The following is a 62335-nucleotide window of genomic DNA, read 5'->3' on the forward strand; positions in this document are numbered from 1 at the left end:
AGAGGGATCAAGGAGGAAAAACTGTCTGGATTACACCATGATCCTCTTGTAAAAATGGGATTGCTTCTTCACACTGACGGAGCAACACCATTCATTTATAGTGTTTAAATTGTAGGCTTGAATGAAAGAAAATGTGAGATGTTAAAACTAATAAATTGTCTTCCGTTCTCTTTTTTTGTGTGTGAATGTCCTCATTCTGTATTGAATGTCAGAAGCAAAACAATTCACCTCCCTTTAAATTTGTCTCACTCTGGAAAAAAGTCCTTGAACAACATCGTAAAATTTGAGCACATTTATTTAATATGCATAAATAAATAAATGTTTCATTGAATTCACCAGTGCAGAAGCTGCTCAGCCCTCAAATAATTCCAGTAAAATAAATACAATTTAAACTTTTTTGCATTCGTATTTAGTATTTAAAACCTTTCCTTTAAAATTTTCCAAATAAAACAAATTTGTCTAAAATATGACCAATGTCACTGAAGAAGGTTAATCTTGTTTTTGCGTTGATTTTGCGCCGGTTATAATGGCAGCGGCTTGAAATACCTGCGTTAATTCAGTTATGATTTATTCTTTTTGTTGATATTTGTTCACATTTTCTCAGGAAAATATTCTGGTTTTCAGTGCTGTGCAACTTGAAGGATTTTTGCTCTTGCTTTTTAATTTTTGGATGGTTGTTATGATGTGTAACCACAAAAACAAGGTATTGTTTATACAGCATATCAAAAAAAATATCTGAACTGCAGCCCCAAATCCCAGAGCAGTTGAACATTTAATTTTCCTTTTGCATAAATAAAGTATTTTTTTATTTAAACTGAATAATTGAAGATTTTTTTTATCCTTACAAAAGGCCCAAATAATGATACATCTGGAAAGACTTCTGCAATTTTTCAATCAATACTATTATTAGCAGGATTAAAAACTGTGACCCAAAAATATGGAAGTGAAACTATTTTAGTTCTAAGATGTTTCTTACAGCAACATAATCCGAGTTAAAAGCAAACTGGTAGTTCTAGTTTTAGTTCTGAAAACACAAATATATGTGAAGTCACAAACTGGCCATTGTCTTCTTTTTTTATGATTTCTGTGCTGGTATTAAATACTTTTTTGTTTTTTTATAACTTGAAAATAAATGAAACGTGGAAATTTATTGTGAAGAAATGCCTCTGAGCAAACATGAAATGTCAGTGAATTCTGATGAAACCTAAGGACAGCAGGAACCTAGAATAAAAAAGGAACCGTTAAAAGATGTTAACTCTGTTTAAACTGTGTCTAAGCGGCATGTTTCTCTATTACGCCCTCCTGAAACTATTTTAAAATTTTATTCAGGGGTTAAAACATGTTGCTCGTTATTTGTTCTTATTTTAAACAGTGACATTTGTAGAACATAAAAGGTTAGTTTTTCAACATAGCCTAAATACTGGACATTATGAAACTGGAGCTCTGAAATGTTCAAGTGGCTTCAAACCACATCGGAATTTGCGGCTCTTTTACATGTGTCGTGTGTTGGAATAGCTATGCCAAGCATATAATTGTTATTTTATGACCGCGAATGTTTCAAACGTGACCAAAGTGTGTTATTGTTACACCAAACGTCATTTAAGCAGTGGGGTTAGAGAAATTTGAGAGAAACCTGTGAATCTTTCAATTTAACATGCGCACTTGAAGGCCACCTCAGACGTTACCTTCCGGGTAACGGCGTCGGAAACATTTCTGGTATGCAGAAAGGCGGATCCCTCTTTGCCACTTTTGTCTTTCAGAACTTCTGTAGTTAGCATTTGCGTTAGCACACTTAAGTAAACGCCATAACGCTGTGCATTTAAGCAACTCTGTTTTCACACCGTCTCCTCGGGGTTCGTCATAGCGGCGATCAGAAGATTGTCAGTCCACCGTTAGCGAGCTAACTTTTTACTGCATAACAAGGAAGGTGCTGTTCGCAAGAAGATGGAGGAAACTCGAGTGATATGGGCATTGAAAAATGGTGAAGTGAACGAGGTTGAAGGCGTTTTGAAAACGGTAAGAAGACTGTTCAGTCAGTGTCATTTTTGAGCTGAGCTTTAGCCGAAAAATAAAAAAAGGCTCTGTAGCCTTGCTAGCCGGCTAGCTAGCTAGCAAGCAAACAGCGTCTGTACTTTGACTTTGTTTTATTTATTTCTTAAAAGCTGAATATTTTTCTTATGGGTTGAACAATAGATAGAGACGAGGCTTCGGCGTGGTCCATGTTTTGTTTGGTCAGCAAACACAATCGCTACTTTGAAGCAACCTGTTGGTTTTGCAAGCCAACAATAGCACTGACTTATAGTGCTGCACCACCAATGACTTCATTGTTTGCACGTAACAGATCTGGTTTAGGAAGTATGTTACGTTTTTTAGGAGATTGCTAAGCTGTTAAATGTGTAGCCAAAAGCTAGCTGGCTAACCAGACAAACGGGCCCAACACTGAACGGTGTGTGTTGAGCTTGGTGGGTGGGGATCCCAGCTGTCGCCTGCAGGACGGTGGGCTGGTCACTGTCTGCTAAAAGTGGTGCTTTGAGGTGAAACACCACTTTTCTAATCGGGCACTGGTTCCTGGAGTTTTGTTTAGACCTCCTAGAACAGAACAGGCTTTTATGCAAAACATGACCTAAAGCGTTCCCACAAATTGTAGCCAGTCCACAACTGTTGCACCTGCTGGAATGTCATCGGCTGCTGGAAAGCTGGGTTTTCAAATCTGCATATCTGCCCACACCTATGAAAACATGATGCAAAGAACCACTTCCTTTCTCCAATAAAAACAGATAGAAATCACATTTATGGCATTAAAAAGATCCAACTTGTATTAAGGTTTTAGAAAGCTAGGATTTAATTCTCCATTGAGAAATTAAATCCTAGCAGTGAATCATACTTACTTTAACTTAACATAATCTGATAAGTTGAGTTATTAATGTCTTGAGTTATTAATGTTTTGTTTTCCTCTTCATAACGAATTGTTTATGACAAATGCTAATTCAAACTTTATTGAAACCAATGGGTTACAATAAAGCTTTTATTGGCATCTGAATAAATGTATATTTACCTTTTTAGTGTCTCAGTTGAATCAGATATTTGAAATAATATCTGATAATTTGAACCTCTTGTAGTAACTGATTTTAATCAACATTTCTCTGCCTGTCTGTTAATTAATTTACAGATATTGCATCTCTGTTAAGTGTAGCCCTGTTTGCCTTTATTTTCAACAGAATAATCAAACAAAAAAGGTCACAGTTCAGTGGTTTTGTCGTAGAGGACCAAGTGATTCATGGCTGTGTGGTTAGTTGGGTAAATGAAAGAGGAAGCATCTCATGTTTGGGTTTAGTTTGTCTGTAGTAAGCAAAGTTAGGTTGAGTTACAGAAACAGCAAAGCAGGAAATGCCTGCTTTTTATTTATATAAACCTTGAGCATCAACAGGTAAAGTTCCCATTAAGCACAGTGGGGCCTTGCTTCATTGCTGAATGTAAATGGTTTGCTTCTGTTTTACTATTGAAACCAAATAACATCTGTTCCTCGTTTTCAGGAGGAAGATGTAAATAAGTCCATGGAAGGGAGGAGCCCTCTTCATTACGCTGCAGACTTCGGCCAAGTAGATATGATAAAATTCCTTCTTCATAAAGGAGCAAACATCAACGTAAGTGACGCTATCACTGCATCTCATGCAGTTTTGGATGAATTTTCCAACTGTCTAACCACTGAAAAATTACTGCTCTCTTCTTTCTTTTCCAAGCAACTTCACAGCACGTTTGCGCAGTTTTAAGATGTTTATAAATAAATGTTGACATTGACTGTCTGACCTCTGATCTGTGGGTTCTTCCATATCCACAAGGGATCAAGTTTGTAGCTGGATTCCTTTTTTTCTAAATCAATACTTGTTGCAAAAAAAGATTTAAACTTTCATAAATTAAAGCGTGTGGGTTAGTCGTGCTTTATTGACACAAATTCTCATATATTTGGCTGTGGAGTTCGACTGGGCTATTATTAAATCAAAAATACCATTCTGCCTTCATGTCTGGAGTTGCTATGCTGTCCTAAATGTATTTTTTTCTACAGGTTCCAATACACAGAACTCTTAATAACTCTAACACAGTTTACAACCACCTATGTGTATGATGGTGGTGACTTCAAGAAAAACAAGTTTTTTGCTTTGTTTTGTCTCCACAGGCCACAGACAAGCACGGGCTCACTCCACTGATGTATGCCTGTTTTGAGAATCACCTGGAATGTGCCGAGATCCTTTTGGAAAAGGTTGGTGCCACAATTTATCTTTTCATAAATGAATATGCATCCCCAGTGTCTTTCACTCTATGCTTGTTGATGTGTCAGACAGTCCACAGTGAGAGCTGATGAGGTAACTTGTTAGACAAAAGGCCCTTTAATGCAGTTCGGTGCAGGCTATGCTAGAATGATCAAAGAGGGCCACAAATGGCGGTTCGGTTCTGGTCCACACCGGCCAAATTAATTTTCCATTAGCAAATCCGTGCGCCTCTGCCTGGCTGTTCTCAGATTTGTATACCCTCTGCGGGGGTAGCACGAGCAGGACCGAGTCGGGTACGGCACTGAAACACTTTGACAGCTGATCACATTCGTTGATTGGCTCGTGATTTAAGTCACTGAAAACTTGGAGCCATTGTGGTCAGCCGTCTGCACGCTCAGGTACCACCACAATAGCAAGGAACAGACCGTATAATGGAAAACCGAACCACCCATTAACCGGTTTTCCTGTGGAAAAGTACCTATAACATACTGTTGTTATTGTCTAGTAGCCCTATTAACGTAATGCATCTTCACACCCCATCATCAAAGCTTCTTTTGTTTCCGCCTTTCGCCGATCTTTGCTGTAAATCTTAAAACCTTCAGTATTCTGTCATGTTCATACTGGAGTTGTAGATTTAAGAGATTGCAGCTGTGATTGGCGCAGGTTGCAGCTGGCATCCACTGAATCCCAGGCGCCTCATAATAAACGCCCAATAAAACACCGTCATGACAGGATAGAAATTCATAGAATCAAATACGAAGCTGCTGTTTCTCAGTGAATGGTTTTAAAGTATGTCTTTGTTTTTGTCTTACCTGAATGTTTGACTGAGTTTGTAAAAGTCAAGAAATTACACATTTCCTCTTGGTTGTATCAGAATGAAAGAAGACACTTTCATAGTCATTCCTCTTCTTGAAAAGAAGACAGCTTAGTAAAGTAAACAGTCACCTGTTACATAAAGCCAGAAGATTATTGCTGTTCTGATTATGGAGACTCAAAACTTGGTAATACATAAATTTGGTGACCCTTTTATTTTGAATGGGTGTACGTAAGACTGACATGACGCTGTGATAAAGATGATGTCTGTCATGAACGTTCAGTCTTTATGAACACTATTCATGGATTTAAACTTATTAAATGTTAGATAATAAAGGGGGACACTTTCTCTTAAGTTTGTCTGACCAGTGTTGTGGATATTTTAAGCACCTTTGGTCAAAAGAACAAAACTGAAAGTACTTAGGCGGACATTAAAAACTTGAATATTCTTTTTACCTGCTCAGATATTAAACATAAAATATTTTAATTAAACCAAGAAGAAAAGAACAAATAACTATTAATCTGAAAATGAGTTTTCTTAATCAGAAGGAGCATAGTTTTCTAATGTTCAGGCTTTAATTATTAAATTTTTTTTTTGTCTAAAATATGTTGAAATTTCTTTGAAAACCATTGCTGTATTTGTCTAAGTTTAATTAATGCGTGTGGCCATGGCTGATTTCCACTAAAATGTTGCCCATGCTCAATACATTAAAATGAAAGAACGATAAAACATAACTAATTACTTTTTTATTCAGCATTTTCTCTTTTAAAAGATATCAGAAAAATAAATTCTCAGTTATTGCAATAATCAATGTTGCATTTTGTTGGCCGGTACTTGAACTTTCTTCCAACCACAGAAAAATTACCTTTAACTCGTTTTAAAAATGGCCGATTATTGCCTTCTATACATTCTGCTTCAAAGGGCGGATTGACTGTTAGCATCAAGCGGTAGCGGTTACACCCCCAGCCACTCATTGACCTTTAAAGGTTCTGCAGAAGTACGGTTGTGATCAGGTAGCACTTACGATCGATCAGCATCACAATTGAGCAAAACCTTTTCCATCATCATGGCGAATTGTACTTCACATCTGTGCATAATCAAAGTATATTTCGTGTATGTTCTGTTCATTACACTGTATTTAGTATTAAGCTGAAAGCTTCAGGTGCTGGTCATTTGCTGACCTCCAAGTCAAAGCAATTGGTAGTACAAGAGATCAGCGCTGCTCATCTGAATAGGGATGATTAAGGTTTAAGTGATCCCAACAGGTTTTCCTCTAGTGATCATCTTTTTCCAAACAACAAGGATTATAATCCAGGCAGCTCAAAGGTAAACGGTCACTACAGGGGCCAGAACTTAAGACATTCACGCCTATGAACTGTGAAAACCTAGCTGCTGTCTCAACATGAGAATAGTAGATCGAATACACAGTAGCACAGTCAATAACATGCCTCTGAGGTTCTGTCTTGTTGTACCTGTGGTTGCCACTGCACTGCAGTGACTAAAACTGAGCCCATTGAGAATACTAGATTATGACTGTGGGGTAGGCAGACAGAAATTGCTTGGTTTCCCAGTGCATCATGGGAGTTGACACCTGCCCCATAACTGTATGGTGCACTGCTGTTGATAATAAATTATGAAATGTGCTTTTTATTCAAAAGGTCCAGCTGTAAGATTTCTGCCATAAATATGGAATACAGTTTCTAGAGACCAGCCAGCTAAATGCAAGTCTGCAATGAAAGGGAAAACAGAGATCCAAACATTTCTTTGAGCAACTGTGCATGACAGAAAGGTTTTAGTATATAAAGTTACATCCCTTGTAATCTTTCGTGATTTGCGAGTCTGTCGGATACTTTTTTAAAATTATTATTCAATATGTTGTAAAATGCATCTGTTATTTTTTCAATTATTTAATGTTTGGTACATCTTAAAATTTCAGACACAGGATGTGTGATAATGTGTCCCACATTATCTGTGGGCAATGTGGGACTCCCAAAAAGAACAGATATTAATTGTTGACCTTTTTCAAGATGTTTTGGAATGTTAATACTCTGAAACACATTGCATTTCAAGTCGCTTGACTGAATCTCTTGACCAATAATTAAAGACATACACGGGAGACCATTCAGTTTTACTCAACAGGAGCTTAATGAAAACTTAATGGACTCTTTGGCGGGTCAGGAGTGTTGGGTTACCGACCCAGTGAGACTCTGGGTGGCTCCATGATCCAGGATGATGATGCTCTCCAGTTTGGCTGCACTCGCCCCGGGAGTCTATTCTTATTCATTGGACTTGGTCTCACTTACCCACCGGCTTCTTGATGACCAGTTAGTGTTTGGGCAGTGAAGTGTTTGCGAGGGATCGTTATTCAACTTGAGAAAAGCTCATTACCGTGAGTGGTGTTATTATGGAGAGGGTGCACTAGTCCTTGAGAAGCTGTAAGAGGAGGTTAGGCTTCAATTTTTATGTCAACTGTAAAAATTGTAGCCTTGCAAGCATGCTCACCTAACACTTTTCAGTTCATTGCATTGGGGTTTTTATTTGATAAACCCGCACAAAGCAGCTTTTTGTCTAGGTATTTCTGCATTTTCTTCTTTATATTATAGAGCTTGTGAAAAAAAAAATCTGATTAGATGAACCAGGTTTCCTCTAGAAAAGCTGCTGAGCCCGGTGGTACAGATTACTGCTGTAACAATTCCTTAAATGTACATCCATTGTTAAAATTCCTTAAAGCTTCTATGAATTGTTTTATTATTTAGCGTCGGATGATTGATTATGTTGCGAAACGCTCTCACTTCCTGATCCGAGTAAATGCTAACAGCATAACATCCAATTTTTAAATTTATTCCAGGAGAATTTTATTGATTGCTGTTAATGTCTAAGATTTTTTTTGTTTTTCGGGGGACCAATAAGCATCCTTAAAATGACTGGTGCGATTCCTGAAGTATGGTAGCCTTTCTCTTCCTCCTTTATGTGAAAATATGAAAAATTGGGCAGATGTTACTAGTGTATAAAGAAATAAGAAAAACCTGGTGGCTTCCAGGCTTACAATACAGTCAGGGTTAACCTCTTGGTGAATTTTCTGCAAATGACTTACACAGAAATATACAAATTGGTGAGCTGACAATACTGAGCCTCAAATAGGCGGAGATCTACTGTTCTTATAAAAGGCCAGATGAGTGGAGTGCATTACAAGAAATTGTCTTATTAATATTTTCAGATAGTGGATTAAGATGTTCTAAGCTAAATGGTAACAACTTTACCTCTGACCTGTTTGTTGTTTGGACATCACACTTCTGTAGAAGACATCTTAGGCCTTCACACATCAGATGTACATACTGAACCTCATTAGAAACAAAATGGCAACGGGATTTTTTTTTTTTTTTTTTTTTAGTTGGGTTGTTTCTGAAAAACAAGTTTTTGCTGTGAGAATGTCACACGGAGCACATATGTTTTTAGTTGCTCAGATATTTTGAGATATGTTTAGTAGTTGGGTGAAAAAGATGCCTATTATGATGTTAGGCTTCTCTCAGCTTTGTCGTTCCCCAGCAGGAAGCGTATTGATAATTGATCCATACTGGTAAATGAGGTCCAAGTCTGTTAGTGGGTTTCATTTTGAACCAGCTGCTAATGACTTCCCTGGAGCTGGAGGAAAAAAAAACAATGGGGAAATGGAGCTGCTTCCTATCTTTTTGTCCTGCCTTTCAGTCACTAAGCTCAGCAGAGCGTACCAAGCTGGGTTACTGTGTACATGATATGAAACAGCAATTGGATGGATTTTCTGACACGACGACCACCTTATCACTGTGTTTACACTGGCTAACGAGTGTTTGCTAGGTGGATAAGGCTGCAGCTTATATCAGGAGAGCACACACACATTATCAGAGAAAATGTATTTCGGTTTCTGTCCAGGAGTCCTTCCTGTCTCAGGTAAGATGAATCGCACAGAGACAACCTTCTGAGTATTTTTAAAGCACAGGAATGATAATGCTGCTGCTCTTGAAATTTAAAGAGCTTCACTCCTAACAGTCTGTAGTGGAAGCTTCCATTTCCCACTGTTTGTGTTTTTCAATTTTTCATACACTATGGAATCTTTTACAGTTTTAAGAAAACTTATTTGAAACCTCAGTCTCTGTACTTGTTTCTTTTTTTCTTTGAAAAGTTACTTAAACATATAGTTTGTAGACCTTTGCTCTTGAGGGATCTGATATGAAACGCTCATATTGGGATGTTCTTCAGCCATATCAGTTCAATCCCCAGTTGAGTTTGAATCACTACCTTGTGGTGTTTAGTTAAAAACAACATTTCTATAAACTGAATCCAGTACATCTTTCACTGTAGAGCCTAGTTCAATTAGTTTTGAGCTCCTGTTGACACAGATGACCTTTATAAATGTTTGCAAAGTTGACATAATGCATTTAGGGATTTATTTTTCACTTTCTTGTTACAGAAATGCACCTTTTTGTAAATTTTCTTTAATTAGAAAGAAAATACAAGGAGTAGTCATGCTTCAAGTATTACAAGGATGTGCTTTAACCTAACTAGAGTGCTCACAGGTGTGTGGTTTTAGGAAGTGTGAATGAATTGACAAAAGTCCCTTTTGCTCCGTCTTTCATCTCCTCGCCAATTAGAGATGTAGATCTGACAGGGCATCCTGCCCTGCTAAATCTCTCCCAACTCTGGATGTGCTCTGTTGCTCCCATCCCGGGACGGGGAATTTGCACTTCGGCGACGACACGGCACCACGCCGTCCCATTGTTGTCGATGCCCTGCTCCGCCACGCAACGGTAAACTCTGTCTGCCTGGGATCTGGAAGCCCCGGTGTTAACTGGGTGAGGCGTCATGCTCCTCCCCACGTCGCCCATTACATCTCTTGTCACTGCAGCTGAATTCAGCTGTCTCGCTCTCTATCCATTATCGTATGAGGGTTTCTGGTTCTCCAAACAATCGTGTCCCCACTCTGCTCTTTCACATTGATTCCGTTATCGCTGTGGGCTTAAATGGATTTGGACCCTTGCTTCTCTCTGTTTTACGTGTCTTGTTTGGATTAAGACAGACCGACAAGCAAGTCTTTAGTGATTGAGTCGGAGAAGAATAAAAGTGAAGGCTTGTTTGTGTTGCCTTTGTTAAAAAGCCTGGGACCTCTTCTATAAATGCCGGGGGCCATTTGCCACTGAATTGAAGAAAGCAGCCAAGACAGGAGTGAACAGGCTATGTTTCACAAAATCCCTGCATGATTTCCATCCCAAACACACTGTCACCTGTCACTGAATGCCACTATGGCTGTTCTGTGTTTTATCAACATGATAATGGCTTGGAAAATCACAAAAGCAACACCTAGATTTGAATATTTAGATAATACGATTATATGTAAGAAGGACTCTGTGTGCCGATATGTAATATTCCTGTTCCTACCTCTGCAGGGAGCTGACAAACACATAAAAACACAAGATGGCTTATCTGCCTTTGACTGTGAAAGTGACACCATCCGGGAGCTGCTCAAACCTGCAGGACCCAAGTAAGGGAGGCGGCTGGACAGGTGGATGAACGGACCTGCAGATGGATGCAGTGGTCCCCTGACAGAAGACGGCCTCACCCCATTTACTCCAATCAACCTCTGTCTTACCACTGCTTTGGTCTGTTTGTTGGATGTTCATTTTGTCTGTCTGGTGACTTTCATTAACCTTTTTCTTCCCATGTTTTTGGGAATGTATTTTCTCTTCTTTGGGCCTCTGTCTGTCAGCAAAGTGACACATAATAGCCTCCCTTACGGACCAAACGCTGGGGGAGTTGTTAAGCTTGGATCATGTAACACTGTTCAGACCAGAAGTTAAGTTCTGTCCGTTTAGCACTAAAATATGCATCTGAAATTCTGCTGTCTCTTAAACTAAAACATAACAACCCGTAACAGATCAGTGATGTTCGTTTTTCCACAGTTTTTCTACATGTGGCCAGTGTTTTGAACAGTAACTGCACTGTGATAAATTAGACGGATTAAAATGGAAAGTTGTAAGGTTTCATTAAGATAAATAATTACAATATGTAGCCTGTTCATTGATTGACCAAACTATTTCTTCTTAAACATGTTTAGGCTTATTACTCGCATATCAAATAACATTTAATCAGTTTGAAATCTGTATTATTTTTTTCTGTTTTGACCAATCACCATGCTGGGTTACTAGAAAGACTTGAATGTTGCAGTTTTTAAATAATAACCTGTTTAAAATTTGCTTACAGAACATGAAAATGACATTTCTCCCCTTGAGTGAGTTTTTCTTCTTTTTTCTCAGAGCATAACTCTTTTTTTCACTGCATTAGCTTTCTTGGATCTTATGATGTGCTCTGGGTGCAGAGAATGATGGGTAAACGGGGGTTAGAATTGAAACCTGATAGTGGGGCTGCTTATATATCTCCTTGCCTTGGATTTGCTTTGAGACCCCGCCTGTTTTGCTGCATGTCAACACTGCTTCTGCTTTTCTGCTATGAAACGGTTGCTGTTCTCTTGGTTGCTTTTAAATGAATTGCTAAGTATGTACTGAACTAAAACATGGTTTCACTGACTTTGTTGTGACAAAAGTCTGTAAAAACCAATAAAAAAAATTACAGAAACTGTTTTGCCTGTTTCCTTAAATATAAGAGTGCTTTGAGTCTTGTTAACTTCCACAAATGGGTGTGAGCAACTTGCTGAAGAACCAAAGCATTGGAAAGTTCACTGGAAGAAAAATAGTTAATTAGAAAAAGTCAATTTTGAGAAGGATTTGAAGCAAAACCTGTTAACAGTTTGGAGGAAATTCACAAGCCATGGGCTGCTATTCTACAGACGCAAACAGACATAACTACTAATAAAATCCAGATACATTCAAAACTAATAATCTTGAATGTAACTGCAGCCTTGTTTAATATGACTATTGCAGAAGGGACTAAAATTATTTTATCCTATTTGGGGAAAACTAAGTTGCAAGTAACTTTTCAGCAAGATATTGGAGGTTGTTTTAACTGAGAAACTTTCATAGATTTTTTTTAAATGGTACTGACTCCACTGACAAGTTATTTCTCTCATGGGAAAATGTCTTGTAAGTGGAACAATCTTCCAGTGGAATCAGTACGTTTTAAAATCAATATTAGGGAAAAATGCTCCAAGATATTTACTCTAGAAACTAGACCAAAAGTACTGAAGATTTTGTGTTTTGCGGTTTGATTGCCAAAACCTCAATTTCCAGTCAGCAGAGATGAAACTCCACTGTAAAATGTTTTGGATGACACCCTCAGATGTTAAGAACTGCTAGTCTACCTCGTTAGCTTTTGCCACTCTTTAAGTTTCTGTCTGACCTCCTGTTAGAAAGCCGGGCAGAGAGACTGCCATTGCAATAGAAAGAGTTGGTTTCAATTTCCTCTCTGCATCCAGGAAGCATCCTTTTCAAGCCCTCTGAAGGTCAAAGTTCAGGCGTAGTTTGAGCTTTAGATATGTTAATCTGCTGCTTCAGTGTCTCAGTGTAAAATAGTTAAAGCAAAAATCCTTCAAACTGCACAATATCTAAAACCAGAGGGAAAAACTGTCCAAATATGAAATGCCTCAAACAAAAACAAAAATCTGAATGGACAGTTCTAGAAATGCTCTTACTGTTAGTCTGCTGTGTTTTATCAAGTTAAAGTCAGTGCAGCTGTTTGTCTGGACGTTTCATGCTATTCTTTTTGCTGACGAGTTTAATCTCCTTCTAGCATTGTCTAAAGTACCAGCATGTGGCTTTAATGGCCATATGTCACTAGGCGACCAGATCTAACCACACAGATGAGGTGAAGGGTGCTATTAAAGGAGCCCTGGCTTCCTGAACATGTCAGCAGAGCTTTGCTGTTGTTTCCTCTCTTATTTATTTTCATCCCATGTTTATTTATTATCAATTTGTTTGTTCTTTTTACGGTTTTAATTTAGCTGAATGTTCTTGCCAGGGCATGTTCTCCAACACTTGATTATGTTCCTATGACAGTTTTACCTTAACATGACCCATCTTCACCTTAACTAACGTCATCAGAGCACATTAAAGGAGACAGATGGATTAGATCTGGGTTATTTGTGATGTAATTGCCTAAATTAACCTAATCTTTCTCTTCTGTTTTGTCTGATAAGATAAAGTGTGTGAATTCACATGACTGCTGTAAGCTGATGCTTTTAGCCTCCTGCTGCAGGCTCTTTCCCAGAAAGAGGCTTTGAGTAAAAGGCCAAAGTTGATCCTAACACCTCAGTAAGTACCGTAGGTAAGCTAACGGGTAAATCCTTAAGGTAGTTTACACAGAAATGATCCTGTTACAGAGTATAATCCTAAGCTCATTTCTTGTCAAGTTAATTTAGTGGTTATATCATTCTGTCTTGTACTATTTTAAGGTTTCTTTGAACAATTATGGGATGAAATAATGGAATAAAATGCAGGGATTGCAAACTCAGATTACATTAAAATATCATATTGGCACAATACATAAAGGCAGCTAAAGAGAGATAATGAAGCTCTGCATTGACAATAATGTATTTCATTATGGTGGTGACTAAAACACAAAACAGGGAAATAAGAGACAAAACCAAGTAAAACAGAATGAATTGCCAGAAAAAAGATTTTTCTTTTTGATGCAGGTATCACAGTCTCTCTTGTTCAAATAAAAGTTTCAGTTATGCTCTCATTACCTGCATTTGGCTAACAGAACAAACTCAAAACTTGCACAATAAATTGCTTTGAACACAACATCCCTGTTCATGCCCCCAATAAAAAAAAAAAGCTTTGCTGATGTGTTGCATTGCTTTTAAACACTTCAGAAACATTGAGCACAATTTCAAACTCTCAATGCTGCCTGTCCACATGACGCGAGATGGAGATGAATAATCTGCTCAGGGATGGAGGAAAATCAATAGCAGTGAGAAGAGGAGCTGTGGAGAAGAGTTGAATCAGGTCGAGTCAGACGAAGGCGGAGAGATGGAGCTGCAGCGTTGATCAAACTGAGAACAAATACTAATCAATGGCTCGGCGACTCTGACAGCCTCACCATCTTATTTCTGCTCATTTAGGTTACATTTAACAAGAACAACCGGGCAACTCCGCGCTCCGTCTTTGGTTGACAGTTACGTTCTTGCTTAATTAAAAATGAGCCAATTTTACTGTCTTTGTGTTGTTTGAGCCAGCAAACAACCTTGAGAGCTGCAGACTGAAGTGAATCTTTTCTGTAGCAGGTGTGGAAGCGCGCATGCGCAGAACACAAGGATGTAGGGTTCATCGTTAACAAGCAATAACAAAAACAATGGCGGATACCGTTGTGCTGTTTAAGACGGCATGTTTGGGCCATTGTTGGTAAATTAAAGTCAAAAACATTGAAATTTTCTTGAAGAAATAAGGACATCTCTGAGCTCCAAAAGTTGAAAAATTGTAAGAAATAAACTGAGAAATTTTTAGATTAATTGTAACAAAGTTTCTAGACAAAAAAACTGGAACATCTTTGAGCTCCAAAGGTTGAAAATTTGCATGAAAAAAATAAATTTTGAAATTAATCACAGAAAGTTTCCAAAAATAAAAAGGAAATTTCTGAGTTTCAAAATTCAGAAATTTTGAAACTGATTTTGAAAATCAGAAAAAGTTTTGGGGTTTCTCTTCTAGAAAATTTCTGAGCTTAATCTCAAAATTTCTGATTTATTTATTTATTACATAAATGTACTCTTACTCTTTTTCTATCAACATTGACCTTAAAACATCATTGTAACTTAACCTGTTCAGTTTAGCACAATTTTTGACAAGGCATTTATGTCTTATCTGAGCTGGGTTGGTGTTGATTGTATGAGGTGGAAGATGAGGATCAAAAGTGCATGCTTGTTTGATGACATCCTGAAATCACAGCGTAGTTGTCATGCTGTAGTTGCATGATAACTACAGCTGACTCAATCTGTCTGCCCCACTACATATCCAAAAAGATCAATTTCCAGGAAAGGGTCTCATGTAAAAGTAGTCTAATGTGTGGGATGGAAGCTGACAGTAAATAATAAACAAATATATAAATCTCCACACCATTTCATTTCTTCCCTTCAAGTGCTTTGGAGAATCCACAGGCCGTCTTTGCTCTAATCCTGCACAGGATCATTAGTTTGGCATCATTCCATGTTTGGGAAAGTGGTCACACACTGTTTTGATCGGGGGCTTCCTTCTCTGACAGGTCTTACACAAACAGCCTCACAGCTTGATAGAAGATTCATCAAGATTTGTGAACGTTCATCTGAGCTCTTCCCCCACCTACTGTTTTTAATCAAATCTGCAACAAATTACCCTCTGAAGGTGTTTCCCCCTGAACATTTCTGTTGAGCTGTTGCTTTCATTCAGGACAAATAAATAATAAACGTCAATCAGTTCAAATACCTCAACATGTACTCATGTTCTTCTAGGTAACACCCAAACGTCTTTACAGTAATTACCATATGCGATAATTAGCACACATGTAATCTCATACGCTCATACACACACACAAACACACAGAGTTTACCACCGTTGTGATCAACCCGTTCAAAATGCTGCTTAATGAAGTAGCAAATCCGAATCATTTGCATAATTAATACAGACTCCATATTGCCTTCCGGGCATCTCTGGCTGTCTCTCTGTACAACCAATTGTTTTCTCCACAGCTCACACAGTGGTTTACTTTCCAACTGATTTGAAAACAATCTTTCATCTATTCCCCCAGTTGTAGTTTGATGAAGACATGAGAAGGAAGGCAAAAGCGTAAAAGTAGATCCATCTGAAGGAAAAACCTCTTTGCGACTTTAGATTCTGTCATGAACTTGCCGAAGGCAAGTGACAAAACATGACGACCTCAAAGGAAAAAAAACAGAAAACTTGTGACATTGAGTGAAATTATTAAAATGCAACACATTTTTCTCCATGGAGGCTGCAGGAGGTTAAAGAAGAGGTAAAGGAAAAGTCTTTGTAGTGCTAAAAACGGGAGACGTTTCAGGCCCACACGTCCACTGAATCCCAATTGCTGACTCTACTTCTCTCTGGACTGAGGGTGCAAATCCAGAAAGTAGTCCCTGCCCTAACACAGACACCTCCAGGCTGGACTAAACGACATGCCTGGACACGCCAGATGCCTTCTGGATCACACAAAGCTTAAGCTCTACCAACATTTATTACATTAGGTGATGCATTCAAATCAAGAAACATTGTTCTTTCTCATTCTCTGTTATGCTGGCAGTGGCACTGATGCATTAAACAAAATGGATGAAGCACCAAAACAGATCAAAGTCTTCAACTTCACCTCCACTCAGTCGCTAGATGGGTGAAACTTCGACCCAGCTGTCACACCGAATTGTGAAATTGTGCTTTTCAACATTAGTGGAATTTCAAGTTTCAAAGTTTTGCAGACATTTGTAAATGGAAATGTCGCTTCTGCCAACGTCTGTTCTAAAGTTACAACTGAATGTGTAGAATTCTCAGAAAGAAGTTCTTAATTAAATGAAGGAGAGGAGAGGAGGACGCCTTCAACTTAAAAATAATCTTGCATCTACTCTTCCTTTGGCAGTCAGCTGTCAAACGAGCAAATTGATGTGCAAACCTTCTCTGCATCTGTGTCTCAGGAAAATATAGAAAAAGATGGGGAGCGCAGTGAGCTGGAGATTTACATAATTAGTGTCTTGAGAGTCCACAGAGTAGAAATGGAGGGCAGCTGCAGACATTTAAAAGCAGACATTTGTGCTCTGACATGCTTGCACACGCATGCACAAGCATAAATCTTTCTCAGGCTGCTTACTTATCAGTCCTTCTTTGTTTGCACTCGGAGCCAATGTGCAATGAGCCCGATCGTAATCCCTCTAAATGCCTCAGTGCAAATGTTGTCGACTAAAAAGTATTTTGTCGCTAAATTGATGTAGCCACAATGCTATTAGGAAGAATTTAATTGGAAATGAAAGTGGATTCTTTATTATTGTCATGATGGCTGAGCGCGTCAAAGGCAGAGTCTCTGGCAGCCATGGCTGTGCATTCTGCTGATTGTGAGAACAGCCTGGAGAGAACGACGCAAAACTGCATTCTTGATTTGAACTTTGGATTTGCTTTGATGACTCTGACAAACTTCTTGTCCAATAAAAAGCTTTTCGAAGAGAAAATACATTCAAAATCTTGAGGGCAGTGGAGTTTTCTGCAGCAACGTATTGGGAAATTCACAAAGCAGAGCAATTTCCTTCACTTCTTGCAACAACTTTTTAATGCTTTTCTCAACAATAGGTTCATCAAACAGATTACATTAAACACAAAGAGAAGCAAATGATTTCATCAAGTCCATTAGATAAAAGCAATTTGCACCAGTTTTTGTATCAGGTCAAACACAGCAGGTGAGGTGATCAAAGAGAAAGAGGATAATTATAGCTATTTCACTCCAAGAGGGTTTTCTAACTTGAGTACATCTATAGGTAGACTTCATAGTAAAGTTTCAAATTTGCAAATAAAACAAACATGATTTTAAACCATTTATTTTTAATATTTTGATTTGTGTTCTACTTCAAATCCTCCCTATCTTTCTAAATCCAGCTCGACGTTCATCTCCTTAATTAACTCACCTGTTTCTCATTTTAGTAATTACTCCTCTCTAGTATTTAAGCACCTGGATTTTCTCACTTCTTGTTGCTGCTTGCCAGTGTGTTTCTGTGTGCCTGGTATGTACAGGATGTTTGTGCAACTTTAAATTCTAGTTGTCTTATTTTCATTAACTTGTGCTGAAGCTGCCTCAACCTTTTTTGCATTTGAAACTTCAACAATTATGATTCATAACACCAATGCCTTCTCTCACCTGTTGCTTGTAAACCCAGCAGGCTGTTCCTTTCATTCCCTTGTGCCAAAATTACTACCAGTTTTCAGCAGATCATATTTTTTCAGAAAGTTGCAAACAACTCTGTTCTAGAGTATTACTACAAATGCTGTTATGATTATGTCCCTTAATGGTATTTGAAACAAGCAATATAAATAATTCTGCATGTTGCTCACAAAAGCAATTAAATAAGTATATTAAAAAGTATAGATTTAACTGTTTGTGGCTGTTCAATTAAACACAAATTATTGCTTGTATCATGTACTACTGTCAAATTAACATTGTACTTTATCTGGTATCTGCTTGACATACTTCTTTTCTATAATTGGACTTAAAAACAAGATAGCTTGGTTTTTCAACAAGGTGTGCTGTTTGTAGAGAAAGTGAAGTTGAAATGCAGATGAATAACTTGATAGTAAGAACTATAAATAGATTAATCTTTTATAAAAACCTATAGGGGGAAATATGCAGCATAAAACTGGAAAGTCAATTAGCAAGCCTTGAAAATGAAAGCTAATCCCAAGAAATGTTGATGATTTTGAGGTGAAGCAGCACTTTTTGCACCTTACTTTGTGTTGCCTCTTTACTCAGCTCATTAGCTGTGTTTGTGAATTCAGCTCACACTTCTCAGCTTGCAGGTAATCATGATTCCAGTGAACCTCTTTAACCTTTGCTCTAGATGCTTGGACTGCATGAGTAAAGTAATTAGAACAAGGCAGTCTCTTCCAGATGGATATTTTTGTCAATATGTTGCTGCATTGTCACATTTAGACAGGTTTTGTCATCGGATCATTCAGAGGCCAAAGTTGTGGTTAGTTTAATTTTATTCCCACAAGCTTCAACAAATTGGTAGGAAAACAGTATACATGCAACCTGGTTCTCTTTTATAAGTTATAATCAAAAACATGTGCTCTTTGACATACTGAACAATTATGTGCAAAAGGGATTCAGCTCTGCAATTGTAGAGGGGTGAGAAGCAAGTTATAAGTAAATTAAAACGCTAAGAATATAGGAACCCCAACATTATTTTTCTTTATTTTTTACTTCTCGTGGTAATAAGTTCTTTTTTGTTATTTTAGTTGTTCAGTGCGATTCCACACACAACCGCTAGGGGGCGTCTGTCACGTTGTTGGCATTTAGAAGGTTTGCCACACAGAAGAAGAAAACTTTCCTGTAGATGCTGAGGGACGCGCGTTTCGTCATTTCTTCACCACAGGTCAGTAAATATGTATTTTGATGCATGTGTATTCTTTCTATTTAAGAGTTGAAAATGTTATTGAACTAGTGAGTCACGTTATGCAGTTTGAACAGCATTCTGTTTAAAACTGGACGTTTTTCCGAAAGCTAATGCTAGCTCATTTTTGTGAGCTAGCTAAATTCACTTTGAATTTATTAAAGTTTTGAAACGGTTCTCACCCAAAATATATTATTTTGGTCTCTTTGTTTGTATTCATTTATTTCGTGGTTTTTGAAAAACCAGAGAAATAATGTTAGAACATCCAGTGAATAAGTAATGGCTGCTTGTTTAAGCTTAGTGAAGAGACACAATTGTTGTAAAAACCAAGAAAACTTTAACAATTTATTTAAATAAAATATAAAACCAAAAATTTTACAGAAATAAAATGAGATGCCCTAAAAGCCTGATAGTGCAGTAAAAACTCTAAAAGGTCCAGCAGTTTTTACAGTCAAATTATGCATGTATATAAAAACATCTGCCTTCCTACTTTTATGTATGTAGAACTAAAATAACAAAGCTAAAGTGGCTCTTTTGTCACAGGGAGCTGCTTTTTTTTTCTTTGTTTTTTTTTTTTTTTTTACAAGTGTGGTGACATGTCAGTGGCAAAATTTGAAGTTTCACAGCATGAAGCTGCAATGTCACTGATTACAAAATCTTCTGTTCCCTTATTATGCATTTTGTAACTTACAACGAATATATTTAATCTAAAGCTTGAAGACTAAAAACACCAGATTGTCTGAACCTCCCTTCCCATGAAAATATCATTCCAATGGGCTAACATTATACCGCCAATGTAACTGTCCTAAAAGGTCAAATTACCTGTAAAGTCTATAAGGAAGGTAGTAAAGATGTTTGCAGCGAAGTAGGGTCACCCACAAAATGCCAGTTGGCAACTTAAAATTAGACGTCTGTAAATATGCTTCCTTGTTTAGTGAACCGTTTTAACATGTTCGCTGTAACATTGCTGTCTGTGCAGTAGCTGTTGCATTAAGTGTTATTGTCAGTGCAAAGCAGAAAGGTGGATCTTAATGAGTGTAATGAAAACAGTGGATGTCAAACAAAGGTTTCCAATTGGCAACATCTGGCTGTAATGCTCAACAACGTCACCAAAATGTAGAATTTTGTTGCAGATGTTTCTGTCTATATAGTATAAAAGACAACACTTTCTCAGGTTGTCTTGTAGAAAGTATGAGAAATAGAGGTGATTGGATTGATCCAAAATATTAATGTCCATATCAGCTTGGAATCAGTATCTCATTGATGCTAGCATAAGATTGATTTTTTTTCTTTAAATTTTATTTTATTTTTGTATTCCCGTTTCTTTCTTAATTTAATTTGAGACAGCTGAATAACAAAAACTTTATTGTAAAGCACAAGTTTCTTTGAAATTGGTATGTTTCCGTTAAGCAACTTCATTTTCATAATTCCAATTTGCGCATTTATATGGTCAATGGAAATGTAGATTATGACTTAAATGTACAGCAACATGGAGACGATGATATTTGTCATTGCATGTCTCTTGAGAAATGAGTAACTACATAAAGGCACTTGAGGAAATAAAACTTTTAAGAATTGTCACCAGCCTTGAAACAAGTGATTAAATTTGATAGGCATGTCCTACTTTTTGCATTTGTTTAGTTTTAGATGGAAAATAGTGGCAGTTTACCGCCAAAATAAGAGGGAAACACTTAGTGGCTTCAATTTTCTAAGGCAGCTAAATCAACTAAAGCAACTTGGATAAACTAAAAAGTACTCGAAGGGTTGTAAGTTCATCCCCTCGATTTTTCACAAAGACTTGGGAAGGGCTTCTATCAGCCATTTCTCTTGAATGAGGACACCATACCCTCAGCAGTGCTCAGATGAAGCCAGAGTAACTTTGTTGCCTGTGGTTCTGCAAAATCTTCAAAAGATCTTTGCCTTTTTTTTTTCTTTTCTATTGATTCATTTATTCTTAAGGCACTGTTTGTCTGGCTGTGGCACATTGATAGAACGAACTGAGTGACTAATGGCCCAAAGAGCTCTCGGCCAGAGAAGGTGTCTGTAATGACGCGAGTCGCTTTGACTGATTCCTTCTAGCATGAAATATGAGCGTCTCCCTGTTTACCAGCTGATGACAGTACATCTCAACCTTTAATATCTGTATTACAAAAGCCAAGCATGCTGACGCTCCCCATGCCTCGTCTGTCTTGGGTTTTCAGTATAAGTCATGCACAGTTTGTGTGTTTTTGCTTTAATGGCAAATTCTGATGTATGTGTGTGAAAATGACTCAGAAAATGCTCTGGAAGAAAGGAACATGATAAAAAAGATGGTGGTTTTAATGATATGACGGCGAGAACTTTGAGGGGCTTAATCACAGAGGACCGCGTTGGCGTCAGAGGCAGAGCGTCGTCTCATTAGGAGCCAAGGCAGGGAGCACAATAGTAGTTAGTTACATGCACTTCTTGGGGTAAAGAAGACCCTGCTCTGGAGAACTCTTGTGAAATGTGAGCATATGTTCAACACCTCGATTGGTCTTTTCATCATGATGTTTATAACCTCCAACTGCCTCCAGGGTTGTGACAGAGAGCAGCTTAATCAGTAGGAATGGCGGCGCGTCGTCCGGCAGTCTGAGACAGGCTGTATGTCACAGCATTGATCAGGTGATTAAACAGTCAGCAGAGTGCGGTTTATCATGGTTATTCTGTTGGTAAATACGGGGGTTTCATTTATCCCATTTTTTTCTTCTTGGAAGAAGGTGGAGGATGAGTGAAGAACGATGAAGAAAGAGCACTTCGTCATCTGGCTAGTAGCTATAAGGTCGTGGGATGTTCATTTAGCCATTTATCTGACCGCTCTGCTTCTCTGAATGTAAGTTAAGCTCTGATTGGTTGCTGGAAAAGCTTCTTAAAAAATACTAACATGAATAGATTATTATGACCATCCCAAAATAATCTGGTTAATAATCAAGCTTAACCAGATTATTACCTTTCCTTCCTTTGTTATGAGATAAAAACAATTTAGACTCAAGTCTCAGTCTGGGTAAAAGTCTTCAGTGGACAATTCAAAGTTTAGTCTGATGTCTTTTGTTTTTTATTATCTCTGCAGAATGCTCAGTTCCTGATTCTCAGTACATTGCATTTGGATTGTCAAAAACAAATTTTATGAACCCAACACTCACATACACGTCTGTCTGCTCGGGTTTTGTGGGACTGACATCAAGTCTTTCTGGTGGTCACTACAAAATATAAACTTTTTTCCTATGTAGCTAACTTAGCAATGCAATTAGTTACTCTCCATTTGTCCCCAAACTAACTTTTACAACAATGTCCTCAATATTTCCTCATAAAGGTCTTTGTTAGTTATAAATTACATGCTTGTGTAATTTTTGTAAGAGCATTTTTATGACTCAAAAAACATCTAAAAACATTTCATTCAGACATTACATAATGTCTCCCTGGAAAGTGGGGTTCAATAAATCCCTCTTTCAAGCATCATTGAAATCTTTATGCCTCAAAAGCACATGACTGGAGTTTGTTATGAATTTACAAAGAGCAGCTGGTAGCATTTGAAAGTTTATGAAGAGACATAAAGTCTGCTTTATGCTATAAAATATTTACTTGCTACAGAAAGTCCAACCCTCCCTGACTGGAGCACCTTTCCGTTCCACTTCAACGTACGAGGGGCAGTTTTCAAGGGACGCCATAAAAGTTTAATGACTCTGTAAGGACACTGATGGAGCATCACGTACTGAGACTGGAAATGGATTAAAATCCTGCACCGCAAGATGAAATGACCAGAATAACACAATTTAGCTGCCGGTTGACTCATTATGGAAATCAGAGAAGGGGATTATTATCGAAGCTTACTGATCAGAAATCCCTGGCAGCTGCATATGGAGAGCAGGGCTGAGTGTGGGCTTCATTTGGCTTTCAGAAAATGCAGCAAGTGAAACAAGATGAAGATTGCAAATTTGGGAACATCAAAACTGTGCCTCTTTGAGTCTCAGCTCAGCAAAGACAAAACTGTTTGGTTATTTCTTGCAGGGATGCACGGGAATTTTCCAGACACGGTTAACTTCTACCAGCTATAAGTGGAGTTTCACACGCAAATCTTATCCATTTATCAATAGAGATGGCCAGCAGAGTTGTACTGAAATCTATAAATGGTAAATAATTATTTTGAATATTTTATTTTCTAGGTTGTTGTTTTTTATCTCTCCATATTTGTGTTAAGTACAGAAAAAGCTACAGTAGTTAGTACTGTGGCCAATCTGTCAATCATTTTCAGTTTTCTACTATAGTTGCATATAAATTGAAACTTTATAATGTTATCGAACTTGGTTCAACTGGTTACCTAGCTGAACCAAAACAATTGGTTCAGCTGGATAATATTTACACATCATTATGTTTTCATAACTTTTACAGAGTACTGTATTTTCTTTCTTTTTTACAGTACCTTTGCATAAAATGTCAGCAAAATGTATTGTAATTTGTGGAGGTAAAGTGAAATTTTTTTTTATTTTTTTTTCACTGCAGGTGCTGGCAGCTGGTTATTTATTCAGCGAAAGCTTTTTAGCAGAACTGATTATGCTTGTTTGCATTTCTTCCATCTATTGTACATTCTAGTGAAATTAGAGGGAACCCTCTAATTCTATTGTCCTGAAATTACAATGTCAGCCCTAAGGAGGGAGTAACATGTTTACTCGCTCCAGTAGTCTTTGTGCAAAGCGACAGCAGTGGGAGTCCCTGTGCAGATATTAAATCCTCTCTTTTTTTGTTTTTGTACCAAGCTCTTCCTCCAGGTTTCAGGGTAAAGCAACTCAAGTATTATTTCAGTTGAATAGATGTTCACTCTATAGGCAAAAAAGTCCTCCTAACATCCAAACATGCATTTATGATCTGCATAAAATAACTGTTTAGTTTTGCAGTTAAAGTCCAGTCAGCTGTTTTATTGTCCACAAACTGTAAGCTGTAAAGTGATTTTTTTTTTTTTTTTTGGCCGGTTGATCTGAATATTTTATGTTTGAAAGGAACTGTGATTTTTAATTACATTGTTTTGGATTGTTTGGTCCCTGTTGTCATCACCAGGCTTAAGAGTGTTGCCAGTGAGCGGCAGGTGCCTCGTAAACCCACTAATCGCTTTTTAATGGCTGGGTTTCAAATTAGACAAAACTTTTCAGAAGTTTGCTTGGTAACTTCAATAGCTAAACTCGCGAGGCATATGTGGAAATATTGAGTTGGTGACGCACAAACTTCTTTATGGTTTTATTCTTTGGAATTACATTCTAATTGGATCAGATTGGACCCAGTTATTAACCAGAATGTGTACGACTGAAATGAATTGATTGAATATAACTCGATTTGAAATGAACCTGTGAAGTAAAGTGCTTTGAAATTACTTTTTTATTTTTAGATGAAATGAATTGAGTGGGAAGGAGAAATTAAACTGCACCAGATGCAAAAAGTGTCAGAAGGTAAACAAGGATGTGCTGCAGCATGGATAACAAATCAGCTATACTTTCTCATCAGAGACAGAAACCTTGTTTAAATCTTTTCATCATTGTCTGGGGTTATTACAGTAACTGCATTCTTAAGTTTTGTTTTAACAAATTACATTTCTTAGCTAAAGGAATATTGCTTCACTTCCTGGAAAGACGTTGCAGCCGCCTAGGGGATCTGCAGCTTTAATAGCTCTGCCTTACATTTGTTTCTGTAATGAGGTCTAAATTTGAAATGAACTCTTTCCTGGCTGACATGCATTTCACATTTAAGATACTTTCAGATTTTATGCTTTATAGCCTTCAATTTGTGCTATTCTTCCTAAAAAAAAAGCCTCCTGTGATCACGAAATCTTGATATGAAATTACTTTTTAATTTGTTTTCAAGGGATCAATAAAATGTAACTTTTTACCGTTCTGCAACTTTATTTTTCTTTTAAATGTTTAATTCATCTCCCAGATGTTGACTCACCAGAAACTGCAATTAGTCTCATGCTGTGATTCACTGAGTGGTTCCTCAGCAGCGCAGAGCATTGTGAGCGAAAACAGCCAACCTCACGCTCAGAAATCATTTTAGAAAGCATGCAGACTTTTTTGACCATGTCCAATTTTGTCATTTAAATACAGCTTTGAAAGAAGATGCAGTGATGAACAATTAACTCCACTGATGGTCACGGATCTCACACCTAATGAGTCAGTGCCCCTAAAGATTGGATTTTGATTGGACTGGATTTAAAAAACACCTGATACCTGCAAATACAAAGCTGGTTGAGAGATACGGGCAGAAGGACTCCAGTCCTGCTGTTTCTGCCAGATTTAAGAGGGAAAAAGCAGCCAGGTTGAGTTTAATAAACACACTTTTCTATCCGGTCATCAGAAAGTGCAACCACCTCTATAAAAGCTGATAAACATATAGTTTCCCATTAACACAATGCCAAGATAGAAAGAGATTAGCAATGACCTTCAAATGAGCAATTATTGCTGTTCATCAATCCGGCAACAGTTATAAGTCATAGTCCAAACAATTTGAAGTTTGTTATTCAGCAAATTCAGATAAATACACAACCAGAGAAAGTTTAAGAAAGATCTCAATCTTTACATAATTTGATCCCTATACACATTTACCTAAAAGTCGAGTTAACCTGTTAACTAGTAAAGGTGTGATTCTGCATATTTCTGTATCGATCCAAGATCAAGTAAATTGAGAACTTCTATCACCAATACCAATACTAATAGCCATATTTTTTAAGTTTGATATATCACCAAACATCTGATAAGTAGGTGTTTTTGTGGTCGGACAAAATTTAGACAAAGTTTATACATGATTTTTGTGCGTTTTTTCGAAATACAGTGGAAAAATAGATAATTTGAGAGAAATTACAACATATAAAAAAAATTCAAGAGGAAATCTGACCAAGCAAGTATCAGTGCTGTACTGGTAACAATGTGGTGTTGATATTTAGAATAAGTTATGTTAGTTTGGAAGCAAACAAATTTGTCTTGTTTGGAAGGGTTCAACAGTGTAGCATTGCAAACTTGCATCTGATCTTTACAATATTTCCCAACATCATGCCCACGCTCAAAAAAGAGACTTCAAACATACCAGAGCGCCAACATCTGACTTTTTAATTTGCTGGAGTGCATGGTACAAAGACACATTTCTCTTCCTTCTCCTTGCTTCAAAGACCACAAGCCTCTTCAGCGGAAATGGAAACTGGCTTCAATCTTCTGGAGGCGATCACTCCCCCGTTCTTTAAGATGAGATAACTTCAGGCAAGGGGAGAGACGTCAGTAGTGAGAAGGGCAGGATGTGTGTTTAAAAATAGAATTTCAAATGACTAAATGAAGAAATGGCATCTCCTGGGAGGGCTGAAAATTGTGTTAAATTGCAGCGGTTAGAAAGCAATTACCAATGGGAGGTAGGCTGGAAAAACAAACAGCATCTAAACATGTTTAAATGTTTATTTCGTTGTCATTATGTCCAACTCTTGGTAATTTGTCAGTTTACTTAGCACCGGCTTATCATACGCTTATAATACTGAGATTAATTTTGGGAAATCTTGATAAAGTATGCTGGTGGTATCGGCTGGGTTTGAACTGGACTCTATATTAGTAGTGATGCTCATTTTAGAATATGCAGTTGAATGAATGTGGAGTGAAGTTGACCTGCTTTAGTTGCTCTGTTTACACCTGCTGGTTATAATGTGGAGCTTTTCTTGTTTACAGTGTCTAACCTGTTTTCTTGGTTGTAGGAAACAATCCCCTGACAAACTTCAGAGGAAATATTTGAGCCACAAGACATGCAGGCAGTCCTACCAGATTGTGGTAAAGTCACATTTTTGTTCTCTAAAATACTAAAAATGTAAGAATGTTTATATGGGTTTAATGTGAAAGGACATCGCAAAGTAGTGCACATTTATTTTTACAGATGAAAATATGAAAAGTGCATTATGTACTTCTTTGTAGAACAACCTTTCAGTTTCCATATAGCAGAAAGTCTTATGACTCTACTAGCTTCGCCCAACTACAGACCACATTTTGCAGCTGTTCTTATTTGGACACTGGATTAAAGAGTAAATGGGCCTGAATTCAAAACAAACCCTGCACTAATCAGTGTATTTTTCATGAAAATCCGTATAATTTTTGTTACACTTCATTTTTATGCACCACTTTGTGTTGGTTTTTCCATAAAAATCCATATAAAGTACATAAAAGTATGTAGCTGCAGCTTGATAAAAGGTGAAAAAGTGATGGTGATTATTTACCTAATGGGTCTGATTAACCTAATCAAAAGCATCTTACTCAACAAACACAATTTTAATACTTGCTTTATTTGTAAATGTTTAAAAAAAAAACAACAAAACTGTGACTTTCATTGTTCAATTCCTAAAAGCATGTGTCAACCTTCTGGCCTAAATAATGGACTGGAAGCACTGCATATTTGTGTTTATGCACATTTCACCTTCAGAGTGTAAAAATTAAATAAAAACAGTTCAAATAAGGCACAGCCGAGTGAATCTTGGACATGAAAAACAGCTGCAACCTAAGACCAGACTAAATAAGTTTGGGTCAAATGTAAGAAAATCAGTGAGTGAGTTTATCTTATTTATGCATATGCGTGTTTCTGTTTGACGTTTCATCATTTCCAATTACTTCTTTGTACTCTGAAGCCGACCGACTTCACCTCTCTGACAGCTCCCATTAGGTTCACACTGAGCAGGTCATAGATTGCTTTTTTATCATCGCTTCTGGAAACTTTTCAATTTGAGCGTTTTTTTTGTTTTGTTTGAATCAGTCTGGACTCACTGAGTCATCGGCCGGTAGAAAAATACACATCAATCACAGAGATTAATTCTACGTGTTTTTCTTGTTACTTTTTTCTGTTTTCGTTGTTGTTTGAATTTGAAAAGCCACGACAGACATTCAAATAAAAGACCATTGACAGCAGCAAACGAACTCAGAATGCTTTTTATTGACATGAAAATGACTAATATATTCGCTGTCCTTTCATTTCTGGATGTGTTCGCAATCCAAAGCGTCATCCTTTGCTTTTTCTTTGTTTTGCTTTGTTTTTTTTCCAAACTCAAACAATAATTATTATGTCTCAAAAAGCTGCAGATAAACAAGGAAGCTCAATCATGAAATGAGATTAAAATCATGCATCAGTCAGTGCAGACCGGGTGGAATATTATTCATGTGTTCAGTGGGTGGACTGTTTGGTGCATGGTAGAGGTGTGGATCTAAACAAAGTTTACCAAGAGTTTACAAAGGCACATGTGTTCCTGTTGAGTTTTTCATTCACAAGCTTAGAATTATCCATAATTATAATTATGTATTTTTAAAATAATTTATCTTAACTTAATTCCAAGTGGAAAGCAGGCTAAAGTTAAATAATTAGTTTATAGAAGCACAGTTGGCACAAAACACCTGATTAATCTGTAGTTCAATCAGGTGTTGGCAGAACGCTGAAAACTTTGGGTTGGCTAAAACTCGAAGCGTTCTCAATGGGTTGACGGTTATTGATTACGAGTGATGGAGAGCTCCATTGGAAAGAAAGGCATGTTACCCAGTGGAAGCTGAAGTCGTTTTATTCGTCTAACAAGGTGTGCAGGCACAACTTAGTCATTTTTCTTCATTAAAGGGCCAAATTTATGGTTGGGATTTATGCTGAACATGAACACATTAGCATAAAAACAGAGGCAGGGCAATAATTACTCAGACTTAATACATATTGCATGTGACAGTTGTACACACTCACCGATTTGACCATATACACTCCAGTGTGTGTTGCATATGTCTGTGTGTCCTTATGTAAGCACACAATGGACATGTCTGCCTGCTGGTAGCTTAGTCATCTCAGCTTTTGCATGCAACACTGCGTCATCGTTTCAGATTAACTGTTTTATTTTATTTTGATGCTTTTGGCCACTAGGGAGCACCAAAACACACTCTTAATCCAGAGGATGGCATATTAAATGTTTTGCACAAAGTTTGAGTTCCTAGGATAGCATGTTGGGACTATTGTAAATGATAAAATAGAATTAAACATTACTCCAAAAAAAAAAAGAAAATTTGAGTTTGAAAAGCAAAAAAGAATCTCAGAAATGTTCTAGCAAAAACAAGAAAATTTCAGAGTTTGAAAAGTAGCAGATTTGCAAGAAAAAAAACTTCTATAAAAAATTGGAAATTTTCTGTCTGGTTTCTCATGCCATTTAAGCTGACAGAGTTCATTAAAAAGACTTCAGAGGGTGATCAGTTTAAAACATTTACATTTTGTGTGCATTATTACTTCTGAATGCAACCTCAGAGCATTCAAGTAATGTCATAAAGTTATGTTGAAATTGTGTGCAATATCTTCTACAAAAAAAAGTAATTTGCTTAACTAAGGTTGCTAATAAAATGATAGAAATACGTCTGGTGTTCCCTCCTCCTCAATGAGGCTGAAACTGACAGTGTAGATCCAGAAAACGTCCATAAAAACATAAATATCTTAATGGAGACATGATTTCTGCTGTGTTAGTATTGCAATATTTTATGTAAATGTAGAATGATGATCTGCTGCCACAGCGAGTAGCATCTCTGCAGCAGCAAACTCAAAACAAACATCTCTACCTGATGAAGTCGCCCAATAAAGTACAGCACTGAATTCCCAACATAAATTATGCATAACTCATTTTGAACGAAGATTAAATAACCAATAAACACAGAAGTCTGTTTATTAACCTCTAATATCAATTTAGAAGATGCTTTATGAGTCACGATGCAAACTCATTAAGTTCATTAACCGCACCATAATCCACTGTAATCCTCGGTTATATGTAATGTAATAAACAATGGGAAAATATTTATCAACCTGCCATGACAAACAACTGATAACGCCCACATTGAAGCCGATATGTTTGCAGAGTAGCATAGATCACAGAAAAAAAGCATCAAGTGTCTTGATTTAAAACATTTTTTGTCAAGTTTCTCATGAGTCCCTGCCACATCTGTCGAGACATTGGGACGCCTCCTCTCTGAGAAACCCCCCCGTTTAGTCTCGTCTTTGCTGCGCCGGTCCTATTAAAGCTCCTCCTGTCAACAACCGCTGCCTTTTAATTGTACAGCTCCTTGTCTTTCGTAATTACGTTGTCAAACGCGGAAGAGTCGAGAGTGAAAACGGCGGAGCGGCTGGTCCCTTTCGTCAAGGCTGATCCGTCTTTATCACGGGAGACATCGCTGTGAGGAGAGGAAGAAAGCAACCCAGGGAGCAATTAGGCGTACAAAAAGAACACTGTCACCTCACTTGCAATCACGAAGCAGCGAAAAATACAGAAACTATATTTAATCTCAACACCAGAAGTAAAGCAACAAAAATCACAATGTGGCTCCATCTTTCTTTTTTTTTTTAATAACATAAAAGCATAGTATCATGCTGTCAGGGAAAACCGATAGCACAGGTTTTAATTATGGTGCAGATGCTTTAATTATAGATTGTTTTGTTTATCTGTAGTTCCCACAATCTTTGAGAAAGTTTGCCTTCAGAGGTAATTTATGCTTGGGGGGTGACGGGGGGCCTGAAAATGGAGCTGTCATTGGAGCTTCTGCCTTTGTATTCAGCTCACTTAAATATTTATGCGTTAGATAAAGTCTGGTGTCATCAGGAACGAGTTTGCCTACCTGCAGGTGGTGGGGCTTGAATCAATGACTCGTAGTCGCATCAACAACATGAAGCACAAGAGAAGTGAGGTCAGAGCCGCAGCCATCCATGCCAAAGGAGTGAACTGAAACCAAGTGCTCTAAAGGGGTTTCTGCCAATAAACGAATGTTAAAGCTTGTTGTCTTCAAATGATTTCAGTTGGACTTCATTATCCGCCTGCTAATGATCGCAGAGCAGTTGAGATCATGCCAGCCCTTTGTGATTGTGTGGATAAAGAGTAGCTTAACCAATTCTGATGATTTTTCTTCAAAATAGCCAAATTTTCGCATTTTCTCATTCAAATGTTTGGAAGAAGCTGGTGAGGCAGCATCAAGCTGTGCCTCCCATTTGATTGGGCAACCTCTCGCTGAATGCACTGGCCGCCATTTTATGAAAAAATGAAGTAGTTTGGAGACATTTTGATCTCAAGACCAGAGTCGGATAGAAACATCCAACAAAACACGTGCTTGAGCCGAGTGTTGGGGGCTGAAAAATAATGCACATTAATCTTTTTACAATTATATTTCCATAAATATTTAAATGTATATCATTTTCTTTCCATTTTAGAATGCATGCTACTTTTCTATAACACAAAATCCCAATAAAAAGCACAGAATTTAGCATATCTTAGTTTTTGTTTTATCAGTTCGGTGTTAAGTTTATCAGCTAAAGTCTTTCCTACTGTGAGCTTCTCCAGAAATCAAATCTCTTCCTGTCATACGGAGTCTTACATCCTTCACAGAGATAACTTTATCAAGCTGGATCTCAAGAACGAATGGAAATAAATGTTCCAAAGACGTCTTTAATCCGCTCATGAAATCCAGGTGAAATAAAAAAAACCCTGAACATTTAACATTATCACCGTCGTTGACCGCAGCGGCTTTTTAATAATGTATGAATAAATAAGTTACTGCTTGATTTTTGAAGGTAATGCATTTTTTTCATCTGCTGCCAAAGGAAACTGCCAGGATTCAGAAGCTCTGTGTTCTTTACTCCATGGTGATAACACCTGCAGATTTAATAAATATTCTCCATGTGATTTATTTTATACACTGTGGTCCTGTTTTATCAGTACAAAGCAAAGCTCTGCCGGGTAACGCATGATTATGAGCCCAGCTTCCTGCTGCAGCCCAGAAGTCTGTCGGCTCGACGCCGCTGCAAGGGATGATGGGGGACGTTGTTTGTTTACTGTGTGTGAAGTGATCAATGGCAGCACCGGCATGCGAGAAAACCGTCAGGGTCAGTGTTCCTCTGAGCACCAGGGAGTATCAAGGAAGAAAAATAAAAACGACCCCGTTGGGTGGCCGCATTCTCTTTATTCACCAGATTCAACAATCACACATGCATGGATTCATGGAAATTCCTGCGCAGGCTTGCAAATCACTCGCCGGCGGCAAGAGTGTGCATGTAGATGAGCTCGTGCCTGGATGCTGGGGACAGGATAGTCATCGCCACCGGGTCCCAGGAACATAAACATGACGGGTCGACCAGGAGGAGGTGGGACGGCAGAGGACAAATGGTCACAAAGTCGCAGTGTGGCCAAAACGTCGTCATGAAACGCAGATTTAACCAAGAGAAGACTCAAAATCCTGACCAACACGGCTGCCCTCAAGGCCGGGTCAACATTTATTACTATGAGGCATTGTCTGTGTTTATCATTGGAAACTGACTCGGAAGGCTGCGGATGGAAGACTCACAATTCCGATGCCGAGAGGAGGGATTAAAGGATCAGAAATTGACAGAATATAAAAGAAAAGACGGCTAGGAGGGGGAGATAGAAACGTGTTCAGGGGGAAGGAGGAAGAAAGAAACTCAGACGCAGAATAAGTTATGAGCAGCCAAGATGGACTGGCTAGTGGTGAAGAGAAAATTTAGATTATGTGAAAAAAAAACATAAAATGGCACAGAAATAAAATCAACATTTTCCTTTTTGTCTTTTGTTACATTTTTTTTCCTGCCAAATACAAGGAGGGAGGAAAAATTAAACAAAGGGGGAAAAAATCCCATGAGTCACAGCGAATCATTAAAATTCTGTTTGGATAATCAGAAGTCAATTTCAGCTCTAAAACATGGAACATTTTTATTATTATTTTTCTGGAATATTACAGATATGACATGCTGGTTTGTTTGATATGCTAACTTACATGTTAAAATCACAGCTGTAAAGTGTTTTGATTTTATTTGCAAGAGTGCCAGACCCTGTACCTTTGCCTAATTAACCAGAAATAAGAAAATAAATGACAGTTACAGCTGGTAAAATTATATGAAACCACTTTAAAAGAAATTAATTAAATGAAAAATAAACCCAGGAGGAATTCCTCAACCTATTTCGTTTTTCTGCATGCTTTGTGACTCTGCTTTATTTTTCTAACCAACTCAATATGCAGATTAAATTTTTATCCATCAAGTTTAGCAGATGCAAACATGAACAACATAAAACGTCAGGAATGCCAACAAAATGAGGGTTTGTTTGCGTTTTTCTTCTTTGTTTACGGAAGAAATAATGGACGCTGCCATCTCTGACTCATTTTTAAAGTTCATCTCTCATAAACATACATATGCACACAAAGTGTGCATATGTATAAAGTGCCTGAGCTGCGGCACAAATCATCATTTTATCCTCACTAACTGAGGTTGAGGCTCTAATAGGGCAAGAAAGATGAAAAGTCGTGATAAAGTTTTTAGCTGTAGATCTGATACCAAACAAGAACCATCTTCAGACATTTTCCATCTGACAAACCCTCATTTTGTTGGCATTGCTGAAGTTTTATGTTGTTCATGTTTGTATTTCTGCGTGTTGTTTGCACAGTGATGAAGGGCTTAAGCTTTGAAATGCAAAACTGCAGAATTTAATTGTGTAATCCAGGCTTTGTAAGTGAGGGGGATATGACAGGATAACCAGCACCAGATCCGATCTAACAAGGCACTTTGCTCCGCGGTACACAGCTTTGAGGGGATTGAGGAGGGAAGAGGAAGTGTGAGATTCTAACAAGAGAGAGATTTGGATCTGACTGGCTTTGTGACTGTTCGACAGTCACAAAGATGCGTGCAGAAAGAAGAGAGGAAGGCAGGTTGGAGCTCAGCACCCTCCCTTCCTGCAGATGTTGTTTTTCAAATCAGATCCAAGAATCCAAACTTTAGCATATTCCGTGGCTGAAAAACCAAAGCTTAAATCCAGTCGCCATCTGAGAGATGACATTTTATGAGCAGATTGTGTTTTTATTCTTGGCAGTTCAAAACATGCCACATGTCTGAAACTGTAGTCCAATATGCTCAGTTAAAGAAATTTATCTGCTGCTGCAGTTTTATGACGTTGAAGTTGGGCTACCTGTAAAAAGTGAGGTTTTACAGATTCATTAGTTAAAAACAAAATCAAGTTAGTGGCAGACAGTCAGCCAAATACTTCTCATTAACATTAACAGTTATAGCCAGATACTAACATACACGTTAATGTTTTAATCAGTTTAAATATTCCTGACAAAAAGCTTTTAGGTGATTACTTTTTATGTGTTTGGTTGGAATAATTTGCTTTAATTGTAATGCGTTCCACTGGATTTGGTTTTGGTAAAGAGGCTTTATGTAAAAAAAAAAAAAAAAGAATATCAAGGGCTGCATGAAGGATAACATAATAAACATAAACCACTTCATTGTTTCAGAATGATTCAACAAATGAAGGAATTTGGAAACCATGTTTTTTGCCGATGACTCCATCCTCCACCATAATCATATTTAAAAATGAGCCGTTTTCTTGTTTCTGGTCATTCGTTATGCCTCCTTAGTGTCTTCCAAACACAAGTTGGAGAAGCCACCGCTCAATTAGTTCAGATTGAAGAGCTGCATAATCAGCAGAAGGCCACAGCCTGATCCAAGTCGGGACCATCTGGGGTCTTGGCTGGAGACACTTTGATGTGTTACACAGCTCTTTATTTTAGGGCCAAGAAGAAAAAAATCTGCCCCACCCTGCTAAGATCAGCTCACACACATCAGTGGATTTGCAAACTCTCAAATTACAAAACATTTCTCTTGCCAATGTGTACAGTAATTAATGTGGCAAAGGAGAAAAATGCATCCAAAGTCATGTGGTGAAAAAAAAACCAATAAACAATTTTTTTGGAAAGAATACTAGGAAACATGCTTTTCTGTCCAACCATCACAAACATAAGTATGGAAGAGGCACTGAAAAGGAAGAAAATAATTCCGACTTTTTAATTTTACTCTACAAATGCGTGTTAGGAAACTGTAGACAGGAAATAACAGAAGACTAATTCAGAAATTCTGAGATTAATCTGAGAAACTTCCTACCAAAATTCCAGAGCTTGATAAGTCAAAAAATTTACTTTGCCTTTAATACAAATTTTATTTGTATTTTTATGTATTTATTTATTACAAATTTCAGACTTTGAGGTCAGAAATGTCCCAAGTTTTTCTAGAAAAGTTCTTAAATTAATCTCAAAATTTAGATTTTATTATATTTTATTACAAATTTCAGACATTTGGATCTCAGAAACTAACACATTTTTTTCCTAAAATATTTCTGAGATTCTTGAAGTTTGAGCTTTCCTCTTCCTTTTTCTCTGCCTACAGTGGCAATTGTACAAATCTGACTTTAATCTCAGAATTGTTACTTTTCTCAGAATTCTGATTTGAATTTACTGATATCAAAAGTAAGAAATCTGAGATTAAAATCTGAATTATTTATTGTTTTCAGTTCCTTTGCTGTTCATTGCTTTGTTGACCACATTTCAGCTTCATCCATCTACTTTGGACAAAACAATCCAGATATTAACAGAATAAAACCTCTTGTTAGTTTTAAGTAAGCCAGCTCCATGCTAATTGGTTTCTTCAGTTTTGATTTTAAAATTAAAATTAATTAAAATTCATTCACTTCTTCAGAACCGCTCTGTGCCTGGACCCTTTAAAAGTCCACAACATGACAGTAATGTAAAAATAATTTCTAACATTGGCTGTTTTTCTTCCAACTTGCTCCTTGACCAGCTAATTGGAATTACCTTGGCTTAAATTCAACACCTCTGATAAAAAAAATAAGAGAAATGAATAGCATTCAGAAGTGCCAGAGCTTTTTTATTACCTTGTTGTATGTGTAAACTCTTGGCTCAGTCTGACGCCTCCAGCTGGCATTGTGACAGTTTCCCTCTGTGGAGTGCAGTAGCACTGAGACAGTTCAGATTAAGCCCACAGAACTAATTCTCATTCCTCATGAGGAGCAGATTACTGCAGCTGGAAGTAGTAAGTTAAATTCATCACCAGCTCAACGGAGGATGCTGCTTTATCCATTTCCCTCCCAACAAGATTAAACAGGAAACTTTTATTAGCCGCTTTTGAATGTTCAGGCATTCGCTGACAACAGCAGACACGAGAAGAGGCGTGACTTCAGGATCTCAAATCTTTGATATTTGGATTATATTAGAGGATTATCATAATGCTTTCTCATTATAAAAGTTAAACTATTGATATTTTTTTCTAAAACAGGAATGTTATAGTAAAAGTTTCTAGAGCTAATTATCTTACGGGTTTTACAAACTGATACATTTCAGTAGAAGCTTCGTCAGAGATGTTTACAAACATTTCAGTTGTGAACAGTTCAGTTGTATTTATGGTGATGGATTAGGACAACAGATTCATACTTTAACATTTTGAGCATATTGGAGACATGATGCTTTACTGTTATCTTTTGGATTGTCATCCTGTTTGAACACCCATATATAAACTAAACTCACATGCATAAGCATGATTGATAGCGCCAAGACCCTCCTCCTAGTTCTGATTGGTTATTTTGAGCGGTTTATTTTTGCAGTAGGACAACATGGAGGGGTAGAGCAAAGCTCGATTTATTAAAGCTGTACTGTGCGACTTCTTTAAACATTTTTTTTACAGATTATCTATTTGTCACTTTTAACAAATAAGTTAAAAAAAATGTTTAAAGAAGTTGCACAGTGCAGCTTTAAGATGCAACAACTTCTTACCCAAATCACTGTTGGGACGTTTCTTTATTTCACGCTCCAAATGCTTCAGTAACACATAAAATGAATGTGACTTTATTTCGGATTTTGCATGAATAAATAAGACAAAATTTACAGTATAAAGTGCAGCCTAATGAGACAGCATGGACCCGAAGTCGCTGTCTCCTCTGCAGTGCGTGGTATACGTCAGAAACAAAGCGGCGTTCGTTTTGGGTTGGCAGACACCCGACGCCCACCAGGGAGCAGAGACGCACACTCGGAGCTCTGACTGTGCCCCTATTCAGATTAGCCTTGATGAGGCTCTGTGCAGAGGAGTTAATGAACAATTGAGACTTTTCTTCTGCTTGAGGATGTGATGATCAACTGCTGTGACTGAAAACTCCCACTCAATATTACGCTGACTTGTTTGTTCATGTGGCTTCTGGCAGGTAGATGCAGATCCACCAGACACCTTTTTTTTACCCTCCATGGTTCTCAAACTCCCAAAAAACATTTCTTCATATCAAGAAATGTCTTTGCTGTTATGTTTAACTCTTTCCAGACACATAGTTAATCTCTACCACTGTGCAATTTAATCTCAGAATAAATTCAGCTGTACTGTGAAAGTTTAAGTGGTTTGATCCAAGAAACATCTCGAGGACTAAAGTTATACAGCTAAAATGGAAAGAAATGTACTAGAAGCTGTAAGTGATTGAGACTGAGGAGGAGATTCAGTTTCCAAAAACTGAAAGGCAGAGATACATGAGTGAGTTCAGACGAAATTATATTGTTGTTAGAGTGCAAGATTTTAGAGTGCTTTCTTATTTAATGAAAACATTTCAATTGCGACAAATTTTTTTTTCCAACATATCAAAAGTTTTGTGCTCATTCATAACAAAAATTAGAGGAAGACAAGACTTTGATCACTGATGAACTAGAGTTATTTGCGCAGAAATTTCAATCTCTGGATGAGTAAAACTTCCAGACGGTAAAAATGTTTAACGGTGTTAGAGGTCAGGGAGATAGTTTTGTAAAGGGAACATATTTTACGGATGTTGTCACATGAAAATTTGTGCTTCAATCTGAGTTTTTTTGTCGTCTTTTAAACGAATCATTCAGTAACTTACAACATGACTTTCACGTCAAAATGCTTCAACGTCATGAACCCCATTATTTCTGTAAATGTGCTGCATAATCAATTTTCCATTATTGCAGTTTTGTTCTTCATTTTTACACCGAAGAATAAAACTGCAGCTGCAGACTTTTTCCTGTGATTCGACTATCAAATCAAATCTCATGCAAGTCTGGATTCACGGTGGTCCTATAAGAATTTGCATGTCGGAGGCATTTCAGTAATTTAAAGCACAGAAGCAATTAAACTAAGGGATGTCTCAAGGGCTTCCACCTGGTTTGAACCCAAACAAACCCTCTGATCTCTGTTAAGTAGCTGCATTCATATTGCCAGACCTTATCTGAATAGAATTCAATTATTTTTGAATCCAAGCAGCAGCAACGCAGTCAGGCAGAACAATCAGTGCAGGATCTTGGACAAGTTGGGGTAGTTTTGGATCGCAGCGAATCGGTGACATAACACTGCCCCCTCACGGTCAGAGGGACATGAGAAAATGAAGCTTGTGTTGATGCAGTGTGCCTTTTTTGTTGTGGAAAAACACACATTGTTCTGCATAACTTTTCTTGTCTCTCATTCGTTGAATCAGGGCACCTTCAGGCAAACACACAGGGAATGAGCTGCAGGGAAGACTTTTTTTGCCCGTGCCACCTGCCTTCTCCTTATGTGTTGCTCATGTGAAGCAGAAGCAGACCAGAGCTCCAGCTTGCAACTCTGAGCTGCTCCTCTCCTCCAGATTTCACCTGATTGTATTTCTATTTTTGTAGAGTCCAAAAAAAGAAAACCCAAGGTGCATACTGGAAAATGAAACATGAAAAAAATCTTTAACTTTTACTAACATAAGATTTTGTAGATCTGCCCAATTCAATTTGTTTTAAGTACAAACACTTAAACACTCAAAAGTCAAAATTAATACTTTTGAAGACCTATTTGAAACTTTCTTTTTTCACTGTGTAACAATAAGAAACAGGGAAGTTTAAACATTTTAAAAAGCACAACTTTATGCATATAACATATTTGGAAAACCTACCAAAGCAAAGGAATCGCACCATTTCTGCTGCAATTAACAAGCATAATAACGAACAATTAGCTGGCATAATTCTGCCTGGACATTTGACCACTTTAATTAACATAACTTGGTAGAACTCATTTAAATTGGCCACTCTCTTAAGCTTACTTGCATTAATTAGGCATTAAGCTGGCCTAATTTCAATTTGAAAACAAGTTTTAAAATGTTTTTTTGGATAATTTTACTTTTTGTAAACCAAAATAGTGTCTGAGAATAAAATTATCACCTTTAGGTGAAAGAAAATTGGTTAGAATGACAAGAAAAAATCCACAATGTCTCACAATGAAGGAACTTTATTGTGAACATGGACTTCGACAGTGTCGACCAAGAAAGAAGTAAAAATCTTCACCGCCAAGCGTTGACCATCTAAATGTCTCCGGGAGAAAATGTTTATTTTAAGACATAGATGGGCATAATGAAAACAAGTAGAACAGCTAAAAATGGTGTCACCAATGGAACCAATCAATCAATGAAGTTTATTTGTAAAGCACAAAGTGTTTTTCATCATAAAAACTATCAAAACTTCACCAACTTGATGGTAAAGTTTTTTCACCTTTAAAATTATCAATACACATCAAATATGTTGGCAGATGTTTCATTAATTGGGATTCAAATCAACTTTAAACAGTTTAGTTTTCAGTCTTGATTTAAAGGAACTCTGTGTTTCAGCTAATCTGCAGCAGCGAAAAGCGGCAGTTGAAGACTGACTTTATAACTGTCTTTATGTGACTCTGAAGGTTCAGGTCGGAGTATGCTGTATGATAGAGTGCCTTCAAATTTTCTTACTTCATCTCCAATCAACAGAAAATTCCCTGAAAGATGTAAGTAACTGTCATCAACTTGAATTCTGTTAAACGTTTATAGATCAGTTCTTAGAAAAGTGATCAAGTATCCAGCAAGATTCCAGGATTTTCTTTATAAACACTGTGTGGACTCTGTAACTTTCTGGAGCGCTTTTAAACAAATTGCATATTCACATAGCACTTTCTAAAATACAGTCATATTCTATAAATTAGAACTTGCATCCCAATTAGTTTTGTCAGCTTCAAAGTACAATACTTTAGCAGGTAGGTTTTATTTGGTCTGATTTTCTATTCTAATTTTTCACTTGCTGTAAATGGAAAATTATCAAATTAATCTACAAAATATCTTCCACGTTGTTATAAAGTTCTTGTGATAACTATTAACTAGGTTTGTATATTTATCTCTGTCTTTAAACCTCATTTTCTGACCTTTGTTCCTCACTTTTACATTTTTATGTTCTTAAACTAATCAGTAATTCCTTCCTTGTTTCATTTTAAAAGGCTGCAACCTTGAAATATCAGCTAGGAGAGCTGAATTCAACCTGCAGAAGAAAATTGAGTATTTATTGCACATATTCAGTAACAAAGAACACAAGAGGCTGTGGAGGAGAAAGCAGAGTCTTTACAGCCTTTGATCGAGATGCTTTAAATGGTCCTCATTGTTTCTTCAGTCTGTCTGGATATTTTTGTCTCATAATAAATTTACAGAAAGATGGTTGCAGCTTGGAGAAAAATATTTAGGTAAACTGAGAATATAAGAAAGTTTTCAGGAGATTCAGAGGAAACTAACAAGTTAGAATTTTAAGTTTTCAGCTCAACTAATAAAAAAACTAACAAACTCTTTATGTAAAAAAAAAAGTAATGACACTGCAAGAAAAAAACATTTTATCAAGTTTTTTCTTTTTTTGTCAAGTTCCTGGTGCAAATGTCTTAGTGCGCTTGAAATAAGTCAAAACTAACTTGCAAGTAACTTTTCAGGTTAAGTCAATAATTCATTATTCTTTTCCATATTGAAAGTGAAAAATCTGCAAGTGGAACTAAATATGAGAAATTATTGATTTAAAACAAACTTCAGTGCTGCTAAAAAGTTACTTATAAATTAGTTTTTTCCATATTTCAAGTAAATTAAGATATTTGCTCTGGAAACAAGATCAAAATTATCTGGTAAGATTTTGCAGCCCCCATGTTGAATAAAGGAATTAAACTAACTAAACCACAGATGGAACTTATTTTTTAATAAAAGCTGTGTTTATTGTTTCATAAGGGTCTGTGCAAATTGTGACATTTTTGTGTAAACCTTTTCCATTCTGCAATATTTGATCCAAAATTGTCTCAGTTCTGCCCTCTTCAGGTCGAATGGTTGAACGATTGACGTGTAAAATACTTTATGGTCTATTGGACTTGACAAAGTGTTTTACAAGTGCAGGCAATTTATCACTTTATTTTTCATAGCATTTTATATCCTTATGAGAACCTACAGATTCAGGTTTTGATAGAAAATAAGTAATTTTGTGACATTAATAAAAAAAAAAAAGATATGAGCAATCTATGATTCAGTTGGGAAAGTCAGTAATATGTCATTTCTGTTGGTTTATTTTAAGTTAATCCAACATGATCGGCTTTTTCTGCCTCATAACGGTTTGTGTTCCCACGTGAAGACTGTTCTGATTTCTTACTGTTATTATTATGACCAGTCTGGCAGCATTCAGCTTCATCACTCATGCGATGAAGCATTCACTTGTATCAATTGAAAAGAGAGAAAGAAAGAAAAGTCACCCAGTGAGTGCAGACCGCCTTCCAGTGGCTGAGAGAGAAGTTCAGCCAGGAGGGCAAAAGCTCTCCCAAAAACTGATGATTTCCAGATGGGAACCAGACTGTCTGGCCTTAACGGGGAACACAAACACTCACCACACACGCTCAAAATCAAGGAGGGAGTGTGAGATTTGACAGAGGGAGGAGGAAATATAAAATCCTGCACAATAGAATTGCAGGAGTTATTTTTGTCATGATTGCAGTGAGTTTGACAAGCAAAGTGTGTGTGTTGCTTTGTGTTTGAGGATCATCAGCATGGCGTGGAGGTGGTGGGCTCTTCTCGCCGTCGTTTACCTGTCCAACCTGCAAGCGGCCGCTCGGCACCAGAGGAAAGGTAGGACCACGCTCCTTAGAAAGAAAAAAAATACACATAAATCCTACTGTTTTAAAATATTTCACCGCTGGTATTGAGAAATATTAGCTTTGAAAATTAATTTCTCATGCAGAACTGGAGTCGTTTTCAAAAGCTACAAACCTATAAAAAAATAGAAATAAGCCATAAATAATGATAACTTGGTCTCAGATATGCTGCTGTGAAAAAATGTGTTTATCTTCTGGAGTAATTAGGAACACTTGAGACGCAGCTCTCGGTTTCCAAAGAAAAATGACTGGCTTGTTGTTACTGGATACAGACGCTCAGGAAATTCCTGTCCGAATACGCACATCGCTCAAAGTCTTTCGACAACACTGCTGATAAAATATCAGAATATTTACTGCAATTTTTAATATTTTTCATCTTTTTTTCTTGATAGATAAAATTTTCTACAACTTATTTTCAGAAAAAAGCTTCTCCAGTTTTACACAAAATATAGATGTTTAAATGACTATGCTGACTTGTAATTTTCTGTTTTTCTTCATACAAAAGTGCAAATAATAATCTGTAGTTTGATTGTTGTGTTTCCACAGTTATCGCCTGATTTTACTCTGATTTTGAGCTTGGTTTATTCACAACTAAAACAAATTTAGTGAATATTTTTACAAACTTTTTCTCCTCCTGTCGGTTGAAAACATTCACTTTGGAAAAAATTTATTAATTAGATTTATTTATTCACTTTTATGTTCAAATAAAGCGAATATTTCTTTTCATAAATAAAAGCAAATTTACTCTTTAGTTCCTTTCAGCTAAGCTGTGTAATGTTGTGTAATGTACACACGACAGATCAGATTCTCTATTTATTCTGGTCACTCCTTAATTTGACTTTAATTTTATCTTTATCAACATAATGTGCATACTTTTTAAGATATTTTTATATTCAGAGGAGTGTATTTTGTGCTGGTGCAACAAGTGAATTTCTCCTGTTTGGGATTAATAAAACACTTCTCTGTTTTTTTGCATGCTGCTAGTTGATGCATTTAAAGTCTGAAATCTTCATGCTCTTAGCTTGAACTTTCCCCTGTGACCCACTGATTCTAATCTCTGGCTGTTTGAATCCTAAATAATGTACTATACATATGTAAATATGTATTTATGTCATGGAAAGTCACCGTTGTGTCGTCGTGCTTCTCATTTATTGTCAGCATTTTATTCTGCATTTCTGCTCCTGTTTTAAATCACAAAACTGTCAAATTTCAAGCAGTTCTGTTGTGTAGCATCAGAAACATCGATGAGTCTTTCCCAAGTTTTGACAAAATGAACTTGAAACCAAACGTCTGTTGTTGCTCTGAGCTACCGACAGAAAATGCCTATAACAAAGAAGCAAAGTGGTTGCACATATTTGTTCTCAATCATCCCTCATTGTTGGTTCTCCCTGTAATTCAGCGTGACTTTATTGCAGCCCACTCTCTTACAGATTGGACTCGCACTGGGAGTATTGATGCTGCAGCCGGTGTTTGCTCTCAAAACGCTTGAATTTGTATCCGAGTCACAAGAATGTCACCACTTGACTGGATTTTAACACTCATCTGGAGGTGAATTGAAATGCAGAAGATGAGCTGCTGCTGTGAGAATTTCTTTTCACCTTTCTCTCATGCATCCAGAGAAATCTGGACTTCTTTTATTCTTTTTAATCCATTCGTTTGTTTGTTTTTTTTCTTTTGTCTTGTCAAAGGAAAAAGAAAACATCCCAGTAGCCAGGAGCTCTGTTTAGCCCGGCTAATTAATGCATCATTTGTTGTTCTCTCATCTCCTTGCAAGCAGTTAGCAGGAGATTACGAGCTCCCTGCCTCCACATGATGACATGCAGGGGAAGTCTGCACATACAAACATCGATTGTGTGGTGAACTGGAGAACAGAAGGAAACCAAAACAAAAGCATCAGAAACAAGAAGGGAGCTGAGTCAATGTGATCAGACATCTGGCATGAAATTTATTCAGATAAATAGCAAGGACATAAATGTGTCTGTTTTCTGAATTAGGATGACAAAGGTTTTATATTTTTGTTTTTATAGAGCAGGAAAATATCTTGTTACAAGTGAAATAATTAAAAATAATAAACTTTTTCATGCATATTACAGAATTATTGACTTAAAACAAGTTTCTTCTGAGTTAATTTGGCCTTTATGTCAAATCTCATAAGATATTTGCTCTAAAAACTACCAAAATGTTTTTTTTCAATGCAGGACTAACAATTATGTGCACACACATCTAATTGACCAGAGGAAATTGGAGTACCCAGAGAAACCCACCCATGCACAGGGAAAACATGCAAACTCCAGGCAGAAAGACCAGAAGAGTACTGCTGCTAAATATCGTTATGTTATTTTTCTTTACAATTTAATATGATTTTGTTGTATAAAATAGAAATAAAAAAAAAATACAACTCACTCCAGTCTTTCTGAGATCTTATTCCTGCAGTGGGTTGTGGATAAGCAGTAATCTTTAACCTCCCAGTTTGTTACTCTGGGCAGCAACCAATAACATTTTAGTTTGCATCATAAAAAAATGTATGTTTACTCTGCTGCTGATGTAAAGAGCAGCTGTGTTAGCTGGTATGGCTTCTCTATATGTGCTGCAATCACACTGAGAAGGTTTGTGCTGATCAATATGTTATATTTATGGCTAAATCCTCAGAAATATTTAGGTTCTGAATTTCATTGCATTTGAGTTTAGTGATGCGAGTTATTCCTGTGTTTTTATTTACTTTTTCAAGGTTGTTTTTTTCTTGTTATTGTTTATGGTTGTTTTTCTTCTCTGCCTTCTTCAGCTAATTAAACTCACCTGGTCCTTGTCTCAGTAATCCTCCCTCTATAAATCCCAAAGCTCTGATCTTTCTAGTTTTCCATTAAAATAGATTTTTGTAGTTTATTTTATGTGTATGTGAGGCTAGACCACTTCAACTGATGCTGCAATGTGTTGTTTAAAAATTAAATCTGTTTTGTTATATGAATTATGTCCCCAGTTTAACAACTTTCCAAAAAGTCCAAATTCTGCATCATGATCCTTCACATGTCTTCAAGAATGTGAAATTTGTTTCTGGCAGTTACAGAGGGAGCATCAACCTTTGTTCATTTTTTATTTCTTTTGTTTTTCTAAAGTATCCTAAGATTTTTCTGTGTTGTTTCTGTGAAGCAACACTGGCAGAGTGTAAAAATAAGCAGCGATTCCATGAGCAGAAAAGCTCATAAAGCTGGAGTTTTTATTCTACATTCATCCACCAGTTTAGGTAGACACTGTATGGGATTACATTCATACCAAAATGTTTGTATTTAATGATGAACTTGGTGACTGTAGCACATGTTTTCCCTGGTTGTGCCAAGATTGAGACAAAAAAACAACTTTATTTAATAATATGAAACCTTTAAGTGCAAGACATTATAATGGATAACAGGGCACTGTTGCTTCATTAGGTGGCAGGATGTTGGTGTAATGCTCCACAGATGACCTTTTGACCTCTGGCTGCTGCTGGTTCTCATCTGCTTTCTGTTCTCTGTGTTTAGAAGATGTGGAGGTTCAAAGGCAGATCTGGAGAGGCTTTTTGTCTTCATTTAAAAGAATCATGGAGAGTCCGTCCTGATGCATTGGCTGCTACACAACTGGATGATGCACGACTTCCAGAGCTTTAATATTTGTTTTCTGTCTGTGTCTGCGGGGATGCGTGCTGAGCTTTGAAGGTCAGAAAGTTTCAATACCAGAGCTGCTGCCTTGTTCTGCATTTCAAGTCATTCCCTAGATTGGTGGTTATTACCTTTTAGATCTGGGTTATGGGGTTAGTACAGTTTGTCTTTCAGTTAAGATAAAGTTATGAATAAGAGCTTAAAGATATATTTACCATTAGGCATAATTAGGTGCAGTGGTGACCCAGAAAAATCCAGAGAATAAGAAACTTATTATATATATTTTTTGATTTAAAAAAAAAAATTATTATTATTATTTTAGTGATGTATTCAGCTGGGTTTCCCCTAAAAAATTTGCTAAGCCTGGTGCTCGGAGTGCTAGTTATGCATTATTGGAAGACTGGAAGATTTATGCCTAAACACCATCTGTAAAATCTTAAAAAAGGCAATAATTCAAAAGAAACTTAGCAATGCCAAGCCTGGTGGCCCACAGACTTATAATACACTGATGGAAATAATGATTGATTATCAGGTATTGCGTAGAAGCTTTGTTTTTGTGACACTGATGGAAACAGTTTTGGTTTTTCATCATCTTCTTGTTCGAACAGTTGTAGCAAATATGTGAATAAAGTGTTTGGATTCTAAAATAGTTTAATAGTATTTTAATACATGTTTTTGCACCTTTATAGCTGAAGTTTTGGAGAATTGGGCTACAAACACATCTAATCTCATATAAAACAAGAAAATACATAAGTTGCATATTGGCCGACTCATAATTTATAGTATTTTACAAATGGACTCTACCTGAGTGGTTCAAACATCCTGCTTATGGTTTTGCTGAGAGCTTTCAGATAAACTGGATTACACATAATGGGCCATGATTTGGACAATTATCATGACCCTGGCACACAGGGAGACAGATGTTCTGCACATCCTGCATGTTTTAGCTGTTAAAGCAAAGCCGAAGCACCGATTGGAACTGAACCAGGCTGAAGACGGGTCCGCTTGGTGCACTACACGAGGATTTGGCTGACCTCATAACTGTAAACTGGAGCTAACCGTGTCTGTCTGGCACAACCGCAGAGCTAACACGGCGGATTTATGAGCCAATGAGGTGTTGTAAAAGAGCTGGGTCCAAATTCAGATGAGACCCTGTGCTTTTTATTGTGCCTCATTAATATATCAGGTTTTTAAAAAAACAAATATGCAGAGTGAGAGACCGGAGAAAACCAGAAAACATGATTCAGTGGATTATAATGGCAGAATATCCAGAAAATGCAGACAATTTTCCTGCATTTTGATTGGTTAGAAAGCAACAGAAGATTTGAAAGTATTTTTCTCATTTGCAGAAATGAGACTCATCACCAGAAAACTGCACTGAAAATGTGAAAATGTCACAATAAACTGAATATTGTTGTCTTGACGTTGTGAGACCCTAGACGCCACTCATCATTGTTTTTTCTGTAAAAAAAACTCTTTTTATCAATATTATATCCCATTCAGCTTTTTTATCAACAACACTAAAACATCCATTTTTCAGGATGGTAATCGACATGTTTGAAGTCCTTGGCTAACATTAACTTGTTTAGTTTTATTTTGATATGACTCTTTGATACTTGGGTGTGAATCTAGTTAACTCTGCGGATGTGGTGCTTTCACAGCAAGTTGTGTTGTTCCACGTTGCTTTGAGCATCATTCAGTTGATGCATTATGTGTGTTTGGACATAATCTGCAGTTTTCCTCTTTGCATTATCTGTCTTCTTGCTAACTGCTGCCCTGAAGTGGCTTGTTTCACCACCATTCACAACTTTCTGTTCCTGTTTTGGTCACTAAGAGCTTCCTTTGATTAGGCTTTATATACTTCCACAGTTAAAGTGATTCTTGCGTGAAGCCACTTCATATGCCAATAGTGTCATTATGTTACTTTGCTATTGGGATGCCCACTGAAGCTTGCCTTTTAGTCATAAATTAAAGCAGAAATTGCAGCCCTAGGCGAAAGGTCCGAAGAAAATCATCAGTTTAAAGGTTACATCAATGAAATGCAACAAAAAGACATTTAATCCATGTTGAATATTGTGCATATTTACTCTGCTCTGCTCTGTGTTCTACAAATATGTCCAACATTTGGACTGGAAATGGCAGATTTGAACCCATTTCTGATTGCTTCTGCAACAAATGAGGCAGCAGGTGTTTAATTCCACCCACATCCGATTATTGGATCCAAAGCAGATATTATTTTTTCTGGAAGCACCAACTATAGTGCCAAGTCATACAGCAGCATCCACATATCGGGTCGAAGACCAATTACCCTCCTCTCAGCTGGAGCCAGAGCCTCTGCCACCCGCTCCATATTTAAACTGTAATGAATCTGTGTTTACTCGACCTACGGCCCACCCATGCCCTCGCCTCGTTAAGTAATGTGCTGCTAAATTTCTTAAACACAGCCCAGCTTGTCTAATTGAATTTCCTGTCGTCCAGCTCTGTATCCGTCTGCGTACTTGATAAAGCGTGGGGCGTACTCCCTGATCAATCCCACCTTCCTGCACTCAGAGGACGACGCTGAGCTGCTGTTTGAGGTCAGTTTGGATCTTCAGATCAGCCTTTTGTTGCTGTGTGGAAGAAATCGGTTGAAACTTTGGACATGCATGGCTGTTCGAGCACTTCCTGAATTTTTGTTCCTTTCTTTGCAGATTCTTCTTGCCGGAATGCAGATCCAAGGTGAAGAGCGCCCCCTGCTGATCCCAGATGAGGAGCTGGCCTCCCTGAGCAGCGTGAAAACACTAGAAGTTATCTGCGAGGATGTGCTGCCGAAGAAGCTTTCCGATATCCGCCGCCTTACGGCGGAGCTGGCCCAGCGGCGGCGACCGCTCGACTGGCAGGACTTTGAGAGAACAGTGCTGACTTTAGTCTACAGCTCACAGACACTCCGCCAGATCAGCAACCAGCACCAGAAGGAGCTGTGGATGGAGACGCTGGTGCAACTGGTGCGTGCGGTTCAACGAGACCTCACACCGTCCTGAGAAAAACTGAGCTTCCGTCTCGATACTTTATGGTTCTGTTAGGTTAAGACAGCAGCTTGTTAGGGACAATATAGATAGAAAAAGATGAAATACATTCCTGCCAAAAATTTTTGAAATGTTGAGATTAATCTCAGAAATGTTCAAGAAGAAACTAGGACATTTCTAAAAGACTAAAGTTGAAAATTTTAACTTTAATGGCTGCAGTAGTTTGACCCTTGCCCTGCCTGTTTGATGTCTTCAAATAACTTTCAACGTTTTTCTCTGTCTAGAAAGGATTTCTCAGCTCATTTAAACGACTTCCAAAAGCTATTTTACATAAAAAGCGAATAGATTCTCAGCGCATCCATATCCTTGATTGCTCATTTAAAGAAATGTCTGAATGTTTGCTTCAAAGGGCTCAATTTTTCCCCACTTAATGCCGAGAAAGGGATTTCTTCTAATAAGGTATTTGTTGATTACTTATTTCAGAGTTGGTGGAGGATAGTTATGGGTCTTTTGAGTGGTTTTCTCTCCTTCATGGAATTAGTTTTGCTTTCACTTTTATTTGTTTTATGCTTATACAACAATTTTCAGGTTTCATTTTTATTTTAGACCTAGTAAAAAAATGGAAAAGAATAAAGAACAAGATATTCAGGCTCTTTCTGGTTATAACTTGAAACTGTAATAACATTGGTGCTTATTGTGCAGCATTTAGTGTGAAAACAACAAAATAACACAACAATAAAGGATTTATTGTCCATTTTGTTTCTGATGCAGATTTAGAAAAACAAAATTATTATTATTATTATCCATATTTAGTGAAGAGTGTAACTCCGAGTCATTTATCCACTTTGTGGATAAGAAGCTGAAATGTTTCAGGAACAGAACCAGGATGATTCTGCGCTAATGTTCGTGTTAAGTGAGCGCCACCAAGTGGCTGCATGCGGAAGTGCTGTTTTCTAACACAGCTGATGTTTTTACACTGTGGTCATTTCTGTTTTATACCCACTGGAGAAATTAAACCAAAATTACAGCAATCAATCTTAGCATTTACTATTTATCAAAATATGTGCTGCGAAATGCAGAGGCAAGTTAAAATTTGACATGTTGCTTGATGAAATTTATGAATTTTCAGACAAATGAGAACAATCTTTTTTATATATGCTCTGTCTTTTTATTGATACAGAATAAAACAGAAATTTCAATTCATTGTTAATTCAGTGGTTCATTTTGTTAAATTAATATTTCTTCTGACTATTCTTGCAGAAAACAAATTGCAGATTTATGGACATTTACCTAATTTCTGATTAATATTGTGTAATGTTATGAAAACGTTCAGAAAATAAAACAATGCTTTTGCTTTTCTCTACATTGTATGTATGGAAATTCTATCTACATGTGCAACAGTAAATAGAGAATGCAAACAAATCAAAATAAATTCACTAGATGGCAGCATTTCCCATCATGCAATGTCTATTTTTGAAGGATAATGACTATTTTAACATTATTTATTTATACAAATGTAGAGAAGACTGATGCAGTGGACAAACAGAACCATTTGTTTTGGCATTTCTAACTGGTTTGGATTTGAGCCGAGTTCATGAGACCTGAGGCTCGTCAGAACTGGATTCTCTGATCACCTCCAACTCACGGTTGTTTTAACTCAAGCTTATCGGCTGCATATGTTTTCCCCCCACAGCTGTCAGGCATATTTCTCATGCTTCCAAATCTTCCTCCGCTGCCAGGGAGAGACGAGGCATCACGACATGTCTCCGTTTTTATGGTGGATGGTGGAGCGTATGGAAGAGAGAGGTGGAGGAAGCCAAAAATAATTCCTGATCTGAGCTGCAGTGAGAGCATTGACACAATATCTTCTTTTATTTTTATTTTTTTTTTTACAAAAACATACCCTGGCCTTTGACTTATTTGTAAAATACTGTCAGTGTGGGAATAAAGCCCCAGAGTGAGCATCCAGATGTAGAGCTGCATGTAGGGAAATGATTTATGACATGTAACCACAAACAGTGTGAGGTCATTAACATCTGCCCCTAGGCCACTACTTTACCCCTCCTTCACTAACGCCACACTTCATCATCTGGACTTAAGCTGCATGATAGCACAGCTTCTGATGCACTTAACTTCTGATGATGATTTGCGGTCATCATCCGCCACCGCAAATTGAGAAATGGGTGCAGGTCGTCGTTGCAGGCCTGTTATTCATACACGGCTAATGTGGCGTGTATGATAGTGGCGGCGGCTTGCAGAGAGGTGGTGCTGGAGGGCGAAGGGTTGGACGGATGAACAGAGATAGATGGTTGGGCAGAGGTGGGACGCATTAGTCAGGCAGTGGGATACCTCTCTGAGAGAAGGAGCCAATTACACAGCCTGAGTGAGAGCAGACGGCCTCACTGCTTCCAGGAATCAACACAGAAACATCAAAACAGCTGGAGAGGAGCAGACAAAGCTGCTAGGGAGGTAGAGAACCCATGTATTTCCTTCAAGGTCCAATTTTAACATGTTGCAACCACAATTTTCAGTGTTTTATTCATGTTATATTTGAAATGGATGTCCCCTAACCTTTTCGTTCAGTGTTCGCCCAAACATTGTCGTCTTCTGGGTGATACAAAATATGTGACGAAACATCAACTTTGATTATTACGTCTATTTAGCACAATTACTGCATCATACCTTCTGATTTTACAACACATATGCAGACAAAGTTGTTTTTTTTCATGTTAAATTCAAAATGTTTATGTATTTTTTGTGCAGATTTGACTTCTTCACAGCTCTGACTGGCCTTTTTTTTTTTAAATCTGTATACTCCAGTCACTGATTAATCAATTACTCAATTATTTATTTCAATAATCAATTCTTCATGTCTGATTAGTTCAGCCCTATTAATTATTTAGCTAACTTGTGAACACTGTTGGTTGTGCCAGGATAAAAGCTGCAAAAAGAAATGGTAAATTACAAGTTAAAATATCCTTTTATCTTTACTTCACAATTATTAACTACGTTGTGTTTGAATAATACTGTATTTTTCAGACTATGAGCCGCTACTTTTTTCCGACCTTTGACCCATGCAGTTTATAGGCCGGTACGATTCCATTACGTTTCCAGTTTTTTTGTTTGTTTTTCAAAAAATTCGTACCTGCAGCCTATAGTATGGTGCGCTCTATAGTCCAGAAAACGCGGTGCTTAAACTCCAACAATGTTTGTGGCTGTTATGTAACAAACTTTTAAAAACAGTTCATTTGTTTTTCACTGTAATATCTGTAATTCACAGATAAATCGTCACTCAGACCCAACAGGTCCAACCTGAGTCATTTCTCACCACCGTTTTAATTAAGTTTTACTTTCCCACCAACGATTTCCTGGGAATAGCAGGATTTCTGATAAGGAGGCTGAGGAAAACCTGGCAGGCCGACGCTCCCCTGCCTTCCCAAAGTCTTATCAGGTGCTGTGATGGAGGGGAGACGGATTCACAGGGGGGTTGAGGTATGCTGTGTTTCAGCAGAGCCCCCCGGGGCCCCTGATGTGATTTCACCTGGTGAGGCTCAGCTGCAGGTGGAGCATAAAAGAGAGATGATGCTGCTGTGGGGCAAAAAGTGAGGCTGCAACTTGTTTTTAATCCAAGGGTGTAACTTTGTTCTGCAAGTTGGTGGTTATGAGGAGAAGCTGATGTACCCACAGGTACTGGAAGGCCTTTTGTTGTTTAGTGCTAAAAGTCATCTGGATTATACAAAATGTGGCTTAAAGCTGAGATGCTGATACTTTTAAGGTAAAAATATATATCCTTTCTGCATATAATTTAGAAAACGTGTGGTCGTATTATTTAAAATGTGTAGCTTATATATAATTTGGATATTGGAGGTATTTTCTTCAAGTGAATTGATGTATTAACTATGAAAATGTTTTATGTTTCTGTATAATTTGAGAATAACAAAACTTTCAGTCCTAAATGTATCAATCATTCAAAAGCAGAAATTGTTCAATTAATATGTTTAAAGCCAAATACAATTGAAGCAGCTAAAAGATCAATACACAACAAAATTGTACAAAGATTTTTTTTTAAGTTAAAACTGATTCTTTGTTCTATTGATATAGAAATTAACATTCTCACTGCAGCACAGCTATGATCTGCCAGAGGTTAGAACAGTAACAATTCCTCCATGAGTTACTTCCAAAACAAAAAGGTGAAAAAAGGGTATTTTTAATTTTCTTAGAATATTGAATTGATATTTGCCATATCCTGAATCACATCGGATAAATCTATAATCCTGAAGTTATACAGATAATGTCATGAATTACCTTCATAAATTTATTTTAGAAAAGACTATAAACCTGAATTATTTTTGAATAAATAACAGAAGAAACCAAACCAAGGAATTCAGTAAAGACAAACACATTTGACTCTGGATTTCACAAAAATCATGTTTGTCTTTTTGGTTGACTCCAAATTTGCTCCAGATGAAGTTGCTTGTTTGGCACGTTGTAATGTTTACAGTGGAATATATTATTAATCGTCCTGAATGATCAGTTTTGTTTTCACTGTAGTAACGGTAGTTTGCTTTTACTGGTTTAGCATAAACTAACTCAGGAAGCACGGCGTCAGTAAGAAGAGAACCGTTTGTTTCACACAGTACAAACTATCTGCAGCAGTGTGTGTGTGTGTGTGTGTGTGTGCGTGTGTGTGTGTGTGTGTCCAGGAGCGCAGGCGAATTCACCAGAGGCCTGCTTCATTATGCGTTTGGTTTCAAACTGACTGTGAAGAAGTGTACTGGGCCCCTGGGAGCCGTACACCAACCACTGACTCACACTTTGCTTGCCCTGTCATTTTTCCAGCCGTTGTGTTGGGATACAAATAAAGATAAAGAAAATGCTGCTGGTAAATATCCTTGCCCTCATTCTGACCTTAAAGTTTTGGATTTTGCTGCCGAATCCCACATTTTATATGGAGGAAACATGTTTTATGAGGAAGCAAATGTTAGAAAGCAAAGACAACTTATTTACTAGCACTGGGTTGCATAAAAACCAAAACATCTGTTTTGTTTTGTGTTGAAGTGGCTCCACAGATGCTCTCAGTCAGCAGGCAGGGAAACAAAAATGAGACGGATTGTTGTTTTCTAATTCTTTGGGGTTTTTTTAATCCTAACCTTTCAGTCTCAGTTTATTTGAACAACTGTCTTGTTTGTCGCTGTAAACTCAGGAATGCAAAAGATGAGCATCCTGCCATCTTTGCTCACACTAAATCCCACCAACTCATCCAGGAAATCCCGTCTCTTGCTATGATACGACATAGCAACAGGCATGTTGCTACTTTGTTTGTAGCCGACATAAACTGATACTACCAGAGATCAATGCAAAATACAAATGTAACTACTCGCACTTCTGATTTATGTTTTGTACCGTTTACGTGAAAAGAGTATATTTTCTTCATAGGACTTTTTATAAGTAGAGTGAAACAACCTTAAAATGAAGATTCAACTGCAACTGTTTTTCATAACCTATTGCAATTTAACATGAAATACTTTTAATTTTCCCTATTTGTACAAATCTGAGCAAGTTGCTTTCCTTTTCCTCAAAGTTTCAGAAAAAAATACTAATCTACCTCCATTATTCTCTTACTTTTCTCTGTGAACACAGTAATAACCTTTCATAACACATGATGTTGATTTCAACCGTTTTCCCTAAATTCATATAATGTCAGGTTTTAAGTTTTGCCTCTTTAATCTCCTGATAATGTCTTGCATTCTTTTCTGTTGTCGATTTGTCACATGGACCCGCCTGTTTGCCGTCTGCCTCACGTTTTTGTCAGATCTGCTTCCAGGAAATATTCTCCCCATATGGACCTTTAAACATTTTCGGCTCCTTTCACAGTCATGTTTTCGGTTTCGTGCTGAACCTGGTCAGTGCATTTTTCTGCGAAACCAAAGAACAAATAACTATGTGTTACTTTCTTATTGTTCCCATTGAATGCTGCAGAGATTACACACATTTGTTGTGAAATAACAATGTGCCTCTCTTCCTTTAATTCATGTTTGACATGTTTTTATACATCCATTTGGGTTCCTACAGGGGGAAAAACCACTGAGCCATTAAAGTTTTTGGGTGTTTTGAAGATTAGCTGTTTCAAAAACCTTCTGAAAGTAAAGTCAGAAATCAGCGGGCACTGTCCGTTACCTAGCAACCCCAGTGCAGCCCAACCCGTTACCTAGCAACACAAGTGGAGCTCCAGCACATTTGCTCAGCTGGTTTTCTTCCTGTATGCGTTGTACAATGGCTGCTGGAAAAGACAAAGTCTTTAGTAGACTTACCGTTCAGAAAGCACTTGTGGCATTCTTGTGCAGGAGGCTCCACTTCTGCTTTTCCTAACACAAATTGGTATCTGTCCACCAGTTTATGTCTCTGTTTTCCTCTGCTGCCCAGTGCCCTCCGTCTCCCAGTTACCAAAAACACAAAGCTAGTGAACACTTGACCTTCAAAACGGATTCACATTAATCAGCTGCAAATTTAAAACAATAAGTTGCTCGTGTCCCATATAAACTACAAATTGAAAGTGTAATGAAATAAACCCGTTCTTTAATCCTTCCTAGTTGAATCTCAAGGCCTTTGCCTGTAAAAACAATTGACACCAGTAGGAGGGAGTTGGTGTATAAAACTTAGTGAACATAACTGTTGAGGAAAATCTTCCTCTGTTCGGAGCTATATTAATAACATACATGCTGCTGCTTCTAAGCTATTTATGCTATTTATGTAAAATGACTGAACGCATGCAGGGAGTCATTAAGTGGTTACTTCAAATGTTTGCTTCTAAAAAAAGATTAATGAATAGAGATGATGGATTTATAAAATACATCTTAATACTTAAATTACTGACATGAACAAAGAAAACCATCTCGCTTTATTGGATTTCTATAAGTAGACCATCTTTTAAGCTGCAAAAATGATTGTGTTACTGAAGAAAACAATGTTAAAAATTCAGATTTGGCCTCAGCAGTGCTACTGCCGGCCTGAGGCTCAGATTCATTCCTAATGCAAGCCAGAGTTTCCTGTCCTGCTGTCTGCAGCTGCTGACCTTAGCAGTCAATGTGCGTTTCATAAGTCTACATTTGGCTGCTTTCAGATTAGATGCAACGCTGCAGGAGGATTGAATTTCTCATGGCTATTTATGGGGTCAAATGTTGAAAATGAGAAGGGAAAAAAAGAGTTTGAAAAAAAGACGTCCAAGTCAAAAGATGTAAAACTGATTCGGTTTTACTTTTTTACACGCTCATCCCTGGAACTCGAAGCTTTCAACTTCACTGCCTTTAGACGGTTTTTATAATTTTGAACTGTTCCAGATTTGATCTCCGATTACCTTTCTTCAAACTTCAGTGCATTTTACTGGAATAGTCTGAGATAAACTAATGCAGCAGTTGTGGGATAAATGCAAAAAGATGCTTGGTTTCACCATCGGGTCCAAAATGGTTGTGTGTGATGGGAGAATCTGTTGATTGAACAGTTATGAATCTTTTTTTTTTATATTATTAAATCAATTTATTTGCCCATATCCAACCTGCATGTGACTTTTTCACTGCAGATTTAATGGCCTAATCCTGATCTTTTCACCCCCCAAAAATATAACCTGTGCCATTTATTTGAGGTGAAACGTAAACCCGACACGGTAAACACGGAGGAAAATAATGGCTGAAATCTTTGTCACTATGTCATCCTACAGAAGTTGTCAATGTCAAAAAGCTTTCAGTATGATCCATCTATCTGGTTTGTTTAATACCTTTGTGATAATATTGTTGACTTTCATTGCTAAATAAACTTTTAAATCGATGTGAAACATCTTCATCCATTATTACTTCTGTAACCGATGCGCTGCTGTGTGACGTCGAAGTTCTTCTTCTGCGCATGCGGGTCGCTGTGGAGACGTAACCAGCTCACATACTTGAGGTTATTAATTAGCAGTAAGAACAGATAGTTGTAATTGTTAGGTTTGTCCTCCTCCTCTTCGTCGCCTTAAAGATCAAACTTGGTGCCGATGACCTTGTCGTTTGTGGTGAAACAACTGGGGAATCCGAAGCGGCGTCTGTCCTGTGAATCTCCAGATTGACATCCGTCAATATCTGACCGCCTGTTAAATGATGATGAGTTAAACACCAGCTTTGCTTCCATGTAGAGATTGGCTCACATCTGGCTGATGGATAGACGTCCAGCTCAATCTGGAAGTGGGGAAAAATCCACACAGATCCTCTGGGAACCCGGGTCCACAGGTTAACTCCGACCCAATCAATCCCAGCCTTGAATGAAATTACCTGGGAGGATCCCTGAGCTTTCACCCAGCCAATTAGGACAATTCATCTTGTGGAGGTGGAGATGGTCCCATGGCACGCACAGCCTCTAACTAATTAAACCGCCTGGCTTCTGTCCCAACTGCAGCTCATTCTCTTAACGCTCCATGGAGGCTGGGCAGGGCTTTGCTTTTGGTTTTTAGAAGCACTTTTGGTTTGAGTGGGTTATTGATCTTCCAGATTGAATGTTTGGACGCCTATAAGGTCTCAGTCTATAGCGTTAATCAAGACAATAAGTGAAAGACAGGTCAGAGGTTGAGCTGTGACCGAATTCTTATGGAGGCGAAACGAAATAAATATCAAATAGTTATGAATGTTATCTTAGAATATTAACCCAGTGGCATTTTACAACATCTCCATTTCAAACAAAAACCTTTTTTTCTGTCTCGTTTTGTTTTGTTGTTCCGTCTCAAAATGTTACTGGATTGGAAATTTGCTGACAAGTTCCTCTCACAGGGTTGCTTGTCGGTAATTTATTGTTTACATCGTAAAAAAAGAGCAAAATATTTTGTTAAACATTTTCGGTGATGGTTTTATGTGATATTAAATATTAAAATGCTTTCAGAATATCTTACAAAATCAAACCTGAAAGCGCTTCAGTGCTCCTACGAAACGAGTTCAAAAGTTGAACTTGTTTGTTTTTCTATGTCTGGATTAATTCATAGTTACACTTGCATAAATGTTATGAGATATTCAAAGTGTGGGGCATCATTTTAGAAACCTTTTGCACTTCATGTCATGCAAAAATCAATAAAAAGACATTATAGTGTGTAATAATGTTAAAGTTCAGGAGACAGTAATACTACTGGAAAGCACAAATGGCACCCAGAAGCGTTGCTAAATGATATTAAATTTGATATGGGGAGGAGAAAATTTGATTTCCTGAGGTTACTAAAATTCGCTGCATTACCGTCACGCTGTTGGGCCTCTGTGGCAGAGGATAAGGAGAACATCTGGGCTTTAATAGGCAAATTTGATTCAGCTGAAAAATGACATCGCACAGATTAATGTTGCATTAATCCTCCTGGATCATCTGCAAGATCTGAAAATATACGATTTATTTTCATGCTCTGATAAATGGGTCTACCTAAAAGCAAAAAAGAGACTTGGCAGGATTTCTGTGCTCAACTCCAACAAGAAAAACTGTCACGATAATTAAAGCTGAGGGTTCCTCAGATAACACAGTCTCACTACTAATCCTGTGCATATTGATTAAACTGTCAGGGCCTCAATCAGTTTGTCACTCAGGGTTTAATTAACCATTAGAGCCTCCAGACTGAGAAGTAAATAACAGGTACGGAAGCAACCATCCAGAAAATGTGCATACCTCCTGCACGTCTCCATTCGCCTGGAAGAGTTCAGGATGCAGTTTGGGAGGTTTGGATGCAAAGAAGAATGTTAAAAATGCAAAAATATTAGACGGCAGCAGTTTCTTCTACCTACAAGTTGCTTAGTTCCAGTTCAAGAAATGGACATCAGCTGTCCCAGACTGAGGACAATCTCCAATAAGTCTTCAAAGGACTTCAGGTTCTTCTAGCTGTAGTGATTTGACGTAAAGATCCACAAGCTTCTTGTAAATTGAGTTCTCGGTACAGTTAGTGATCCTGATGCTCAGTGTTTTTCTGTTTGATATCAATAAAAACACTTTAAAGTTGTCAGTCTCTGACTGATTGGGGAGAAAAATAGCAACTTTTGTTATATTTTCAGCTTGTGTCTTATTCTTCCACGCTACGTCGAGTCAAACCTGTTCCCCTCCTCACATGTGGGGGCGCTGCACCAAGAACATCTGCAGGAAACGACATGAAAATCTCTGAAAAAGACACGAGTGCAACTTCCTTATTCAAAAATGTAAACAAAAATGAAGCACCACCAAATTTTAGCGGTTGTGGGATTTCTCATTTCTCACGCTAACGCTAGGCTCGTAATTTTGTTTTGATTGCACTTACCCAGAATGCCCTGCGCTACGGTTGACTTCCTGCTTTAGGAACTTCTCTCATCCACATGGCGTTCCCATATATATTCAAGCCGCATCACAGTTCCCATCAACCAAACCGGAATCTTGAATTCTGACATTTTTTGGTGGGATTTCTGATATTTTCTAAGGATTCTAACCTTTGTTCCTCAGATTTCTGACTGTTTTCAGAACACTAACTTTTTTTTCCAGGATTTCTGACTTTTGATTCTGACTTTTGATCTCAGGAGATTAAAGAAAGAATTCTTAGATTAAAAGTCAGAATTTTGAGTTTAAAGTTTGAATTCAGTTTTTAAGTGACCCTAATCATCTTCCAATTAAACTCGGGGTCTTTGGTCGTCAAAATTACTACTTTTAAAGCATTTTTGGATGCGCATCCATCGTTATGATTCAAACAGCAGTCTACTTTTTCTTCTTCTGCATCTGAACTGTTATTAAGAGCATGCTGAATCTATGTGGTCAAGATTTTCTGTAGCCATCTGGATCGTACCACATGTTCGAGTTTTTAGGGTTAAGATCGTAGACCTTGGATATAAAAAGCCTGTCATATCACTTTCCCGTCTTAACTCAGCTGCTGCTAGTTATAAGAAGTGTTTATGGTCTTTAACACTGATTACATAGAGTGTACATGTCAAAGCAGGACATTGTCCAGAGCATCACATTGACTTGACCTGCATATTTGCATCCTTTTGACATTTCTTTCTAAATGACACGAGTGCGTTAGCGTCCTGTTAGCTGTGTTTCAGATTAAAACCTCAAATTTATATATTTTTTTAGGAAACTTTTGTCTCAAACACAAAGTTGCATAGTCAGAGAGAAAAAGACAGAAGCTCAAACATTGTTAAAGTGAAATGCAATGCTGTCCACCTAAACTTAGACCTCGCTTGCATCGGATAAATCAGATTTAAATGGAGGTTTGTAGAGATTCATGCTAAATTATCTATTTATTTCTACTTTTGTGATGACTAAATTAGTTTTTGAAGTGAATTAAAAACAACAAAATCAATTGTGTATTTGTTCAAGGAAGTAAATATAATCCTTCCACTTTACTGTTTACATTTAGAAATCAATCTATAAACAAGTCTATTTCTGTTAGCTTAATCTTACACAAGTGTTCAATGTCAATTTCATTTAATCATAAAGTTTGCAACAAAAATAATCTGTCACAGATGAATGATTTTGAGTTTCCTTCAGTGTTTTTCTGATGATCCATCTTGCACATATTTGAGGCCGATGACAGTAAGGATTCATTGCAGCAACCGGATACAACAGAGCTGTTAAAGTAACGTTAATTATCAGCTCAGCTAAGCAGCATCTGCAGATTTTATGTTCAAACTCAGAGGTAAAAACTTCATCCATAAACCAACCTAACTGAGACCATTGCAGTGAATTAAATCTAATTGAAATCTGGTTTTTCAGTGACAGAATACCATCAGAAGTTGATTTATTTTGAAATGTGTCATTCTTGTTTGTTCACCTCTGACCTCTCAGCAAGCATATAATGTAGCGGGAAGTTTACAGAAGAAGTCATTTGTACGCGATGCTTGACCTGGGGTCGGTATATCAGCTGGGTTTCTGTCATGTTGGCGCTCCAACCTGATGAATGCTGTTCTGTTTCTCAGGAGTCGCAGCGTTGGTGCGGATGCTGAACTCCAGCAAAGGAAGGACAAAAGCCTGGTAAAGAAATCTGTGAGTCGTCTGAAATGCAACTTAAGCTTTTATGAAGTTGTCCCTCCAGCTGAGTGGCTGTTACGGGTTTATAAGGCCTGTTTATAAGAGTGGAGTGCTGGGCGAAGGTGAAACGAAGAACGTTCTCACATCCTCTGGGGCTGGATAATTTAAGTTTGGTATCTGGGAACCGAAGGTTCAAGGTTCACGGTCAGCAGTTGCTGGGATTGTAGATCCACAGGGAAGCGTTTGGTGTGTCAAAGGCTTTCCACTCACCTTGGAGTCCCAACACCAGGGAGCTGACGTCATCCACATGAGTCTAATGCCAGGGTCGAGAAAGGGATATGGCTTGACCTTTGGCCTTTGGTAAAATTCAGCCATTTGTCACGCATTACTGGATGGGGGCTGCGGCTCCTGGCACATCTGGCCGGGATGCAGGTAGCGTGTGTGGGCCGCGAGGAATCTGCTGATCCGCTATTACCTGATAACGGTTCAGTCGAGTATTTCCAGAGAAGCTTGGCTCTCAAAGTAACAAGCTGGTAAATTATTTCAATTTTAAAAAGTACAGCGACCAGCAGGAATATGGAAGAGGATTAGTGGCTTTTATGTCAAAAATCTGACTTTTTCTTAGAATTCTGACTTTTTTTTCTCAAAATTCAGATTTTCTTTACCCTCAGAACTTTGACCTTCATTCTCAGCAGTTTGACCTTCATTCTCAGCTGCTGGTGTTTAAAATGGTGGCGTAAAGAGGCCTTTAGGGCACTTTAAGGTGTTTACATTGGCAGAGAGAAATGTTTTGTGGTTTGTCACAAAACAGAAACATGTCAAGTACCTCTAATCATATTCAAAAATAGTTTTTAAAAGTTGATTTATTTCATTTGGTTAACTATATCCTGAAATTAATTGAAAACAAAACCACTATTTCTGTTAATGTCAACAACTTTATCATTTGCTTTTCAAAAAACGTTCAGATCTTGAATAGATTTTGCTGCGACGGCAGAAAATCTGCATCGTTTGCGTTTTAGAGAGATCATCTTGTGATTGACAGACAGTCTGTGGAAGACAGTTGACCTTCGACCCCTGATGAAGCCTCAATCAGACAATCAAGACCAGTGAGAATTTAAATAAACCTGCGAGCGCGGAGTGGATGCATATTAGCATCATGCAAATCGAACAGAGTCGTGAATATTGAGTGACCTTTTGGCTGTGGGGTCATCAGGAAGAGAAATGTCTTCTCTCTGCCTGATTGAAATTCCAGGAAGGAAGATTGGAAGCAGCTACCCAAGGATAAAAACGATAAACAAAATCAGCCTCAGGCAGGTTTTTTTTTTTTTATCTTTTTTTTTTAAAAATCTTGACTCCACATGCTTAACTCTTATCAGCCGCAGCCATGTAAACCATGATGAGTTTTCTGGGTGGAATTTGCTTCACGGCAACAATTTTTTTATCATATTAATCTTTCCAATCTTTATTAGATTTTCTCCTGCTGCAGTAACATCATGGACGGTATCTAAGCTTCATGTTATGGAGAAAATCAGAGACACTTTTGAGGGTTTCATAAAAAGTTAAGACAACAGGAAGCAAATAAAATGATTTTTTAGTCTTATTTTTTCCTTCTATAATGTTTCATTGTTCTTCTAATCACATGCATCACTGATACATCACTTTAATTTTAGATGTAAGCATAATTTTCAACATTGATCAGTAATTATGAAACAAAATCTAGAATCCTTTTCCTTTGTCTTACTGTGTAAAATAAGATCAATGCATCATTTTTTGTCCATGATGTCAAA

The 62335-nt window shown here is 37.5% G+C and overlaps 2 protein-coding genes across 3 annotated transcripts; both read left to right on the forward strand.

Annotated features, from left to right (window-relative positions):
* The first annotated feature begins 1691 nt into the window (after positions 1 to 1691).
* Positions 1692 to 11688, forward strand: mtpn (myotrophin). Its single transcript, XM_055020440.1, has 4 exons — positions 1692 to 2016; positions 3534 to 3644; positions 4175 to 4258; positions 10503 to 11688. The coding sequence occupies exons 1-4, from the start codon at positions 1945 to 1947 to the stop codon at positions 10599 to 10601; spliced, it is 366 nt and encodes a 121-aa protein (XP_054876415.1). The 5' UTR covers positions 1692 to 1944; the 3' UTR covers positions 10602 to 11688.
* A 7377-nt stretch (positions 11689 to 19065) lies between these two features.
* LOC129351531 (protein FAM180A) lies at positions 19066 to 49829 on the forward strand. 2 transcript variants are annotated; one of them, XM_055020424.1, is made up of 5 exons: positions 19066 to 19120; positions 26871 to 26943; positions 41815 to 41903; positions 48040 to 48137; positions 48252 to 49829. In XM_055020424.1, exons 3-5 carry the CDS (start codon positions 41825 to 41827, stop codon positions 48579 to 48581), a joined length of 507 nt encoding a protein of 168 aa, XP_054876399.1. In that variant the 5' UTR covers positions 19066 to 19120; positions 26871 to 26943; positions 41815 to 41824; the 3' UTR covers positions 48582 to 49829. The 2 variants fall into 2 exon arrangements, with proteins under 2 accessions (XP_054876399.1, XP_054876398.1); XM_055020423.1 differs by lacking the exons at positions 19066 to 19120; positions 26871 to 26943 and having other exon boundaries at positions 41655 to 41903.
* The last annotated feature ends 12506 nt before the right edge of the window (positions 49830 to 62335 follow it).

The sequence above is a fragment of the Poeciliopsis prolifica genome, unplaced genomic scaffold, assembly GCF_027474105.1.
Source record: "Poeciliopsis prolifica strain line A6 unplaced genomic scaffold, Auburn_PproV2 SCAFFOLD067, whole genome shotgun sequence".
Classification (NCBI taxonomy): domain Eukaryota; kingdom Metazoa; phylum Chordata; class Actinopteri; order Cyprinodontiformes; family Poeciliidae; genus Poeciliopsis; species Poeciliopsis prolifica.

What these genes read in the sequence shown, in the direction of transcription:
- mtpn (XM_055020440.1), top strand. Translation starts at nt 1,945, where the DNA reads ATGGAGGAAACTCGAGTGATATGGGCATTGAAAAATGGTGAAGTGAAC. An exon ending in TTGAAGGCGTTTTGAAAACG is followed by an intron (nt 2,017 to 3,533) that starts GTAAGAAGACTG and finishes CCTCGTTTTCAG; the next exon opens with GAGGAAGATGTAAATAAGTC. An exon ending in CCGAGATCCTTTTGGAAAAG is followed by an intron (nt 4,259 to 10,502) that starts GTTGGTGCCACA and finishes CTACCTCTGCAG; the next exon opens with GGAGCTGACAAACACATAAA.
- LOC129351531 (XM_055020424.1), top strand. Translation starts at nt 41,825, where the DNA reads ATGGCGTGGAGGTGGTGGGCTCTTCTCGCCGTCGTTTACCTGTCCAAC. An exon ending in CGCTCGGCACCAGAGGAAAG is followed by an intron (nt 41,904 to 48,039) that starts GTAGGACCACGC and finishes CCTGTCGTCCAG; the next exon opens with CTCTGTATCCGTCTGCGTAC. An exon ending in ACGCTGAGCTGCTGTTTGAG is followed by an intron (nt 48,138 to 48,251) that starts GTCAGTTTGGAT and finishes CTTTCTTTGCAG; the next exon opens with ATTCTTCTTGCCGGAATGCA.